The sequence below is a fragment of the Cariama cristata genome, unplaced genomic scaffold (genome assembly GCF_000690535.1).
Source record: "Cariama cristata isolate BGI_N322 unplaced genomic scaffold, ASM69053v1 scaffold5752, whole genome shotgun sequence".
NCBI lineage: Eukaryota > Metazoa > Chordata > Aves > Cariamiformes > Cariamidae > Cariama > Cariama cristata.
This window is the reverse complement of record NW_009605375.1, coordinates 386-59,283: the sequence shown is the minus strand read 5'-3', so window position 1 is coordinate 59,283 and position 58,898 is coordinate 386. Positions and strand designations below refer to the sequence as shown.

The window sequence follows — 58,898 nt, the reverse complement described above, 5'->3', positions numbered from 1 at the left end:
TCCCTGGAAACGTTCAAGGTCAGGTGGAACAAGGCTCTGAGCAATCTGATCGAGTTGAAGATGTCCCTGCTCATTGCAGGGGGGTGGGGGGGTAGGGGGGTGGGTGTGGATTAAATGACCTTTAAAGGTCCCTTCCAACCCAAACCATTCTGCGATTCTATGCAGCACTCACACTGAAAATGCTCTTCTAATGCAGCAGTCTGCTGTTCACTTTATTTGAGATGAAAGTCAAAATCAAGTGCATAGATTTAATAGAAAACACAAGTCATGTAGTAAATATTGCTTTTGCTGATACAATAGCTGCCTACTGACTTTCCATTGCTGAAATCAAATGAATCCTTGTTGAATCACTCATGCTTCTTCCCACCATTTTATTTAAAACTTCATCCTGCAACTAAAATTCTAAGTTGCTCATATTTGCTGAAATGTCCATCAGCTTTACAAATCAACTTTATGAATCAGCTTAGAAAAGAAAGCCTTTCCCATATGTCTCATAAATTGGACTCATGTACTAGTTTTCACAATCAAGCAGACAGGGGTAACTAGTGGGTCAACTTGTACTGACTTCAAAAGCTTTCAGTACGGAGAATCAGGCATTTTGTTATGCTAATTGTTCTGATTTGCTAGAAATAAACATGCCCTAAACCAGCTTAAATAAAACCTCAGAGGTAGGGAACAGTTGGCAAGCCCTAAAGGTTCTGCTACAGAGACACAACAAGTAGCATCTGACGTTCCCTAGGGCGCTGTGCTTGATGCTTTATTTTGCTAGTATTTTTTTCAAACTGCTGTTTTATGTAAGACAACGTCAATGAGCCTTGAATCAATGTAACAGGATCCTGCATTAAAAAAAAAAATTATAAAATGGCTCATTTTTGTTAAGGTGGAACCTCTGAACTCTCATGTTACAGAATTTTGCAATCACAGGCTTAGTTTCACAAAAATGCAAGCCAACCAAAAAAAAAATTTTAAAAAAGGGGCAAATTAAAGCAATAGACTAATTCGAGTTGTGATACACATCTGCTGCTCCTTCCATTTAAACAGTAGGATTATGGTGATTACCTGAAAGACCCTACTTACAGAACACAGCCAACCCCTCAAAATGTAGATCAAGAAGAATCTGATAAAAAGTCAACATGTGCAGTGAATTGTTATTTTACAACATATTCCAATCCATGCAAGTCTCCCTGTTCAAGAAAATCCTACTCTAGCATTTCTGCAGCAAGCTGTACCTTTGCAGAGAGCCTGGCTCCAGTTCTCCTGTCCTTACAAGCTGACTCTCCAAAGGCAACCGGGACTGCAAGGGGCCCTTCTGCAAATCCTGTGCATTCACAATCCCCTGACACTTTGAAAAAAATGGACATGCCCACTTCCATAGCTTTGTGGCCACTCCCGTCTGGCTGAACATCACCAAGGAACTGCATTACAGCAAAGGATCGGGGGGATTGTTCAAACTCTTTAGTGACAATTCCTAGAAAAATCATAGCATCATAGAATCATTATGGTTGGAAGAGACCTCAAAGATCATCAAGTCCAACCCTATACCTGATGCCACCATACCCGCTAAACCCACTAAACCATGTCTTGAAGCGCCACATCTAAACGTTTTTTGAACACCTCCAGGGATGGTGAGTCCACCACCTCCCTGGGGAGCCCGTTCCAACGCCTAACGACTCTTACAGTGAAGAAGTTCTTCCCAATATCCAACCTGAACCTCCCCTGGCGCAACTTGAGATCGTTTAAATAAAATAAAACTAAATAAAAAAAAACAAACCAAAATAAATCCAGAACACTAGAAGAAGCACATTTGAACCACAGACATTAAGATTTCTTATTATTCCAAATTATCCAATCTTTTAAATTATCACGGTTTTCATTAAACGTCAAGATTTCCCTGACATGGAAAAAAGGAAGATTAATTGCAATAACTTAAAAGTATAGTATAGCACCTACCAAACTGAAAGCTAGGCTCTGTATAAGGTACTTGTTTTCTGTGATTTTTGTTGTTTTCTGGTTTGTTTGTTTGTTTTTTTTTTTTAGATCTATAGGGGAAAAGAAACCTTAGACCACCCTATACTTCTCCTGTGATTGAGCAGTATTTTTTCACATTTTTCCTGCTTTCGCGTTTAGACATTAATGTTGTCACGAAACATGGCAAAACCCATCAACAGGTAAGAATCCATTACTAGCTGAGTTCTTTTGGGATTCTGTTATTATGCAGATGTCATGGAAAAGCTTATTAAACTGAATGAATGTATCGTGGCCCGATACAAACTTCATGTAGTAGTACAGCATTGGCAGGAGAGTCTCAAAATCTTGAAAAAAAACCCTGGAACCTGACACATTGCAACAATAAACCTAGCTATCTCAAAACTTTTATCTTTTTCTATAATGTAATTATAACATAGATCCACTCTAACCATTCACAATCAATTTCACATTTCTGTTGGGTAAAAAACCCCCCACAAAATCAACAAAACACACTTGGCGAGTAGTGGGATTTAATCTGGTGAAGTGACTTGCCATGGCTTGCCATCTCTCTATTTCTCATCACGACAGTGTCTTATTTTGGGTCACACCCTTCCCTGCCTACTTTTTTGGGCTTCTACAGAAGCACCTACTGCTGCCCAGAGCTTTCTAACGAGCTCTTTAGAGACCAAGGAACAAGAGATTTCCCTGTGTTTTCACTCCTCTGCCCATTACCAAGGCTCTCTAAGCAGGGATGAAGGCACTCTTGACAGCTCCCCTGCAATCTAGGTACAGAGACTCTTATGAGGTCTCGACAACAGCCATCTCCAAAGACAGCAGCCTAGCTCCATACAAGCGCTTCCCGGAACGGTCCACAAAGTTATGAAAAAGCAATATACGGGAAGGTTAGTTTCTCTGTCCCCTACCTCACCCAAAGAGTGTAGTAATGTACTTTTTCTTCACCACAGTAACTAAACCAAAAGACTGCCAACGCAACCCACTAAACCTGGAAAGATTTTGTGACTGCTAAGAATAATAGCTTACTAGCCATGGACTCGTTTTTGTTGTCAATTCACATTGCTGATGACAGCCAAAGATAAAGCTACCCAAGCCTTAAAATGAGGTAAACCTGACACCAGCTGGCCAGCCACACCGGCCTAGGTAGCACTCCTAGTTAGCAAACTCTTTAAACTGACATTGCTGTTTAGTTCCTCTGGGAGTCTGTGCTGTTGTGACTGGACTGGTTTTGGTACGAGCTAATTTAAAGCCGCCTCAGACAGTCCTTCACCTCGCTGTGTCCTCATCAACAAGTGCCGGTTTTGGAATGGAGTAGCATTGAGGTGTTCTGGCCTTCATCTTCTGCTAGAATTGAACTACCATTCTTTTTTTCTTTTTCTTCCTCTTTTTAAACAGAAGTTCTAATCCATGTGGTTTCAGTTAAATGTAAGCTATAGTGTCAAAAAATTAACTACAAGGCACAAAATAGGAAATTAGCATAAACATTTTCAAGTGGATAAAGACTTAATCAAAAAAAGGAAAAAAAAACCCCACCCACCAAACCCCCACAATAACCAGTTGTGCTGAAAGAGGAATTGTCATATAATTAGGTGATCATAAATGGAGCTGATCGAGAATGCTTTTGGAACCATTTGTATACAACATTTTACCTCATGACCTTGACACAGAAAGTAAGCATGCACTAATCGCATCTGCTGATAACCCAAAATTACAACACATTGTTGGTGCTGGGGAATCGGTGTATTACAAGAAGTACTGTGTGACCTGAAGACTGCAGTTCAAAAAATCCAAAGGAACTGAATAGTACAAAGGTCATGCATTTGCTAGTGATAACAAGGACATGTGCAATACATGGGGAATTGATCCACCAAAAAAAAAAAAGAGAAGAGAGAGAAGGAAAACAACCTAAGTTACTACTGAAATGCAAAATGACTACATTTTACAAATAAGACGTAGCTGAAATAAAGCAAATGTCGTTCAGATAACATTTCTAGGAAAGACGAGGACATACTAACGTCATAGTTTAAGGCACTAGGGTAAAATATTACTTATAAAATGCTAGTACCTGGAATAGATTTTATACACCTCCAGCTATGCATTCATTTTTGGACAAGAAGGCAAAACACTGTATGCTTCTGAAAAGATAATACATGCCCAAAACATACTAGCAGCATGACTATTTCAACAGAAAATGAGTTTTTAGACTCAAACATTAGCATGTAAATGTAAACATTTATTTTAAATTTCAGTCTCCTCTGAAACCTACCTTTCAATTTACAAGACTGCCTGTATAAAACTGACCAGGGATCACTGGGTGTACCACTTAATTAAACACTTTGAGAAATAAATTAGCTTTTCCATGAAAGAGAACTGGTAAGAATGTAGAAAACTGGTTCAGGTGTACCTGAAATACATTACTTCCATTTGTCAAAAGTGATTTTGTGCAACAATTAATAGGAATTTAAAATCTTGCAGGGATGGCATCCTTGCAACCAGACATGAGAGCGATTTGCCCCACTACACTATCTCCTCAAATCTTTTTGCTTACCATTGGATCTAGGCTCAGTCAAGACTTAGCAACGGACAGAGTTCACAGCTCATCTTTGTACAGTCGTATGAATCATGGTAGTCATTTTATGTTCTTCTGTAAAACGTAGGCTGAAAGTCTGCACTGAGGCTCAAACTTTGCCTGTAAGCCCCCAAAGACCGTTTCTTCCAAACGGGCATTTCATTCATTTTTAAATAGCAGATCAGTTGTTAGGAAGTTTTGTTTTGTCTATCTGGATGGCAATGGGTTCTGCCTAGATGCGCCCAAGAGACATTAGCCTTCTTAGCTTGAAGAATCCTTTGGAAGATATGCGACTAGGTATCAAGTTTGTGAACGGTGAGGTAGAAGACCTGAACCCAAGCGGAACACAGTGGAGAAAAAAAAACTGGTATAAAAGGGCATAACATCTCCAGATAATGTCCAAGTCCACCCAAGTAACACGCAGGTAAGTGCCTGATCTTAAACACTGGTTGTGTGCTGCTAGAAGCACCCAAGTGTCCTGACAGTTTTTTAACTTAATGAGAAAAGAGAGCGCCTTGTGCACTACAACTAAAATAGACAGCTTCTCTTTTATTCTGTACATCTGCCTCTACACTGACAACTAGTAAATGATCTGTTAATGTTCTACTACAGTAAAATACGTTTAATGTTCTAACTTTTCCCAGCTTTAGAGTAGTTTCTGAGCGGTTGACAAGCCCCTCCATGATAGGGGCTGGTGATCTGCAATAAGTCTCTCTTACAGTAAGTATGCACCAGCCCAAACTAGGCTCCAGAGCTGGAAAGGCCTTCCCCTACACTCACAAGCTATCTGAGAGCTAGCAACACAGCACCTCTGCTGGGGAAAAGAGATTTCCCAGAGAAAAATATAAACCAGTGTATCCTTCACATGAAAGGAGACAGCAAGGTCTATGCCTAAATCCCAAGAGGCTCCCATGAGGCTGCAACAATTGGCAATATTATTGCTCAGGGGATAACAGAAACACGTGTGTCAGGAATGCAGAAAGCAAAATACTATTACGTCGGAAATCCCTTGCTGAATTTGTATGCAGTGCAGGTTTTGGTAATTAGTATTACACAGAAGAAAGTGAAAATAACAAAGCAAGGATGTAATCCATTCAGCTTTTACCAAGAATATATACAGCCCGGAAGGACCTGACTTCAACCCAATTATATAATATATCAAATCTAATAAGGGCACTTGACTGAAGATTTCCCACAGACAGTAGAACATCCAGACGCATGCATTCCTTTTCATTTTTCTTCTCCTTCTACCACCAGCAAAGAGGAGGAAGTTTGTTCTTGTTTTCACTTTATTCTGGTCCTAAATCACCAAAACCAGAGTGCAGAATTGCTTAAGATAAGCTGGGAAGTCGATAATGATCTCACAAGTATTCTACCAGATAAAGTCAACATTAAAAACAACACTAAAGAGGCTATTGATCTTACACAGCCCTCCTATATTTGTCCTACATTAAACTGTATCTGAGTGTTTTCCTCCTTTCTAGTTTCTGCCTTTGATGGAAGAGCAGTGCATGTGATAAACTCGGTATAACCCCACCCGCTGGCTGATCCGGGAATACCAACCGCAGCAACGCAGACCCAGCCAATCCTCCAGGAATTCTTTACCCTTCTAACCTCCGGATTAACCAAAAAGACCACTATCAGCAAAAACTGCTCAATCACTAAGAGAAATGTTAAACTAGTGTATTTCTTACTACAGCCTTTAAAGACTGGGAGTTCCCAACAGAAGTGAGTGAAGATTTGACCAAGATTTGACACATATAAACAGGTATTTAAGGCACAAATACTCTAATATAATAGCCTGTAATAAAACTATTTAAACACAGCCTGCTAGTGCTGAATTCAAGATTCACAATCAAGAAACCTAGTGTCTCTGAAGTGTTTGAGAAATCATAAAGTTACAGAGCTCTTTCGTTATGAAAATAGTTATATAAATTTATATGCACCAAGAAAAATGAAGTGACACGTTAACGTTCATTAGGCTGTAAAGTTCTGTTACCAGAAGACCATACTCGAACCAGTTACCAGCAGCAACAGTGCACGATATCAATAACTAAATGTTTACTATCTGGGAGTCTGAAAAATTGGGAAACAACTGCTCTGATCAATTTTTGTACCTGGCAAGTACTTTTTGCACCATTAATAAGGAAGGTTTGCAAATCAATGATTCAAATTCTTCTGCAAATTAAAGTATGCAGGTATGAACAGGAGTGAATTAATTACATGTTAGAATTCATGGGGGAGATCCTAGTCAGTTAAAGTTTTTCAGGTATAAACTTGAGCTCAAATTCAATGTTGACAGTATCCAATCAAGCCAAGTAATTTCAGACAGGTTTGGCAGGGACCCCAGAAGTTACTAAACTTGTAAGCATTTCCACTGGCACCTCTTGTGTGACTCTGGAATACTCAAAGTAAGTCTTGTCCAGTTTTGGAGAAGATTAAAAAAACTAACTGATCCAGTTTAGGTGTGGAAGTACGAAACCCAGCCTCCCATACTGACTTTCACATCTCGGTCCTAAAAACTGACGTCTATTAGAAGTTCGAAGACTTTTCGTCATTCACTTAACCTGTTCCCAGCAGGGAAAATTCAACTCTTTCACTTTCCCTTAACGTTAAACCTCAATTCTGACAGTTAGACAAAGCATAATTAACAGAACATACATTTTTATTTGACACTTTCCAGCTGTAACAGTACATATGTGTATACACATGCATACTGTCTACTTGTCTGGCAGAAAGATGTATCACTACGGCAATGTAGGCAAGTTCAAGTGGTCTCCCTAACAGCAGAAAGCTGGCTCAGTTTACATTGTTTTTTTTAATGGTGTATCTTATAATTTTGAGTACAAGATATTGTCAGAAAAAATAAAAGGCTTTAAAAGTCATGATTTATAAAGCTGTGTCAGGTATAGTTTAGTACATTAACATCCTAAGAATGTTTGTCTGAAGTGACACATGAGAATAAATCGGTATTAACATGTTTTGGTACATTTTAAAAATGACAACATCTAAAAGCTTTAAGGCATCATTTCTTTTGACTTATCCCATAGTCATTATTTTCAAAACCAGAGCACAGATAATTAAATACTATGGCGACAGACCAAACTGAGATGTCTTATGTATATGAACCTGTGCACAGACCTTTTGAATTGTTCCTTCACTTGCTACTAAAGCTAAATATTCCTTCTGCAAGGTAACCCTGCTAGCACACATGAAAAAAAATTAAGAAGTTGAATATTATTAAATTAAATATCTACCTGAGAGCTTCATGAGGAGCTCAGACGCTGCCTTGACTGACATGTCCTGCCTCATCACATTTGCCTGCGCTTCCTGTGGCTTGAGTTTCTCCTCAGGGACGTTTGGAGCCGAGGCTTCGTCCTGGCTGAACACATAGCTGGACTGAGACAAGGCTGAACTTGCAGCTTCTTCATCCTTAGGCTCCTCTTTCACTTTAAATTTAGGAGTCAAGGGCTCTTTTTGATTTGCAGCTGTCGAGAGAAGGAAAGAAGTGAGACTTAATGACACATGTAATACATAATCATAGAGCAGCTAGTAACACGAAGAAACCATAACCTAAGAAATGCTAGAGCAGTACTGGAAGTAAGCCTGTCAAACAGTATTCAAAGATGCTTCAAGAGGTAAACAACTTTCTGCATCTTTTGTACAATGGGAGTTTTGAAACACACAAACTGCATGTACCAGAGCTCAAGAAACCATCCTTCTCCTCTTACTTCAGAAGGAGCCCCTGCTCCTTCTGAAAGCATTCCCCTGGTCATTGGTTTGCACAGATCTTTTAAAAGCTTAATGGAAGTTTAAAATATCATTTCACATGAGGGCAAATTTGGCAAAGTCCAGGGTTACTACATATTGAGTTCTCAGAGCATGAAAAAGAGGCAAAAGATGAAGAGTAGAAAGATAGGAAACCTAAGAGGGGAGTAAAAGGGAAAAGATAGCAAATTCTTAGGTCCTAAAAGGTGGTATTTGTTAAGAAAGAGAACAGAGGGATTTTCAGAAGACAGCTCTGCACTGGAAGATGCTATTAAGAGCACTGTTCCAGGTTCTACATCCATAAAAAACAAAGACTGCAAGTTTAAAATAATCCTTTCAAATACTCCACGTAAGCAGCTGCACAGCCTCAGAGAAGGGTAGAGACCTTGGGGCTGCTTAAAATTTACACACTGAACAATCTTGTTCTTGAACGCTCTTTCCAATTCCCCTTGACAGCGGTAGATCCTTTGCGCTGCGTTTGGTTGAAGGGATAAAACCAAGAATGCCTCTTAAACAATACTTCCAAACCCAAGCCATATAAATTCATTGGCAGGCTGCATGACAAACAGGAGGCTAAAGAAGTTGCACTGGTTTTCAGCAGCTCTTCTTATAATTCTTTATGTTTGACCAGAAATACTTCCTTCCTTGCCTCTTAGTGGCTTTTTCTTGTTCAAAATTTCACTTTAAATTTCTGGTAACGCACAGCAGATAACTTGTTCAGTGCCCCAAACTTTGATGAGTTTACATCTTTCTCACCCCTCCAAACCTCTGTCTACACAAATATGAAAGATGGAGCATCATCCCCATTTTGTTATCTTTCCAAGCTCTCTCACCATTTACCTCACTATCTCTCCCACCTATTTTCCTCCTTCCACATGACAATCCCCTGCCTACCCTCATCACTCTTGCAGATGAGCTCTGTCAAATCTCACTCGGACCACGTGAGGAGGAGGTACCCACCACACCTTCCACAGGCTGCAGCAGGGCATTAGAAGCCAACACGCATTGCCTGTTGCAGAGAGCTGTTTGTTGTACAATCCCATTACAGGAACTGGAAAAGCCGAGGAACTGGCACACCACAGGGATGGTAATATCCAACTGAAGGGGCAGGGCACTAACAGGTCAAATCAACCCAAAAAATCTGGCAACATTCGCCTGCTTAAGCCCTTGGTCTACTCTCTCCTCCGCTTCACTGCTTCTTACCTACTCTCCAGCTCCTCATTTTCCTGGCTTATTTCCTCGGATACTCTCTTTCTCAGGAGTTCCCCCAAAATCTGACTCCTAGAGAATCTGAATTCCTGCATCCCACTGTGAAGTGTTCACCATCTCCCAGAGACCTCAACCCTAAAATACAAGGTACAATTGCCATCTTTATTGCAAACAGACACTTCCATTTGTTACTTTGAGCTTTGGTCATTTTCAGAGAGTCTACTGTTCTGTGGTTTTCTTTGTGTTTGTTTTTTCAAATTTTTTTTTATAAGCTAATACATTACCCTGTAACACAACACTTCCATCTTCTCAGTTTATATTGCAGGATTGTTTGATTTTTCTCCTTTCTTATGGGTTGGCAAGCCATTACCAAAGAACAAGATTAAGGTAAGTGGTATAAACAGCGTACACATAAGCAGCATGTACATACACATTAGTACTATTCACTACTTCAGAAATTAAATGACCTTATATGTGTAATATTTAATATGACCTATACGCATTTTTCCCAGTATTAGGAATTGCTTTTTCCTTTTTTTTAAACAAAGGGCAAAAGCAGAAATATGAAACATTAAAGCACGGTTTAATCCATCAAAATACAGGTTAAGGCTCTCAAACCAATCTTAACTTTACCAAGGTACTTACAAAACAAAAAAATAAAATCCACGTATCTTTTTTATCCAGGCCTACATCTTTCTATCTCAGTTTATTCTGGGGTTTGAACTGGGGTGATGAATGGTCACCAAAAAAAAAAAAGAAAAGACCCAAACCTTCTATGCCACACTACCTTCTGCATGCCTTCTCTTTTAAAACATGCCACTCTAGCTGCTACTGATATGAAAAATACCTCCACCAGGAGCTGATTGCAAATGATAGAGAGCATTCTGCCTGAACTTTCAGAGAACCTGGAGAAAAAAAAAATATTCTAATTTATTAATTTCAAGAATGTATTCATATAAATTTTCCCAGAAAATAAAGCAAACACGAGTCTGAGTGAAGAGGTAAAGATGACGCACTGAGAACAATGATTAACCTGTGAAGCAAGCTATGTTTCTGCCCATGAACCAGGGCAGAAAATGAAGCAGGTAGAGGAAGCACTATAGACCAGGTCACCATACACTTTTACCATTTAAAATACAGAGGTGATATTAAACTCATATATAGATCAGTGTAAGTTTGCAACAATACACCGTGGTCCATTATAAGCCAGGTTAAGAACAATGTTAAAACATCCATACACAAATAGAATCACTGTAACAGAATTCATATAATATCACAGCCTTAAACTAGGAACTTTTTTCAGAGTCAGATGCTATAGTATGCAGTGGCAGATGCCTTATGGATTCCCCTGCCACATGAAAGAGCATAAAAGGGGGCACTTTTGGAAGAAATTCGCATTTATTAAACCCTCTTATCACCAAGCCAAAACTCAGCAGCCAACTTGACCCAATCCAAGGGCAGGTATCAAGTGGTACCTCTGTGCTCTTCATCTCAGGGTATTCTCAAACTCTACCAAGATGAAGCCAAGTTCTGAGAGCGCAGAGAACCAAAAATTCAAGGTAGGTCACATCAGAGTTTAGTTTCATGATAGGGACACGTGCAGAATGGCTTGAACAGGGCATCCATCAAGTTTCCCTCCTTTCCTATGTCTCACTTTCCCCTTCCCTCCTTACCCCACACATCAGCTCTTCTACGGTCACAGCCCATGCTGCTATAAGCCACTGCTCCCTCACGCTTCGGAGCCACCAGCCGGGATAACAATGCTAAAACTATGTTGACAAGAGATCTACCAGCACAACATCAGCCATAATCTAAAAGAGCTCTTCGTGAGATCTGTATACTTAATTTGTCCCTGTGGGTCTACAAGACATCGCCTATGAGAAATATAAAACACGGTCAGGGGCCCACAATCCAGAGCAAGTCCCGAAGACATGTGTTTGGCAGTATTACGGGAAGGGGAAAAGAAACCCAGACTATTGCTTTTACCTATGTCGCTGGTTCTGCCTACTCTAGCTGCTTTGCTTTGGACAGAAGATAGAATAAACTAGGAAAGAAGTAGGGTTTTGTTTCTTTAGTTAACTGATAGCATATTCCTTGAACTGACCACACTTTCCAAAAATCAAGCATTTTACTTGTAGACAAATGACAAAAATAGAACAGTTATTTACATCATTTTTCCTCCTCCAGAAAACAAAGCCAAGTAAAATCAGACAACTATTGGGTCGGTTTCAACCCAACTGCTTCAATTAATGACGCTTTTGCTTCAATTAATAGGACTTCTAATCTTTCTTGAGATATACTAAAGCAGATTCCCATGTAAATGAAGCCTAAATAGAAGGACAAATAAAAAAATGGGGAGGTTGTCCAGCCAAAAAACTCCATATATTAAAACTAGAGGGGAAAAACCCCCACCCAAACCCAAAAAACAACCCCCCAAACCAACAAAAATCCTTGCCACTCTTGCCTCTGTCCCATCTTGGATCCACAGTTATGGGCAAAATTACTAACACATGGGAAACAGCAACTATGATGCATCCACGAGTCATACTAGGGAGGACAATAAACAGATGTAAGAAAACATTGCAAATAAGGGACATAAAAGTTGACTGAGACCAGTTTTTAAAAAACCCTGATTGAGGAATCTTTTAAAAATTAGAACTAGACAAGGATTAAAAAGATGATGTCAAAGTCTATTAAAGTATATTCGAACGACAAAATTATTACTCCCCAGAAGGTATAACATCTTCTATCTACATACAAAAATAGATACACATACATATACTTAATTTGTATTTAATTTGCATGAATTCTGAACTGCAACGAGAACAGACTGAAGGATGTGTTGCCTGCAGACTGAATCCAAAAAACCCAGCAATTTAATTTTGAAATACACAGCAAGGAAAAAAAACAACTCACCCAGCAAATGCAACCAACAAGCAGCAGTCTCTCAAGCAGGGTTAATAATTCTCTATTTGTTCCGTTCCATATTCAGAAAAAAAAGAGATCGACGAAGATTCGATTTTTATCTTCCTGGCAACTGGAATCATTTGATCCATTTGGCAAAAATAATGATGAAAGTTATAACACTTTTCTCAAACTGCCAAATGCCACAAGAAAAGATTTGGGCATCTGCCACTAATCTGAAACACTCTGATAGAAGCTGCTAACTGCATCAGTCCACTTACAAGGATTTCTAAATGCTCAAAATGTTTGCAAGTGAAAGACGAAAAACGGCCTGATTACTTCAAGACAAGCTCAATGTTAGAAGTCACAATCAGCAAGGAGTTGGTCATCGTTCTATCTGTCCGAGCAAAGAACATGAGAAAGAAAAAAGACTCCGCAACAAAAACGCTGCCACAAAAGAGGCCTTGAGAAAAAGCATCTGCAGAGTCTGGGTCGAACGGAACTGCGATGAAAACACCACAGTACGCCGCTGCACCATCATATTATTTTGCAAGTGATGCCTGACTAGAGCTACAAAGATAAGAGATAGCAGGCCAGCCATGGCCGAAGGAAAAGGGGAAAGTGAGGATACATTCCAAAAGGCACAGCAAGTTGAACTGATCTCCTTGAGATTTTGCAGGAAAACCTCCCTTTGTGATCCTCCTCAGAGCCACCGTGGCAAGAGAACCATGGCATGACTTCTACCCGAGGAAGAAAGGACAGTGTTTTATCCAGGTCCTACTGGAGCTACAGCATCTGAATGACACAGGGAGCCTTCCACTCCAGGCGGTAAGTTGTGAGCTGCGGTGGTTAAAAGAAACAAAGGACCTTTGACAGATCAGTTCCACAGTATTTGGAAGACACATTCCTCTGACACTGGGCATCATCGTCCTGAAGGTAGCTGTGGTCAATAAAGGGTATGACTTGAGTCTTCTACTGTTTTCACTCTAGTAATTGAAATGTGCAGGTAGGTGTTGGCATTCAGCATGGAGACTATGGCTTACATTTGATGACATTCAAGAACTGAGTAAGGGGTACAAACACTGCAGAAGCCGCTACCGGTGAGCTAATTGCTTTGCAAGAAAAATCTATGTAATTGGAACCTGTTGGAGAATCTCCAGACCAAAATCCAATTGGGCTGATAAATTATGTTCAGCTTATTAAACATAGAGGCTGTCTACACTGTAAGTGGCCCAAAAGGAGAAATACTGTTCTTATGGCAGGAGAGTCTAGCTGGTCTCCTATTTCTTTTCAGTGCCTTCTGCCCTGGAGTATTAATCTGTCCCAGAGCACCGCATGGTACTTAACCCTCCTGGGAGTGCTAACCCAAGTATATCTCATTTTCAAAGCCCTCTACTCTGCCCTCAGCCAAATAAACTAACCTATAGAGCTCCAAGGAAAAGGATGGGAACTATCAATGAAAAAGCTACTTATGACTCAAGGGTGCTCAGCATTATAACATTTCTTTTTATCAAAGCAGTGGAATAGACAGAACAGACAATCATGAGAAGTATGACGATACCAAGACTTGCCACCTCTGGGCTTCCGGAGGCCACTTAAAATATGAGGTCTTCCAAACCATCTAGCTTAAGTATGTTAAAAATGCGTAAGTAGAGGTTAAGAGAAGGCCAGTTAACTACCCTGATCTTCTCTAAAGCTACTCTGCATTTAAGGAGTTGTAGGCAAGCAAAATGAGACCCAGCACTGGAGAATGACCAGTCCTGCTACTGTCCCCTCAAAATTTCACAATGTTCTAGTCCAAGTGGAATGGAGGAATTAGGCAAATTGCTAAGGCACCTATAGGACCATGTATCCCCCACACCCCAAGACTTCTGTTATACGCCAAAGTCCCACCTGCCAAACAAGGTTGTAATATCTGCCAAGACCATCTTCTCCTTTCTGGGTAAAAATCAAAGTAACAGCAGAACAGGTAAAATAGGAAGGTGGAGAAAAGAAGGAGGAGAGTGAAAGGAGCAAAGGGAGATTTGTTGCTGATAGGAGAGAATTGTTTGCAGTATGGAAATTTCTTCTCTCTACAAAGCAACAGAATCAGAGGAAGAGAGAAACACCACCAGACTGACCTTTATATTTGTTTAAGAAAACAAAACCCAAAACAAACAATAAGAGATGATTGAAATAACAATGTCTTCAATTCCCATTTTGGACAATGTGACAGAAGGGTTCATGAGGACTTCTGCCCAGAGTAATGATGTAATTAGGGAAGCAAAAGAACCATCAGTGTAGTCTAGTGTTACACTCCAAGTATAAGAGTTGCGTAGATATTAAAACTAAATTCTAAGTGCAGAGCTGGTCCAGATTCACATACATGTCTTCTTTCAAGTTGTATTGGGCTGAGTACATAAAAAAGCAGTTTGCTATCCTGCATTTTAAATGACTGAATTAGAACAGAGTCTACACTGCTTTATCTTGCTAAATTCTACATATTCCCTCAAGGTGTCAAACATGATGGGTATGATTTTAAGGCTGTCGGGAAATTGTGGATGTAAGACTAGCTATTGCTGAAAAGAGATTATAAGGGTGGTGATATATCAGGGGCAAAGATTAGTACAAGCTTTTATTTGCCCAAGTTTTAATTAGCCGTGCTATTGCCCTTTTCCAGTTTTATTTTAAATTAAAGGTCTATATGGAAATTACGAAAATGTGAATCTGGAGAGACACTTCAAAGGGGGATCTTGATGACATCAGGGGTATTTACACTGACAGCAGCATTATGGAATTCACAGTATTTTTAAATTAAGGATATGGCTCAATAATTGCCAGTCCTGTGCGCTTACATATTCTAATTGAAATTTTACATTCTGGCATAAACTATGAATCCTAAATATAGGCAGCACGGTCTTTTCTTTGGAACTTGCTACACAAATACATCAATTATGACAGTTTAATTGGATATGCTTTTATTTTATTAAAAATAGCTGTTTGAAGAGTTCGAGCCAGTCAGTTCAGTACTGTTAATGGCAAATGCTAAAACACTTCAAATTACTTGTGTTACCTTTAAGGAATGAAGTAATTTTCAAGAGCCAAACAGAACAAATAATCTAAGTGATTACTTAGTTTATCTACTAATATTTTGTATGTAGCTGTCTGATGATTTACTATTTCATTATTCCATTAATGAAATCAGCTAATAAAACATGAATGCAAAGTCCAAGTACTTTGGACAGTCACCAAAATCCCATGGTGGCTTTATTTTCCAAAATAAAGATCTGGCTCCTCACACGATAGTGACAGCAGGTATGACTTGAACTGGGAGAAAACATAGCTTCTCATTTGTTTAATGTGGCCAGCCCCAAACCCGCAGCATGTTATCTCTCCTTCCTGCTCTCTATTTTAAACTTTTTCCATGAGAGTAACTTGAGGAACATAAAGAGAACTACAGAAGCAGAGCATACTTGATAATATATACTGTCACAAGACGAAGAGACATGCTTTTCAGAGTAATGCACTTGGTGAACACAGAGAGGCGGAGGAGAGAGGCCATCAATGAAGTATGCTTTACAATTACTGTTTCCACACAGAATTCCTTGGAGATCACTAGTGCAAGAATCCCATTCATTTTGATGGGATTCATTTATTTTCGAACGTTATGAAAAGTAACTGCAGCACATAACATAGGCACAGTAATAACTTCACTAGAGTACACTGGCCATTGTAATGCGGATCACTGTGAAAGTCGTTTTTTATTACAAAAGAAAATAAGCCTTAGAAGTGGGTGGAAGGACACCAGTATTTAAAAAGATGTGTTGTATGATGTCTGCCACTGAAACCTTTGAAACAGGAAAAGCAAATTAAGATATGAATGCAGTTACAAAGTTTCAATGTGGAATTAATGGACTAGGGGAAGAAAACCTTCTGGCAAAGCATTAATCGAGCAAAGTAGTTGGCCAACTTAAAGCATACAAGCAGTCCCACTGAAGTAGAAGGGGGAAGATTGGAAGGCAAAAACATGCTCATGCTTAAACATTCTTCTGTTTGTATGTTAAGTCATCTGCTAATTGTCTTGACAAACAATACTCCCTTCCAAATTTAAATAAAATTTCAGAGAACCCTTTTAAATTTCTTGTGAATTTTAAAGCATCTCCTACCTTAAACTAGGGCACAGAGAATGGAATCTGGAAAAAAATTCAAGATTTGTTCTTATTTTTAGATTTACATTTGGTGATTTGTGTTATGCTTTATTTCATAAAACATATAACTAAAAAAAGTCTTTCTGGCAAGCAATGGCACAGAATTAGGACTGAAAGGATCTCAAAAGGCCACTCACACCAATATTTCTCAACCTCTTTAAACCTAAAGCTCCCCTAAGCCTTTCAGAAAAAGAAATTCAAAGGCCTTTTTGAGCAGTGTCACCACACTTCATTTCTGGCCCACTTGTAATCAGGTCTAACTTTGAACATCTGTAAATTTTTTCCCCACTTTTCTTCTCTACAGCTTGCTGCTTGTTTTCATTCAGCTAAAATTTTGTGCAGCTGCTTCTGATGTCCTATGGTTCACTGACTGAGATACATAGATCTAGTCCATCTTACTGCCTAATACGTGATCAACCATATCTGACAGGTGGTTATCTAACCTGTTTTTTAAATTCACCAGTGGCAGAGATGCCACAATCCCTCCAGACAAACTATCATAGAGGTTTAACTACCTTAACTTTTGGAAAGACTTTCCTAACACCAGCTTAAACTCTACAGCAAAATCAACCTGTTATTTTTTGTCCTAACTATGATGAATCACCAACAGATTATTTCCTTTTCCCCGTGACAAACTTTTTAATGCCTTAAAGGCTTATTAATGACCCTCCTTAGTCTTCTCTATAGGCCTTACAACCTCACTCCCTTTTACCATTCCTCACTGGACACGTTTTCTAAGCCTCCAGTCATTTCTGCTGCTCTCCTTTGAAGTCTTTCCAACTGTCTGCAGTTTTCATGACCTATAGTACCAAAACCTTGGACTTCAACAAGACAGAGAAGAGCAGGACTGTTTCCCCCTTCTTTGAGGCTGTTTCTCTCTGTATACATCCCAGTAAAATGACTGCCTTTTTAGCACCACTATAGTGGTTTTAACTCCCGTTCCTTTCTGACAGAGCTGTCACCTAGCTGGTTGTTCCCCGTTTTGTATTTTTGCAACTGTTTAACAGTTGCACATTTTTTACAGATCTCTTTTGACTGCGACTCTTCTCTTTTGACTGTGAACGACTTTCAATGTACTGTTTTCCAACCATCTGATATCCACTTCATCTAGACTAGAAAGGTACTGCATTGCACAATCAGAAATAATACTGAGAGTCAAGATTATATACATGCTTATTAGAGATTCAATTTTAAAATTCACAGTAGTTAATAAACACCAATTTTGTATTGTCTTTCATCCTAGGCATGCCAGTTAAACTTCTGGAAACCGTAACTCTCAGGTCTGAAGGAAGACAAGTGCTCCTCTGAGTCACACGCTTGGAAAAAGAAGAGGCTGAAACCGCACAGAAATGAAAACCAACAGGCCCTGAGGTCTCCCATGAAACTAGAGGCATACAAACCGACACCAACCAAGAGGAGCAATAAACATTGACAAGCAAAAATAAATGTTCGTTTAAACCATCAATATTCAAGAAGAATAAATGCCAAATTCTAAAAGTCTATGTATCTATCTACTGCTTCTTTCTTAGCCACAAGGCCTGTCAGAGAGGAAAATTAGATTGTTTTGACATAATTTGGTCTCGACAAATCTGTGTTGGCTGTTACAATTGGCATATACAATTTGAGATGTCAAAAGATTTATATCATTGAAAAGGTAGGGCCAATAATTGAAGTTCTGAGGAGCCTAACAAGAGAGTGTTGTAATAAAGAAATCACTCAAAGGAACTTCTTTCAGCACAGCAAGCAGTCAAAAAAATGCAGCTAATACTTAGCCAACTTGCTAAAAGAGAATTACTTCTACTCTAAATTTATGCACACTGTATGGAGGAAAGCATGAGCTAAATGTATGTAACACAATATGAATCTCAGGAGAAAAGAAATTCCTTTCCTTTTAACATTGCTCTTCTTGTGTAGTAAACTTGGTGATTGGCAGTACATTTTCATCCAAATATGCACACATACAAAATTACAGATACATCTCACTCCCCCAGTGACTTTATAACATGTTGCTAGGTAACAGTGCATACAAGTCAGGTTTCAAGACCTTTAGCAAGTCACCATAAAATAACTGCATAGGCCTTTTGCATGAATAATGTACATTTGTATTCTTTTTCTGATGCCAATAGATCAGACATTGAAAACATGACCGTCTGCCAAACTGTAAACAGCTCCCCATCAACTGCTACATGAAAAATAACACATCAAAATGTTGTATGTTTTCTCAGCTTTCAGGCTTTCCCCCCTCCCCTGCTTTCTGCTCTCATTCTTGCCACATGCTGCCATCAGGAGCACTACCATCCACAGGGCAGTACAGCTGATGTGTAGTGCCACTTACTGCACAGCAACCCAAGTTTAAGACGGACATCAGAATGACAAAATATATGGGACAGCTGTCAGATAACAAAAAAATGGATTTCGTATAGAGTCCTCTGAAAGGAAGGTGACCAATACTTTATTGGTCCTATTTAACAGATGGGTAAAGACAGAGAATTTAAGCGCTGAATTTTGTAACATGTTGGGTGTCGCAACCCTCAGTGATCTCAAACCAGAACTACAGGTATTCAGCATGCCTGAAAAACACACCAAATGAGATTTGCCAAGGTAATTGTCAACGAAGATGAAAGCCTGGATAAAAAGTCCTCACTCCCAATCCCAGCAACTAAACAGCAAAATCCCTCCCTTCTCTCACCATTTCCCCTCTTCCCTCCATCATGCACCTCTCCTTATCAAAAGGAACAAGAAATTATAAGTTAAGAAGTTGCAACGTTTTTCTCCCTGCAAGTCCATGATTTAGCAAACTTGAGGCAAAGCGTTTCTCAGCCCACAAGGAGCAGCTGATGCTGCTGCTTGCTGCTCAATTACCTGACAGCTTCATAAGAAAATCTGATGCCATCTTGACAGAGATGTCTTGGCTGAACAGCGCTGATGCCGTATTGGCCACAAAGTCAGAGGAGTCTTTCAGCTTTGTGTTGTTGGGGGCTCTGTCAACAGTGCTAAGAGCAAAAGGTGCAGCTGAGATGCCATTGTCATCTTTGGGCTCTTCTTTCACTAGTAAAGGTGGAACACCTCCACCAGGCTGCCCAGACACATCAGGTGTTTTAGATACAGCTGCTGATCCCGTAAGGTCAGGTACACCTCCTTCCCTCTGTGGTCCCGGGCAGGAGTCACTATTTAGCTGTGGTGACCCCTTCACCTCAGTTTCTGGTGTTTCCTCCTTCACTTTGGATTCTGTCCTGAGGAAATGTTGATGGCAACGCATATGGAGTTTCAGGCTGAAGTGGCGGGAGGAGGTAAAAGGGCATAGCTGGCATTGAAAGGTCTCACCCCTGTCTTGGTGCTGATGAACCTGGTTCAAGAAGTGAAAGATAAAAGCAAGTATTAAGCAAAACAGTTTACAAGCATTATAGAAATCTCAACTCTACACTTCTCATGCCATTTTAAAAAAAAAGTTAACTAATGAGTGAACTCTTAACTTTGAGCACTTGGAAAGAGGTCAGGCACTAACAACAGTAGAATTCTTTCACACATAAGTCAAAGAACATAAACATCAGACTCAACCAAAAAAAAAATAATAAATCAGGAACATCTGTTTCTGCAACATGGCCATGATGAAGTCTGCTTTGGATCAAACAGTCCTTACAACCAGATCCTGATGACCTGTCAGTGCATGGAAAGACTTCCAAGCTATAACTATATAACTATAACCCTATCTATTACCTGATCTGCTAAGCATGATCATTCTGTGCAACCTCATAAATAACAATTGTTCAGAGCAACCCAGCAAAATGCCAACCTGCATAGCAATGTCCATCATCGATTCATGCATCATTAGGGCAAAAACACAGCACCTGGCAATATGAAGGCACTACGGAAAGTTTGTTCCAAATTAACTCTACCAGAAAATAAACACCTCTGTTATGATAAAACACAAACATGAGAGATGGTGTTTGCCATTTATTCTATTTTATCAGTCAATTAACAATCACAATTAATCCTACTGTCCTCACATTTTGACTGCACGCTCCAGTATGACTACAACACCTAATATCCTCAGGCCCGATCCTGATTACCTTCTAAAGAGAACTCTATCCATCCATCCACATGTAATGGTTTACATACCATTTGAACACATTCATTAATATAAACTATATACATGTAACTATACAATTTCTTGTTTAACACAGTACTCATGAAAGGGAAGGAACAATTGAGCCCAGCATAATAGTGGCAGCTATATTGAAAAGTTTTTTCCCTATAGCTTCACAAATGAATTTTAAATCCTGACCGTAGCACTCCGGACTACTCCCTGCAGAAAGACTGGCAAATACATACATTTGTTCCTTACTAATTGATGAACATGTGATCAGGACAAACTGGCACCAGACTGAGCTCCACACATTCGTTTTCACTTGTGACTCGAGTTGGTTGGAAACATTTCAGCGAGACAGATTTTTGTTGGAAAATGGCAATTTGTTGAATGCAAAATATTTCACCTGAAACACGGAGAGGTTTGATGAACTCTTGGCAAACAAGGCGTGATTCCCCTACCCCAGTGAGTGGTACTTTACCCCCCACTCCCGGGGCTTGGCTCAGAAGCAGGCAGCTGTGCCAGGGATCCAAGGCTCGCTGCTACAGCCTGGGAGTCCAAAAAGCCCTGAAAGCTCCAGCTCTAATCAAAGCTCAGCTCTACACCAGGGAGCCTGGATAACCTAGCTTTAGCTAAGGCTTTCGGCACTTTCCAGTTTCCTGCAGAGCTAAGATCTAGATCCTGAGAGTCCTGGTGCAGATGCTGCAGAGCTCTGGGTAACAGGAGCATTTCCCAAAGAAAGCTCTGTCAAAACTCAGGTTGCAGTTTCCCATGGTTGTAGATCTGGCTCGATTCATTTTCTATATAGTAAGAGGAATTCAGTCACAAGCTCATATCCAGCATTCCCAGCTCTACACGCACAGGACCTGAATTCAGGTCTGCTAAAATGTGAAGCTGGGAGATGCCCCTCTTTTAGTCCTTTTTGCATTCAGCGAAGACACATTTCATCAGTGCTGTATAACTTTTCACTCAGTAGTTCTTTAAGGGCTCCGGAGATTAGGTACCGAACGAACAGACAGCAAAAGAGAATTTCTTTTGGCCAGCCGCTTTACAGAATGACATTCTCAGTACCGTATAAACATGACATTTACAGACAAAGTAATTCTGGAATCTTATAATTGTACCTGACAACAAAAAAAAAGTAGAAGCCAATGCTAACCTAAGACAGTTTTAAAGCAACAACCTCACAGAAGAATAGCAGCACAATAAATTCTAAATATTAACAGGTTACAACGGAAATGCCAACCAGATTGCCGGTCTATGCTACTGGAAACAGGATGGTCTGCGAGCACAGCAGTATGTAAGCACTCTTCTTCATGAAGAGCTCCGAGATGTACTAATGGTAGCAAGCACTCTCACCATGGCAACTTTATCTCTTACACCCACTGAGATGCTGCCTGCCAGGGTTTCTCTCCAGGATCCCCTTCAATCAACATTTCCCTGCCTACATATTTAACCACTTCTTCTAGAGGCCCCTTACCACAATCATCAATGTGATGCCTTCTGAAGGCTGTCACTGCTGCAGTCAGGTGGCAAAGTCTGTGTGGGAGCCCACCTTCTCTCCCCAGCAGTATGGCATGCCACCCCCGCAATATCTTTTGAGAATGGATGAGAATAGGGGGGACTGATTCATCTGATTTGGATTTTTCTCCTGCCCAAAGACAACAGCAGCGTCACCAATGGATTTCTCATAAAATAAAGTACATTTATAACTTGCAGCCAAGGAATGTCAGAATTCAAACCCAAACATTTAGGGTTTTGAAAGGAAGAATTTTAGATCTACGAAAAACTCATATGAAACCACACTGAGCCCAATATTTAACCCCCAATGTCCTGGGTCCAGTCCCACCACAAGATTTAATTTTTTTTTCATTCTCAAAAATAAATAATAATATTTATTTAAAAATTTGAACACTACCAGAAATAGAAGCCAAGAATTAAAGTCCCTTTAAAGGAAAAACTATCCCTTATTTGCTCATTTGACAGCAGCTAAAAGAGCCAAGAATTGCCATTCTATGCTCTTTGGAGAGAAAAGTCAAGGCAGCAACGACTTGCTGCAGAATAAGAAACAAGAAACCCCACAGAGCCACACAGAAAGCCATAGGAGAGGTCCAGGTCATGCCGTGTTACAGTCCAAAAAGCTGCCTTCTCCTTCCATGAAGACAGAGAATGGCTCTTACACTCTGCTAACACTACCCAAACCATCCGATGTTCTCTTCTGACTCAACTAGGCTGTTCCTGCAAGAACCACAGGCAGGAGGAGACAAGAGGGCAGTTGGCAGGTTTTCTCCGAAGTCGCAGTCTGAGCCCAGCTGCTGCCAGATGTGGATCTCTCTGAACTATGCTGCAACAAACCACAGTGCACAACCTGCTCATAGAAAATGTTTCTCTCAAAATCCCATCAAACTACTGTTTGACTTATGTCACAAACATTTAAGGACTTCTCCCTTCTGAGTTTATTTCATTTAACCGTGGATATTCTCCTTGACTGTGCAAAGTACTTGTATCATCTTTATTTTAACCCTACAGTCTTCCCAGTTTCAAACGATACTTTGTGGTTCCACAGATTTTTCGGTGTGTGCTTGATATGATGTACACAACGACTTTCAACAGAACTATACACTCCTTACAAACTTTAGGCCTAGTCTGAGGACTTGGGTACAAATTATCTATTGGTCAAATATTTTTTTTTCATTTGTTTCTTTCAGTTTCTCTTGCTATGTTCTCATTCTCACATTATACGAAAGAAAAGAAGAGGCCATTCAATTTATCTTCTCCATCACATGCATTAGTTTGATCACACCTCCTCTCTAAACCTGGCAGTTCCATTCTTTTCAGCTTCTTTCTTCAAAAGGGAGTCCCTGCCATCCCACTAATCATTTGCATTGTCAGCTTTTAAAATCCCTTCTATTTCTGATACACTTTTTTGATGCAGTGACCAGAAGTGAGTATCACAAGTGGCAGCATACCGTATGTTGACAATAGCATTGTAGTATTTCCAGTGTTATTTCTGTTTTATTCTATGGACATTCACATATCTAGTGTACTTTTTAACCAGTGCTGTGCATGCCAAGAAAAGGTTTTCATTGAACTGTCTACAACGATACCAAGATATTTTTCCTGAGCAGTTACAGTTCATTATATCAGCCAGCCAGGTGCGTTATTAGACTCTTGTTTCCAAGGTGCAGTACCTTGTATTTGTCAACAATAATTTCATTTGCTCCCTTGTTTATCTGTCAGCCAGACTTTTTTTATTCCTTTTCAAACTTTGCCTTTTCTAATCTTGATTCACGTACATAAGGTTGTATCATCTACAATTCTCTCACCCACAGTCATCGTTTTGTGCAGATCACATTTGCTAAAATATGCACAATTCCACTCTTAGTAATGGAACACCCCTCTGCTAGTCTTTTGTCACACTTAAAATTGCTAATTCCTTCCTACCCTTTGTTTTACTGTCTCTTGGTGAATTTCTAATTTGCCGTAGTACATCACATTGCTTAATTTATTTGGCAGTTTCTCAGTCAGAAGCTTTGCCAAAGGCTTTTTTAAAGACCAAATAAATTTCAACTGATTCTTAAGTCCATGATTTTCCTGACATGCTCAAAACATCTCAGTAGTAGAACACATGATTTTCTTTTACAGAAACCACACGTTCTTATCGTATCACATCATTTGTATCATTGTATTTTTTTCTGTTACGTTCTTTTGTTGACGTACTAACATTTCTGGTATCATAAGCAGTTTCCTAGATCATCTTTCCATACTTAAAAGCAACATCCCTGCTGATCTACCAGCCAATTTAAGTCATGGGAAACACACAGTGGCCTGTACGGATGCACCACAGTTACAAATACATGTGATCCCACCTAACAGCATGAGGGAAACAGTGACACAGACACGTCCTACAATTTTGTAGTACTGGTGAGGTAGGCCTTTTCTTTTTCCCTTCCTTCAAGTTGGGGTAATGCTTTGCACAGACTCTCCCTTCTAGTTATGGGGCACAAGAAGGGAAGGATTGGCATTCGCCTTTCTTTTGTGGGACTTAACATGGTTTTTTGGTTATTATTTTTTTAAACAGAATCAGAGGAACTTTTTTTCAGAGAACCTTCATCCCTAAGGAAAATCGGAGCATAAGGCGGTTGGGGTGCTGAATCCATTCACTGCTATATTTGCTTCTGGCTACTCACTCTTTATTTACTTTCTCTGACCTAATTATCAATTTTTTTCTTTGCCTACTACAGGTTTTATTTTTCTCACCAAATTTCAAGTGGATTAACATTTCCATGAGGGGCATCTTTTTAAGCAACTACTACAACCAACAACTACTACAACCTGGGCATTTAGCCATACCTGCCTATTCACTGATTTTTTTTTGTTTGGTTGGTTTGGTTTAATTTTTTTTATTTTAATCTCTTTTAGTAAAATGCCACCTTCTGCAACTGCATTTGAGTATACCTGAGAGGTCTCCATTTTGCATCTATCATGTGCCTTCTGCTTTTTCATTTCATGCTCTTGTCTGGCAAGTTCCCTCATTTTTAAAATATTGCACTTTCAAAAGTTTAATGCTACGGTGCTAGTTTTGATATGATCCTTCCCCTCAGGACACATACATTATTTATATAGTGTTTTCCTTTTGAAACGATTTCCTTGCTTTGCTTGAAAGCAAAGGAAAAAAAAAAAAGCCTCTCTGCAAGGCTGGACAGAAAGTTTCTCTTTTTTCAGTTTTTTAAGATTTAAGGTATCAATGCATATCCTGACTTATCCTTGTCTCACATGCAAAAAAGTGACAAGATTGAAAGGCAGATACCTGAAGTCACTTGTGAGACTCAGGGCCACAGACTTCCCTTGTAGAAAAGCTGTGCACGTTTGCATTACCTCCCCTCGGCTGAGGGTAATGGAATCACAGGCACCTCCCAGGGCTCTTTAAGGTTAGCTTAAACCAAACTAAACAAAACCCCCTCCCATAAAACAGTCAATCTCCTTCTCCCAATATGGTGAAGATGCTTTAAAATAACCTGTCCCATACTTCACCAAAATGGAGTAGGAATGCTTATTCAGTTGTCTGACCCTAGCTGAGGAAAAAAGAGGGAAAAGCAAACAACTAAGGGGTAGTGAGCACCTGGCTACGTTCTTCAGGGCCTTTCCTTATTCCCCCTATCATGTAATTAATAGTCTCTCCCTAATCAGGAGGCTGATTATAACCCTCTTCACATTACACATGAACATTAATCTATGATCTCACTTCACTGTCCCTCTTCATAAGCAAGAGAAGCAGGAAGATCCTGTGATTGACCTGCTTGCCCTGGCATCTAACTTTTCTGTTATGCTTAATCTTTCTTTTCCTCATTTTCTGTCATACCATCACGCTTCAGTGCGCGTTTACAATGTCAAACTTCTTTCCCACTGCTAGAAGAGCTGGCTCACCCATTTCTGCCTTATGTCTATAGCAGCACAAGGAACATTTATAGATATTATTTTTGGCCATATGCTCCTCTTCCTCATTCCCCGTTCTGAGCGCTCAGGCTAATATCCTGTTGCTTTCTTGGAACATATCTGTATGATCTCACAGCCTATCCGTCCACCAATTGCTGAGGAAGATATGTACATGATCCAAAGACACCAATTGGCCAAAGTTTGACTGATGCTTGTGGTATTGCTCTGAGGTAAATTTAATCCCTACTTCCCTACCAGCAAAAACAGAAAAGCCTGAATACATCTTGCTGAATTACACCACCCCTTCCCGTTGCTTTCTGTAGAAGAAGTACGTAAGATACTCCCCTCTCTCAAGAAGAAAACAACATATTCCAACTGAATATATGTTTAGATAAAGAGAGAGGAGGATTCAAGCACAACCCTTGCTGCCTGCTTGGACAAGACACCTCTCTCAGTTACCTACTTGTTTTGTCCAGCTTCGTCTTCAGTATTCTCAGCACCCCTGGAAACCCCACTACGAAAGCAGAACCATGTCCCGAGATGCTACCCCCAGATTCCTGGGAACAAGGGCCAAAACTTGTGGTTATGCATGTACTATAATTTGTCTCCAAAACAGACTAATAAAATTCCGTGCTGTGTCTATTTTAGGATTTTTCTAAGGTGCCTATTACTGTGGAATTTAAATGCAATATAACAATTATAGATAACACTGTGTGCCTTAGAAGGCAGTCTACTCAGCCTCCCTTGTTCATTGTGCGTCTGTGTGGAAACTTTCCTTCTGCTTCCCTTCTTGCCTTTCATTTCCTCGCCTCCAGTTGTGAGTTGGTCCTGGCAAAGTGCCGTTACTGGAAGAACGCTTCATCAACATGGTGGGTAGCACATGTAGATCTGAATATGGGTCAGGGCTGGAATTAATCCAGCTCTCTATTAAGATTTTTCTCTAGCAGGGGACAAGACATCAAAAATGTTGGCAATGTTGTATTCTGGGTTGTATTCTGGGTCAATCAGTTTGACATGTTATAATTACCATAAAATTACACAGTATTTATATTATACAGTTATTATTCATTAACCTAAAGATACACACAATAAGGAAGGCCCATATGGACACACACAAACCACTCATGGAAATTACATCTCTAAATAACCAGTGTCAACGGAAAATGCCTACAAGAACCTAGAAAAAAGAGGAGGCACTTCAGCTCATGGCTGTGCTGCCTAGGAGGAAACAAAGACAACACTATTAGATTTTGAGGACTGCAGCTGGACAAAACACCTCCGCAGGTTTTGCCTATCATCCTTATCAATAGAACATAAAACCTGAAAACTGAAAAGCAGCATAAAGGAAAAAAGCTTGGCTTGTGATAGCATCCTAGAATAAAAATTGGCTTATAATGAATGACAAACACCATCCTAATTTTGAGTAGCCTTTTTGATTTTGAAAAACGTGTCTTCACCTGTAGCCACAGTTCACTCACGGGAAGGGAGAGAGGTGGAGAGCTAAAGGCAGCTCTGCCTTCATGGGTTGCCTGCCAGGAAGGAGATAAGGCCAGGCAGCTCCCAAAGGATGCTAGGACAATGAAGAGAACCAAAACATCCAACTGGCATAACCAGAATGCTGCATCCTAAGCAGCTCCCAGCTGTGCTGCACCATTTCGGTGGCTTACTGTTGGCTTACATATGTGTCAGTTATTATAATCTCATACTTATTTACATACAGATTTAAAAGCAGCACTTTTTTATAATTAGAAAAGAAATCTGATATTTTTTATTTTTAATCTTGTTATCAATTTATACTTTCACCAAAGGGAATTCAAATTACATCTGACACTGTTGGACACATGACTAACATGCCCCTACCTCATTCACCTGCTTTGATTTTTATGTGATGCAAAATATTTTTAAGAATGGCCTACTCAATTGAGAAAAGTGTATGAAACCCATTGAAATTGAGGTAAAACATTATCTTTCAGATTCTTGTGCTTGTGATCTTTACATCTATCCATAAGACTATAACGAGGACAAAAGACCAGATACAGGCCACCTATTTTTGTAAGACAACTGCCTTCATCTTAAATAGGGAGCAGTTTTACCAGCAAAGACCACTGAGTCCATCATGACCTGCATGACCGGACTGCATTGACTGAGGAGACTTCAGATCTTACCTCTGTAGTAAGGCTAAAGGGGGCTGTAATCTCTTATATTGTGTCAAGTAGCTCCGGGTCTCACTTTGACCTCAGTGATGTCTAACTGAGCATTACTTGGTAATAATTACCATATTACCAAATAATTAACACTACATGTTATGTGTTTGTACAAGGGGTCTGTTTTAAGATGATATTGGCTCAGTTAATGACGGGGTTTATGTTAGGTAGGAAGCAGAAAAGAGCACAACTGCTTCAGATAGCCATTAATTCGATAGCACACAGGGACAGCGAAAAAGTACCTAATTTTCTCCAACATCCTGCCTGTGACCACCTATGGAAATCACCATGCCAAAAAGGCCCTCAACCTGCAAATAATAATTCCAAAAAGGCAAAAAAAGCAGAGAACAAGAATTTCTGCAGGGAATAATAGGGATGTCCTTTACAAAGCAGGGGACAACAACAGGTCTTTGCCAGGGAATAGCAAGCTTTGAGGTGATGCATGCTTCTGCGCAGGCTGTCAACAACAAAAACCAAAAAACCTTTCCTATCATGCTGTGTTCCCATTCTTCCTACTCATCTTCTACTTAGGACAGCCATCCGTGCCCTCAAGTCAACATGGAACACCAAGCCGTAAAAGAAAGAGCCATAAACAACAAACCTACTTCTACCTGATAAGGATTAGCATGATACACCAAGGATGCCTGGGAATAGTGTATTGCTCCACAGTAGGAGCGTTAAGGGATGAGGCTTCAGACTTTCCAGGCATGATTTCAGACCTAGCAAAGACCTGAAATACAGCAAGATCTGCTGTTGTGATCAGTGGAATCAGCTGAATCATTTACACTAAAGTGAATAGTTGCTTAGGTGTAAGCAAGGTTAGACTCCTGTCTAGTGACTGCAGATTCTGCAACAGCATATATAAAAGCTGAAAAGGCATTTCTGTCCCCCTCCGCATCAGTCTGGTACTCTGATACACACATTTGTCTAAAACAGACAAAATACTAACTATAATAAAACATTTCACTGTTATTATAAAACTCAACAGTATTAACAAGGGAAACTTTTTGCACTTCAGCTTCTTCATCCACGGGCTAATGGGACAGGTACCATTTCTACTTCACCAAGCATGTTCTACAGCTTGCAAGACCAGGCATTTTGTATGTTGCAGTCATGCAGTACTTCTGCGAAGCAGACAGAGAGTTTCTTTACATTTTTATATTTTTCTGTATGAACACAGATGATGCTTCGTTCAAAAGGTCACCTTCAGTTTGAGCCTAAAACTTAGGCTGAGTTAAAAGCATGCTTTAAACTTAATGGAAACACTTGAAAACAAAACATTACAGCATAATCTGTCATTCGTTTTGGTTTGGATGCTTCACTGCTGAAGCGCCTGCAGTTAAAAACTATAGTAAGAAAAAAGTTTAAACCGCAGGCCTGTCTGTAGAAGGTAACAGAGATCCCCTGCTAGCGCTGCCTGAGTTGGTATGCCCACTTAGTGTGGTGCAATGGCACGCAGAGATACCAGCTGGCATCCTGAAAAGCAGCACTGCAGTGTTTGCATGGTGTCACATCTCAGCTAACATCCATGCTTCTGGTGGTTCCAGGTCCAGAACTAAATCAGTCACAGACAGCTTGTGCTGCACCAAGTTGACATAACCCAAGGCAGTTTCCACATTGCATAAAATGGGAAGGCAAGCAAAGGAAAAAAAATTCTTTCTTTCTCTTTTTATGGTCTCTTTATTTAAATAAAGGCATCATTAGTACTACAACTAGGGAAATTTTGTTCTTGCAAATGCAAATGAAATAGGTTTGTTATACTATCATTTTTGATTGATGATTCAGGTGTTTTGATTGTCAGTAAACACTTGCCTTACCTTCATGTGTGATTTGAGATTGTCCTTGCGTGCACAGCGAAATGGACAGAGTGGACACTGATGACTTTTCAAACCTGTATGAATCACCATGTGCCTTTTCCAATAACTCTTCCTCTTGATAACCAAACCACAGATCGGACATTGGAAAGGTTTTCCTCCTTCTTCTTCTGAGGCTTAGCAGAAGGGAGAAGAAAAAGAGAGGATCCTTTACAGCCACTTGTCGAACACTTTCCCTTTGTAAACATACTCAAGATACCATTTTTCAATGCTAGAATTTCATCTGCAAAGAGACACATCAGTTAAACAACAACATGTACCAGAAATTTCAGTTCCTCTGCCCTGCATATCCCTTTTCGCCTTAATCTAGTTATCCTCCCCCTAAGAAAGGTCACCATAATTTATAAAGGTTAATGTCCCAAACACCCTTTGGCTCATCAGTAGAGGATGCTACTCTATCTCACCTGGTCCTAATGTTCCTTATAATTTAACTGAAGCGAGATGGATGTCTCTCATAATCATCACTTTGCAGCTTCATTTCCTATCAAAGGCTGGTTGTAGTAGGGTATGGAAAATATGCTTAACTGTTAAAAAATGATCCATTTCCATAGCTGATAGTCAGCCAGCAGGGGAGCGGGATATAAAGCATAGAACAACTGACAAATTAAGTGAAAAGCATGCTGGTATTGCGTATCAGATATATTGAACTCCAGAAGTGAACGACTTCAGAACCCCTGCTGTGGAAACCGTTTAGTTATGGCTCGAGCAGATGCTGCTGCAACTTCAGCCATCAGGGGTCTTCAGGTCATGGGTTTCCTTCTGCTAAACTAGTTGCCAAGGCTTTAAGTTTACTGCCTTCCTAAATGTTTGCACTCTGATTTACTGCCTGGTTCGTCTAAGGAAAGGATTTGGTGGCATTTATCAGGCAAATATGGTTAGTCTACTGAGCGTGGAACCATTGCTAGGTTGAAGGAAAGAGAAATTCCTCGCTGCTGACTTTACACGACTAACCATCCCTTCATCCTCTCACCATGACTTCTTCTACTTATAAAGAAAGGCCTAGTATAACTGTGGAATTGGAAGCCTTTTTCCTCACTGTAAAAGACAGACTATTTTCAAATATCCAGAGCTCAGCAATGTGCATCCTGCCATTTAGAAATTCTCTCAGAATATTTCATCTCATTATTATTAGTTATTTCCTACTGATAAGGATAGAGCAAACATCAAATTCCCTTGGTGAGGAACTAAGTGATAAAAACCTCCAGCAAGATTTGTCATATCCTAAAATACAATTCTTGCTATTAGGTGGGAAACAAAAACACCGTAATTCAACTGATTAGGTAGTCATTATGTAAGTATAAAAAAGGACACATTGTCAAAGCACGCACTTCTGCAAGTTCAGAAATTTTCCTCATGAAATACTCTATCACACTCAACATATCAAATTGTTCCCCTCTCTGCACCTCTAAAGAGTAAGCCAAACTCAATGCTATAATTGCTTGCGTTTCAGTTTTTAAATATCTTTACTTACTTACTTCACAAATGGTAGGAGACAGAGAAACCACAGAAAAAAATATTTTGGTAGCACTTTTACCTATCACTACTTTTCCTTCTATCATATCTTTTCTCCAGTCTCCGGTTATCATCACAAAGGATCCGGAAAAGAAATGTGTAACAAGCTATTACCTGTTTTCCACCTCATTAAAAATAAATCTGCAAACAAGATGGATCAATAGTAATTTAGCACATTACAAAATATGCAAGGAACTGGACTGAATGCATGTGACTTCACCAATAACAATGACAATTAATGGTACACAGGAATTATGCCAATGCTCTCCAAAGCTGAACCATGTTAGCTCTTCACTACACACCATAAACCTCAGCATAAGAAAGAAAATTGTGGCCTTCAGCCTTCCTTCATTTATATTGACGTCTATTTTATGTCACACGGTGTCAACTAGTTGGACAGAGTGACTCCAGTGAGGAGAGAATCAGCCAGTGCTTCCCAAAGAAGGTTCAGGAACAAAATTGCAAGCATCGCAGGCAAAAAATTACACCAAACAAGCATCCAGTCAGCAAAAGAAGGGTCTGCCACCCATACTCTTTCAAAAACAACATCAGAACTTTAACAGAGATTCCAGGCTTCCTTTTAAATTTCATCCCAAACATGTGAGCATTTTATAAAACTGGCAATATTAACAGACTGATAGAAAAGCTAGTCTTCTCTGTAGGGCTTTACTATAACCTATGCAAATAATGATTAGGTCCACCAAACCTGACATGCGGTTTCAGAGGTGACTACACTCTGGCAAACCATGGCTCCAGCTTCTTGCCCGAAATAATTCTGAGCAAATAGCTCAACGTGGTGGACAAAAGAGCAGCAGGTATACTCTTGTTATTAACTTATTCCTCTATAAATAGCCTCCATCTTTGCTGTTCCTTACTTGTCTTACATCTAATTAATCTCACCGAGTATTGATCTCATAACCAAAGCTAGATGTTGCTGGTGGGTAAGTAAATCAGATTCATAACAACAAGGCAAACTCACCAATGCCTTAAAAGTTCAAAGTATGAAAGGGAAAAAAAACACCTCTCAAGCTACGCCTACTGGGAAAAGATGTCTCTCTCTGGGAAAAAGACAAAAAAACCCCACCCCATGTCTCAAGGAGCAATCAGACAGACACAGAAAGATAAAACATTACAACATGAAATACTATTTTTTGCTTTTAGTGCCATAAGGTCGTAGGTGCAAAAGGAATCAGGAATGTGCAACATTTATTTTCTTTGCAAATATACACCCTCAGCTGCTCTACTCAACTTTTACAGAAGTGAAGTCTTCAATCAAAGGTCACTAAACAGTGACCTCTTTTTGCAAGCTGCATTTCTCCATGGCTGAAAGAATCAAGGAGTCTGGCTTTCCATAATCAACACCCAGATACGCTAACCAACAGCTTGCTTTTTATTTTCAGTCGGTTAATTATTTAGAAAGGAAAAATTTAATAGCATACCAGAAAATGGACTTAAAGAACTTCTGTTATGAACATTACACTATGAAGTTTGCTTGGATGCCAACTGGCATTGGCCCAGTGCGTATGAACTGAAAGGAAACACCCTTCCTCTTGGGATGCTAGTCCCATATATTATGTAAAAAAAAAAAGAATAGTTGTTCCTTGGTTACCAAGGACCTGAGGCAGTCAGCCCCCATTGTTATCTTCTAGCAGCACAGTATGCTTGGGCCTTCAGCAAAGAGAATAGTTGCTAGGACTTCGCTGCATCACAGCTGGTTTACAAAGTGCCAGTACTACCAGCACACTGGCGTGCTGGTACAGAGCACGCCCCCGGTATAAGCTGCGCAGACAAATCCCACAGCTTGTTTGTCAAACACAGAACCTGGATTTTACCACAACCATTTACTTCTCCCCAGTAAAAACTTATGATGTGAACAGCTTTTTCTCCAGCAGGAAATAAACTAACAACTTCAAATAATTTTAACCTTGCTCCTTTTCTATACATTGCTGCCTTTCTTATACAAAGGCCAGTCTTGATGGGGAAAGTTACATTAACTTAATGCCCGCAGACACACTGGTGTAGCCAGTGTGGGTACTCTATTCCCACACGAAAGGGCCTTTTCTTGGTTTAGCTTACATTACTCCAAAAAGGACTTCATCTAAACTAATGAAAACCTTAGGCCAGACCCATGACAGGAATAGTTTGCCACTTTAATTGCCTTGGCAAAACACAGCAGCAAAGCATTTGTAGAACACATGTAACTCCGAGCAAAAATCTGGTACAGGCTGCACCTCATCGCCTCCTTCCTCCTCCTCGGGAGGAAGAAGCACTGCTGTCCATCCAATCGCTTTTGCCCTATGAGTTTTTACCAAGAGCCACACAGGGACAGATCAGAGCTCACAATATTCCTAAACAAAAAGGTTAGGTCAGAAAGATAGCAGTGCAATTATACAACGTCCACGTCAGGCTTCATGTCTGTACACTGGCTTGCTAAACCTGTACAGTCAAGCTAGCATTCCTGATAAAACTCAGCCTGATCAAGCTCTAATATTATACTGAACCACTCTGTGCATCTTGTGAAGACAGCTGACATGCTTCCTTCCCCTCTGCAGCAGAACACCACTCCAGGGAGAACACTGATGACACCTGAAGCTGTATGTTCTACCAGAAATATGAATCCATGACGTGTACTTTTTATAGAAAGAGATGAAAGAAACCTTATTTTTCCTTATTTCAAAGATGGATCATTTAAATTTCCCTGCATGGCTTGCCAGTTCTTGAAAGCTTTTGTTACCAAGACTGTTTCTTCTTATTCCCTCTAAGCCCGATTCCTTGACTGCTGACAGCTGGAACTGACGGAGGGAAATCAGAAGTGTAAAATGGTTCTTGTTGAGCAAATTAGAGAAATGCAGTTTGCTTTTTTTTTTAAAAAATGACAAAGGATTGTAAAATACCGAACTGCTGCAAAAAATTTTAATGAAAAGTGGCAACATAATAACATATTCTGGTAAATTAGGACAGGGTAGTAAGCGATTATACAAAAGTCCATTTGTGACAGAGACAGCAGGAGGGAGAATTCTCCCTTGTCCAATATTTCAAAAGCACTAGTTTTGTACATGCTCACTGATACCGTGAGCTCCCTAACAGGGATTCTTTGATCTTCTCCATTAAATATTTTTTGTGGACTTATTCTGAACTTGGCAAGAGAGGGAAATACCACTGTATGGAATAATAAAAAAGTACTGAACTGTACACTCGTATCTTTCAAATACAGAAACATTTGTGACAGTTTGGTCTTCATGTGGTATTTTAAAAAGCTTTTCCATTGTTTACCTAAAGTACCAATTCCTTATTCTCATAACACACGGAATCAAACCAAATCCAGACCCATTGAAGAGATGTTATAAAAGCCTATAGTAAAACAAATACATTCTACTTAGTGCCTCAAACGGTATCCGTACCTGTACTAGTGGGTTTGGATGCTCTTCCCTTAGGGACTGGCAGCAATAGTAATTCCAAAGACTGCGGCGGAGTTGCTTTCTCTTGCTTCATCTCTGAAAGCTGCAGGGGATCCTCAGCAACCAGTGATTTCTTCTTCTCAGCCAACAGGGTGCCTGCAGCCCTTGCAGCAACCTCCTTGAGAAGGGCAGCTGAAGAGGTCATGGAAGCCAGAGAAAGGAAAGAACTAGCCGGAGGCGGATGCTCCTGCCCAGGAGTCATGCTTCTTTCACTCACTTTCTTAGATAAAGCTGCTAACGTGGAGCTGGCTGACTGAGAACTAAAAGGTGAGGAAAAAGATTCGAATCTGATGGTGTCTTCAGTCCTTGAAAGAGATTTGTCCTGCAGAACAGCATTGGCTGCGGCTTTCAGTTTCAGGATAGCTGAATCAGGGGACAAACCACAGGTGGTGGTTGAGTTTGGCAACCACTTACCTTGATTCCATATAAAGTGACTACTTGCATTGTATTGGTCACTTTGTTCCTGTTTCTCAGCAAGCTTTCTTGCAAGAACACTTAGCTGCTGGGCATGATGAGCAGGTGGAGAGAAGGAGAGATTTGAGCCAAGATTCACAGGGGACTCGACTCTGCCGTTGACTGTAACAGCAGCATCCAGCTTGAGGGAGCCAGCCTCCAGTAGCCGCCTCAGGTTACTACTCAGTGGCTTATTTGGACCAGGAGGTTCTTCTTCACACAGAGATGACACATCAGGAGAAAGGTGCTCCTTGCTCTGTAATGTGTCTCTTAGTGCCTCATTTTCAATGGATCCCAGCTCCGCTGTGTTGCTGCTAGGAGTTGCACTTCCCAAAGAAGTATCTGGGGAAGTGGACTGCTCTTGGATTCTGTCCTCAAGAGACAACTTAAAGTTCTCCTGGACTTCTCCATACGATGCTTCTGAAGGAGTTTCTGAAGAATTTCCAAACCAGCGTTCTTCTTCACTGAGTTCACCTTCCACTTCTTCCTGCCTGGTACCATCTGTGAGGAGCCAAGATCAACAGTATTATTCACAAATCTGCGTAAGATAACTTCTTAGCATGAAATATGTCTGGCCTCTGCATGACCCTCCTGAACAGGCACCCAACATCCCCTTAAAGTGCATGGACTTGTCAGCAGCCTGGATGGAGCGACCAGAAAAAGTTTTTTGAAAGTAAGTCAGTCTTTCTTTTAAGATAAAATCATGACGAGCCTGTCATCTTTCAGTCATCATAACTAAAAGAGTTAAAACTGCAACAATACAAATATACATAATATATACTTGTATATTGCAAATATTTCATTATCGGTATAGTCTGTACGTCCTGCAAAATATTATGAACTCTGTGGTATAAAGCAGGGATTTAACAGGCCCAGAAATTACTGGATACTTGTGTCTTTGTACAGCTAGCACAGGCACGCCTTCAAAAGTAGATCAGGTGTGTAGCTACTCAAAGTAGTTTCTTCCAGTGACTTTATATCCCAATCCTGTGGTGACCCCTATCTAAAATAAAATTAAATTTGTACCAATAATATACAATTCATTCCTGAATAGCTGAAATGACTAACACATGAATGCAGACTAAAGCGCTCATCTCTCCAACTATTTGGGAAAGGAATATCATACACACAAAACTAATATTTGGGGTTTTTTCTTCTTATACAGACACTACTTGCTTGTCATTTGCTCGTCATTGTTCATTAATGATAAAGTTTTAAAGACCATCCTAAACTGAACTTTTAGCTGAAAAAGAAAAAAAGAAAAAAAAAAGTGTTGGTCTCAATGTAGTTAGTTATGTTTCCTCCTCTCCAGTAACTGCAACGCATCTAGTCTCTTCTGAGACCTAAGTGACGGTGTTTAAAGCACTGTGACCCTGGCTTGCTCTTCTTCCTGATAGATATTCAAAGTCAGACAGACGTGACCAAGATTTTTTTTGCAGATCTTGCTGGCCAATCAGAACGCAGTTAAGAACAACAGCAATGCTAGAATTAAATTCATGTTATCTTCTCTTGCCAGATACCTCTCACATTTCTTGCCTTTAGACTCAGTGTCCCAAGCTACAAAAGAATCTTTGTAATCATACTACAGCAAAACAAAAGGATTTAATATAACCCCCCACTGACATTCTGGAACTAAGCCTGCATGATATGTACTGTATCTATGATCATACATTATTCCCCGATTCCCTATTTAATTCAACAAATTACAAAACTTGGAGGGAAGTTGATGAATAAAAACTTAGATTTATATTATTGCTTTGATCCAACAAATTTAAGGAGGAAAAACCCAGCCAAACGTATCATGAGTGTAGAGATACCAACACACACTGTGAAAGCAAAGATATATTTTTTTTAATGCTATACAGAGTATGAGGAATAGTCTCTCATAGTAAGCTCCTTTTACTCAAAATCCTTTGGAAAAAAAATCACCAATGTTTTAAGAGCCAACAATAAAGCCACTCAGTTTCCTTAGATTAGTAATTCAAGGAGAAGAGGGCTAGCATCTTTCCTATTCAAAAGTAACAAAAGCCAAGCAAACCCCAAAGCACTTACCTAATATTATTTTGATAAGTTAACATCACAGACACAGCAAGATTAACAATAACATGCGCATAAAGGCCAATACCATGCACATTCAAATAAAGAAGAGAGATGCTAATCAGTTGAACCAGCACTTATGCAGGTTAAAGGAGAACTGAATGTATTCCCTTTTCACCCTGTGAACATTAAAAACTAACTTGAGGCATGTCTGTACATTTGGGTGCACTCAGATGAGAGATCCGTCCACTCATCCTAGATGCAAGTAAGTTCTGGATCGGAAGGCAAAAAAGCATCTTACTGGCACTTTGCGATACACCAAGAGCCAGGCACATCCTCTGGGACACAGCCTAGAGTTGACACCACTACACAGCTTCCGAGCCAGAGCTAGCCTGCATCCCACCACTTACATCCATATGTCTGCTTACATCTGTCTGTGTTAAAACAATCCCTCCTCTCCCCCACAAACCCTACTCTCTCTGTGTCTCTGCTCCCCATCCATAAATAGGGAGGGAGAATTGCATTTCCCTTCAAAGTCATCCAAAAATTACAGTTTGAGAGACATGTAAGTGTAAATGGTTACAAGAGGAAGTGGGTTTCTGTTTTAGAGAAATCTCCAGCTTACTAAACCCCCAAACTTCTCTGTTCCTTGCCGTGTACCTCAACTTCTTAATGTTGATATGTTTCCTAGTTGCAACCAGTCTTTAAAATACCGGTCAAATAACACTGCTTTACAAATCTCTCAACCTTCTTCATCCTTCTTGCACTGGAAGTGAATTTTCCATCCTCACCTGCACCAGGTTTTGCTCTAACCACAAAAGTAACGTCCCCGCATATATTTTCACTACCTATCCCTCCTCTCTAAAGCTGACATCTCACGGAACCACTCACGGTAGCTGAGGAACAGAACACTGGTATTTCAAGTCGATAGTAAGGATGCAGAGAAAGGAACTACATCTGCTATGGCAGAGCTGCAATACAGCTTTCTTCGATAGTAACACAACTACACTATGCCTGGAACCAAAAAAATAAGGTAGTAATAGCAGGAGAGATAGGAACAGGACATGTCCTTTCTTTTTCCAGACATGCACATTCTCCATTGGTCTTGCCTATATGAAGAGCAGCCACTAACATTTTACTGACAAGGAGCAGCAGGAGTGCAGTACTCTTCATTTAAAGGCTTGCTACCAAGTCCAGAATTTCCCTCCCCTTTGGGTAACGCGGGGAGACCTCCCCCTCCTGTTGCTGATCTACCTGCAACCACTCAAGCACTCTCCAATCTGCCCCCATAACAAAGGCCAAATTACCTGTGCAGCATCTCTATTCCAAAAGCCAGCTGGATTTCTTTTTCCACCAGTGCAGTTCCCTTCTGTACCCAGAAACCAGACCTCTAACTGCTGACACAGTTCTAATTTTCCTCTCCTCAGTAATTCCCTCAGTTGCTGCAGTACCAAGTCCACTGTATTTTAAGGCTGTAAGGTTAATGCTGAAAAAGCCAGCATCAGTGTCTTTATCATGAGCTCGGTCAAGCCTCCTTTTAAACACGAGTGAATTGATTTAGAAGCGTAACGGTGAAGCCTGGCAATTTCATTTCTAAGCAAAGTTGCCATTCAAGGCCTTCAGGGCAGGATTTTAATTCACATTGACTTGTGAGCCTGAGTTTGAACAAGCTTGAGAACTCCTGGAGAAATCAGCCCAATCCACCAACCTTCCTATGATTTCATATTAAATAAAACCTCCCCTCAGAATTCAAAGGGTTCATGGGACACCCAGATCAGGTATGTCTGAAACAGGAGCCAACCTCTATGTGTCTATCAAGAAACTTCAGCTGTTTTTCAGGTCTGTGGCAGAAGATCTGCGTGACATGTTTTTCCCTATTCTTGCAACACAGCTAAGGAGTTCCAGTGAGAAGTCCTTGAAAACTAGGAACAGAAATGTAGTATCACATTTAAATTTCTTCTCTCCACCATAAACATACCATATTTTGTTATTATCGAATTACTTATGAACATTAAGCTACCGACATTTCATTTCTATTGCAGCCTGAAATGCTAAATGTGGGTAAGAAACTACATGGATCTTGCAAAGCAAGAAAAGGAAACTTCAGAGTTAGGGGCAAATTCTCACTGATTTCATTTGGAACAAGACCTGGCTGGAAATCTCACCAACTTTTACTGAGTAACTGCTCATCCGATTGCCTCTTCTCAACATGACTGAAGAGTCAAGACTTGTCAGTGCTTCTCTTTCCTGATTTCCATGGCAGTTCTGGAAGGAGAATTGCTTCCCAAACCATTTGCCACTGGCAGAGCCTAGTGGAAGTTACAGGTGTCCTGCATACTTCAAGACTACCCTGTCCCACAGCACCCAGGAGCCTGACACAAGTACTTCCCACGCCTGTCAGCAATGACAAAAGGCACCAAAGTACTGTTGGGTGACCGCTGCCACTGAGGTAGCCCAATATCAAACGATCTCTGGCAAAGCCACAAATGTGTGCAGAAGCACGGTTTGAAGAAGCGCCAGTTTCCCTCGCTCACCCACTCATCTGCTTGTTTTCAAATATGAAGTTCTGTTTCCTCTTCAAGAGATCAGTTTGACAGATAAATCTTATTGATCCCAAAATATGTTATTCCACTTTGTGAGCATCTGCCCTTTTACTTAAGAGTGGCGATTAAAATTTGACCCTGATATCAATAGAAAAGTAAATATTAACTTGCCCAAACTACTTATATCTGAAAACGACAAACAGGTTTGTTGATTTATATGCTGAGCCACCCAATTCAAATGCTGGAAACTTTAACTGTGCCCAATGTAATGTACACATGCCATTCCTGAAAGCGGCAAGCGTGAGATGATCCACCGTTCCGCTTTGTAGGACTTGGAGTGGAGAAATATGAATGTAGTAGGCTAGATCTAGAAACAGTCTGTGCAGCACATGGAAAAGGGAAGAGTCTCAGAGTTAAGGCACTGGGCGACAGACATGGGCAGTGAAAACATGATTGAAAGAACACCATTTGGATCACCAGAGATTATCTGAGAAAAGGCTACAGCTAAGGAACCCATCCCAAAGAGACTGAATTTTCATGCTAGGAGGAACAAAATTTCACTTTAATCGTTCAGTGCAATGAGTAAATTAAAGAACTTCAATACAGACTTAACATTGTAAATCCATATGCTACAGTGACATGAAACATATGGAAATTGTAATTATGGGATTACAAAATGAAAATGAAAACAAATACAAAAGTAGGTAGAAGTCAAATAATTTCAAAGAAATGCACACAGGAAAATTGCCAATGAGATAAATTAGGTAAGATTGCCCTAACTTCAGCAGTTACATTTCACGAAAAATCTGGGAATCTACAGGACCAGGATTTAAAGGGACAGGAGAGCCAAACCTAATTTTTATCATCTTGATATCAAATATCTTGGTCTGTATAAGGATTTCAGATATGATCATTCAAGTTTGTGTCAATCTAAATAAAGCTACAATTGCGTTTGTTGGCTATTTGGCACCCAAGTCATCTTCCTAATTTGTTGCCCCAACAGCTTACCTTATTCCATCTTCAATGCCTATCATAAACTATTCTCTGCATTATCTTATACTAAACACCATACCAAGGCCTACTGAAAGAGGTGACAGGTTTACACTAGGGAACTGAGGAGCTCTGCAAAGATACCTAAAGAATTTAAAAGGACACATTAAACTTAAATAAAGCAGTAAGCCATTCTTAAGGAGTTCTGAGAAAACACAGACTGACTCAGATGAGCAATCACTTTAAGGCCAAGTAAATAGGCAGATGCATCAAAAATAAGGCAGAGACAACACCTGAGCAACCTGGGACTTAGCCTCGTGTGACTTTTATCAAGAAGAGCAAAAGGGGAGTGAACGAAGAGAAGCAGCAGCTGACAGCTGAGAAGGCAGGGACTAGTAAAGGCACTTAACTAATCATGGACAAGGAAGAGGTGAGACAGATAGTAAACTGGTATGCTCGTATTTGGCCTCCAGGATGGCTTCCCATATCCTGCTCCCTGCTGTCTGCTTTCTTAGAACCATCAAACAAGGATTAGGGATCAGGACACAGGCCAAAATTCACTCTTCTGGCAGTCCAGCAGTCCATTTCAGAATACGCACTCTTTACAGGTGGTGAAACCCAGGTTCTATCATGACTGTTTCCATCAGCATCATACCCAAACCAGAGGAGTTTCCCCATCACATGATGGCTGCATGTTCAAGAAGAGAACACAGACCCACCATGTCTCCATCTTAGCTCTGCAACAGTCAGCCAACTTATGCCCTTTTGAACTGGAATACAGAAGGATGCTGACTGTCTTCAGCCAAACCCAGTAAGTACCACTGGCACAGAAGCCTTGACACTTGACAGAAACTAGTTGCTAGCCACCCTGGGCAGAACAGTTTCAGTGGAACAAGAAAGGCAGAAGCCATACGGGAGAAGATCCAGGATGAAATTAGAGAAGAGGAACTTGAAGTCCTAACTGCAAACGGCACATTCAGTGAGAACTATCAACCACAAAAGTGTCACATCAGAATTTAGTGTAGACTAGATAATACAGAGGAGAAAAGAATGAAGGAGCTAAGGGTGGAATACAGTAGATACCTTTAGGTAAACTATGTATGCTGCGTAAGTGCATCATTTTAGCAATGGTAAAAAAACAATTACAAAAGCTCACTTGCTCATATCACATCACTTTCTAATTCACATTGTCTCCGGGTGTCAGCGTCACACAAAGCCTTGCTGATCTCACAACCAGGTACTATAGAAAGCAACGTGCACAGGCCTAAAAATGGCAGTCAGATCTGGGAAGTCTATTCTGTGGTATCCTATACAAATTGCTCAGTCTAGCTGCCTACAAACTACCCTTTTTGTATTCAGGCTGGTTTTTAAGTATTTCAAATTAAAAAAAGAGTGAATGTCATTTCTTTGGGCTGAACAACCTTTGTGGGTTCCCACATGCCCCAGACAATGCGGATGTCTGTGCTGTAGGACTACCTCGGAGAAGCTAGGTACACTCTGCTCTGCCATCCCACTGCCTCCATCTCTAAAAAGCACTTACAGCCACATCTGATTAGACTATACATCCAGGGCAGCAGCTATGTTGGTTTTCCCATAGGGATGCCTGCAAGAAAATCATGATTTTAATAAAGACACAAAGACCTGCCTTAACTCCTTTTATTATATCAACGGCAGCAAATAAAACTTAAAAGTCACAGTTACATAAACAGTCATGTGCTAGAGTGCCCTCAGTCCCCCATTTTCCCTTCATGATTTCTGTGACCTATAATAGGTAAGCAGCACAGGAAGTGACTGTCCTCTTTCAATGGAATTTCTGGCTCGCTCATTTATCAATGGGATGATTATTCAACTCTTGACCTCATCACAAAATGGTTTAGCAGTGTTGCTGGTGCTTGAACCAAATTTCTCTACTGCAGGCTGACCTAGAGAGAGCAGCACAGCTGCAAGAAGGAACTGCCAAAAAGCCACAGCTCTTCTGTTCTGTCCTTCTCCCCTGTGTTTAAGATGTGTGAAAATACTCACACAATTAGTCAGGAAAAGAAGCCCTAGGTAGGACTCTGTACTTCATCTCCACATCTTCTAAAATAATGATTTTCCTAACTGGAGGGAAGGAGGAGAGGGGAAAAGAAAGGCACAGCTTTTAAAGACAAGGCATATATCCTCTACTTTTATCCCCAACTTAAAGTGACTTTGAAAAAATCCACTTACAAGAAAACCTCAGCATATCCACCTAGCAATCTCTCTAGTACTGCTTTTTTAAAAACAGGCTCCAAGGTGAACAAGATTAGAGAAAGTTAATTACCTTGCAGTAACTGGAACTCTTCAAGATGCTTTGCCCACATGCACAAACAATTGTGAATGTGCGGAAGTACCACGCATTCAGGTTTGCCAACTGCTAGACAAGCACAGAAGGTCACAATGCATGTACAGTACCTCAGTTTTCTCTCAAAGGCAGAATGCAAGTGCGATGGACTCTTCCAAGGAAGAAGGAAGCAGGACAGACTACTGAAAAAGCTTGCCACAGATCACATAAAACTGCCTATTTCCTTTCCCTCAAAGGAGAAGGATTTTATGGTAGATGGGAAACAGAGACAGTGGCCTTTTATTTTCAGTCACAAGCCCCAAAATAAATGTGACAAGTGGGTTTCATTACCTGCCAAAAAGATCCCTCTTTTACTAGCTAAGTGTCCATGGAAGAGGACAGAAATACATGGTTTCTCCTGAGGTGAGCTGTCACTACTTAATGAAGGTTCTCAGGGCTGTTGACAGACCACAAGGTAGGACTTTATAGCGACAACAAGTCTGATCTCTCCCAAAACAAGTTCTTCAAAAGATAACTCCTAGTACGATGGATGTTTGACATCTTGCCTCCAAGAAAGGTTAACTATTCTTCCGTTCTAGGCAAGAGGTTATACTTAATAGGTGTGGGATCAGTGTCTGAGGAGTGTTGCTTCCATTCCGAGATTTTAAGCACCAAACGAACAGGCACTGCCTTAGAGTGCAGTTAGAAAACACTGTTAAGGTGACAAAAGCTCGAGACCAACAGAAGTGGTGGTCCTGTGTATTTGCTCCGTCATTTGTTTGACTGCTTGGTGAGCCAATTTCAACTCACTGATCTGGCAGAAAACTACTCACTCTGCCAAGAAATCAGAACAAAACTGCTACGAAGGAGGCAGGAATGGGGACGCAGGAGTCGTCAACAATGTGAACAACCTACCTCCTGAGGTCTTCTGATGTGCAAAGCATATCATGTGTTGTCAACAGAAACCATCAGAAGATTCTCCCTCCCATCCCAAACCTCAGCACTGTACTACACCTCTCAGGGAAGAGCTGGTCCTTGCAGTCAGGATGGCCACAGCAGTCAGTATCACGAGGCTGCTTTAGAAGCCTTATCTGGGACATCTGCAGCTGGGTTGGCCACCATAGACTCTTCTGATACCGATTAAAAAAAAACCCTCTTCTCTAGAATTGGTTGGCAGCATCTTCCTGGGAGAAGAAAAGTCCTAAAGACTTGGAAATAATATCTTAACAGTGAGGCCCAGTAATCAACAACCCCGAAGAGTAGGTGGGCAGAGCAGTATGCCTTATGGTGTAATATATAACAATGTTACATATATGTACATATATACAGTATATGCGTATAATAATATATGTATAATATTTGTCTCACTACAATTTAGAATTACTTTGTTCTAGCTGGATTTTGCCGCTATTGGAGCCTCAATGAGCTGATGTACTTGAGGTAGAGGAGAACATTTTTGAAGATCGTTTCTTAAGCGGTATACCACAAAAGAGGATCCTACACAAAAAGCTTTCATCAGCTGACTTGACCAATACCTAGAACTCCTGGAGTGAAGGTAAACAAAGACGGTTGATTTTTATGATTGAGATTTTCAGAAGAAATAAATATTTCTGAAGTCAGCTTACACTGCAAAGGTTCGCTAGTAGCCCCAAGACAGATTCATAAAGCACATGAAGTGTCACTATAACTAAAGAAAATCATGTTCCTTACAAAACATTTTTTATGGTACCGATGTTGTTCTTGTAACACTTTTATGGAGACTGAGCGAAATACCACAGCCAGCCTTATTGAAAGTTTCTTCCACAGGCCCTCGTGAACATCCTATAATAACCTACAGTTGAGTTTGGGCACACCTTTCATAAAGCACATGATAGTGATCCAACTGATTTATACACTAAAGGAATACGGCCAACTGAGAACCTGAGGACTGTACATTAACATATCAAAGGAATACACCTCTTTTGCCTGATGAAAAGAGAGAATATGATAAACCATTTGCTATAAAACCAAACACTTTTTTTAGGCAGCAACTTTTGAGCCAGACTCAAGTCCCTCTTCAGGAATTTCAGGCTTCCCTGAGTCTTTTAAAACCAGCTATGATAACAGATTAAGACTCTGATAGAGTACTATAAATTTGAGGACAAACTAACTATGCGGGAGATCAACTGTTATTCCATAGCTCTATTTGAAATGGGAATCAGCTTTAACAACCTTTGATGGTTCAAGTGGTCCACGTTTAAGTCTATCCAGAGAGATTCCCTGCACCTGGACTGGCAGTGTATCATTTACATCAGCACACATTTACCAGTGGGGGCTCGCTTACATGTTCAGTACAGCGATTGAAATTCTACCTTTTCTTAGTCATCACGAAATTTAAAAACTCCTTAAAATTATTCCTAGTTGAACCAAATTCACTTTGCTTGTTCAGTCGTCTTGCTCTAGACAGATGTTTATGGCAATAGACTGTTGCAGTGAGAGAGTATCAAATACCGAAAGGTAATAGGGATGCTGGCACCTCCAAAATAAGAAGAGTTAAGCACCATTCTCAAGACTTCTGTTATCCTTAGCATACAGAGTCAAGACCTATCATCTCAGCCTGCTTCATAAAGGAGGAGAAATATTTTAAGATTTCCCACCATGGACCTTCATTAGAAATGAAACCCCAAACAATTCTAGCAAACAATTTGGAAAAACTGGCTATAACCAGAACCTCTCTAAATGAGGGAACTTAGTTGCTGTTCTAGATCAAATTATTATGAGAGATAATCACATGAACACCAAATGGTCAGTATAGGAATCCATAATATTTTAAAGCCATCCTTGAATGACAATTAACTTCATGAATGAGAAAAGATTTTATTCCTTTGGCAGGTCATTAATGAAATCTTCTTTGAAAAGTTGCTCACGTAACACAGAACTAGCGTCTCTATTAGGAAATTCTAAGCAGAAACACAAAACTGCCTTATCTTAAACACAGTCTATTTGCAAACCAGAGGCTCAGTTACTCATTTCCAAATGGCTACTTGCTTTGTTACAGTTCGATTCTAGGTCATAGGCTTCTCTTGTATATTTGAGGTAGAAGACATCAAAATACAGAATATGTTTTGGGCTTTTTTACTGATGAGATCTCATGCTGACTTACAAAAGAAAAAGCGATAGAAGGCAGGAAGGAAAACCATGGCCAGGCTAGACAATCACTACGAGCTCAAGCAATGAAGCAACTCAGCACTCTCAATCTATCATCATACAGTTCTGTTCAGGTGTTATGGAAGACAAGATCCATTCACGTGGACAATTCTGTTTGAGAAAATGGGAGGATCATACTATGTTATTAAGATATCTAAAAGAAAAAAGCAGAATAACAACCTCCTTTCCTTATACCTTTCATCCCTTAAAAGGTAATGGGTTTCAAGAAAGGAGGTGGGCACCTGTGAATGATCCTGGAACTAGACAAAAACTTGACCTATGACCTGGAATAAAAGGCTCAGAAATAAAGGAAAACTATCCATTTTCAGAGAGGTAAGCCTCTGCCTTGAACAGCTCAAGTAAGACTAGCAGAATTTCTTTCTACATACCCTACAATGCTTTTTTGGCACTGTGATGATCAGTCCCCAAGACAAAGACTAAGCATAAGACACAGTTTAGAGGATCTATCTGCCGGCTGGATGGCTCAAGGCATCTTAAAGTGATAATATTCTTCTTAGCTGCCAGTGGTATCCACAAGGCTTTGGCAAATACCAGAAGAAAATGGGAAGAAGCACCCTTAATGGCATCACTTTTATGTAGCGAGCACTTCCCAAGAAAAGAAACTTCCACAGCAAACCTGAAGGCATTAAGCGTGAACAGTACAGTTCCTTATATCACATTTTGTATGATCTAGGTGCCAAAAAAGGCAGGAAAGCTTTACTTTCTAATCTGCATTTACCTTGATAACAAATAAAATTGGTGGTCCACTCTATTTTGCGTACCCGTATTCCCTGGTTTTGAGCTACGTCTATGAACTGCCTGCTCTTACTCAGTGCCTTCATCAGCTAACAATTCATCTTAATTAAGGCCCGCACCTGACCTGCCACCTCCCCAGAATCGGCTGCAGCGATATCTGTCTCAACTCTTTACTGCGACAAAATGCATCTTCATTACCTGAAATGTACCACAAGCCGCAGCACAGTCACAACCCCAACAGTAAAGAGTAGGCACGAGAATCCTCACGTGTACCTCACAATTTACAGCAGCCCAGAATAAAGTGATCTATTTATGCTATAGATTATTGTAACACTGATTTACCCTCAATACGTGCAACTCATTTTAGTACAGCTAGTGACAAGGTCACCACAGCAACATGATTTTAGTCACCCTTACAGTTGGAAAGGAAGCCGATGAGAAGTTGCAAGTGTCGATTCCGCTTGCAAAAGGGGCTGACTAAAGTGGGAAAAGTGTTCAAACATGCCGCTTTGTTGCATACAAACAATTTTCAATGAAAACAAGTAACTCCCTGATCACGATTGAAATTTAGCATTATGGCCTGGGAACGGTGATAAATTTACAAAAATTTATCACGTTACCTGAAACACTAAAATTGATCTAAAAGCTCCAGGAAAAAGCTATAAATCACCTATGCTCTGAGCTGTGCTGTGCAGGGCAATTCCAAACTTTCCTACGGGACAAAGTAGACCAAAAGGGTAATGGAGGCACCGAAACCACCCTGGCTGATTACCTGCTCCTTCACCCATTCATTTCAAGGAGTTGCCCTCATGTGCTCTACACACCATATAGGATCGTGCCCTTAAGCAATCCAGAGTAAATTTACCATAGCTACCATGATGTATCAGAAAAAATTGTCTGCTAAGGTTGATAAATCGGTCAATTACCTGCTTCCTTGACTTTTATTCTTGTGTAAATGTTTTCATCCTTACATTACCACTGCCTATGAGAAGAGGATCTGTACATTGCCAAAACCAACTATTTACATTACTAGCAAATCCTTAATTACTATAAACAAGATTACAACAGGCTTACTTGAAAAAGGTTTCTAAACACCAAAGAGATCGCTCCAGAAAATAAAGCTCCCTCACTGTCATTATTTGAGGCCGCTGCCTCCACGTTTACTCTTGCTCTCTGCACGACCCTCAGTGTTCCCTCAGCCCACCTCAGCGCTGCAGCAAGAGCACCTCCATCGATACCCCCTGCATGGCTGAGCATCTACATAGGGCATGAAGTTCCCAGTCTCCCCTCAGCTTCTCCTGTTAAGTCCAAACCACCTTCCTCCCCAAGCCACACACTCCCCCAGCCCCTATAAAACAGGAGGAAGTCATTAACGTACAGAGGTGCAAGAGGGGCAAGTACGACTACAGCATGGCAGTGAATGACTTCATCTCCGAGGCAGAGATGCCTCAGTGCCCCTGGTGAGAACCTAAAGAACAGTCCAGGCCTCACAGGTGACAGGAGAGTACGGGAAAACCACAGAAGGCCATCGTCCTTGCCAGTAAGCTGGTTTAGGCTCAAAATGGAATATCAAATCTATGCCAAGGTAGATGCGCGTGATCTCAGGTAAAATTCCCCTCTCCATACTTTCTCTCTCACTGGTAATAGCAAGAGATTTCCAGAAAAGGAGAACAGAAAAATTCTGACTAATGACACAGAAGCTGAAACGAAAAGGATAATGATGTATCACCCTTCTTCCTCTACACATCGAAGTTATTAAATACAAAGGACCGTGCAACAGATCTGGTTTCCTCTGTCTCTTCAAAGGCACAGCCAAATTTTGGAATTGAGAAGTGGAGAACTCCCAGCGGCGTTTGTACAGTGACAGACTAATGTAAGCCCAGCACAGCTTCAATACTTGAGGAAAGCTCTTTAGAAGGTTTCAGCAGCACTGTAAAAACATAGAGCAACATCCAGAACATATCTAACCATTTCAGGGAGCATGTTTTCCATCTCTTTCCTGGTTACCTCTGTTCCTCTGAGGGACAACTGCTATACAGATGCACAACCTCAACCACTGTTATCTTGGTCGCCCTGAGAAACTGTCAAGTGCGTCTTTCCTACAGGACATCTAATTTAGAATACAAGCTCTCTTTCGGGCTGAAACTGTCTTTTTGTTGGGTGATATGTGCCTAGGACAGCAGGCTGCCTCCCTGGCTTGTACTCCTAGGCACTATACAAATACAACAAGGAGGAGGAAACAGTATTTCCTTGTCCCTCTCACGCACAAGGTAATCCTTGAGAGCACTTTCTGATGTTTCATCACTACTGTAGAAAACAGAAGTCCAGGAGACACGCAGGTGAAAGAGTAATCAGAAGTCCTACAGAAGAATATGGTATTTCTGATCTGCTTTCTCCATGACTGCTGGCTCAAATTTCCCAAGCCAGGCCAACAAAGTCGGGGATAATACAAATGGCAACCTTTACTTTTCCTCTTCTCTCCAATGAATTAAAGGCATGCTGTGTCTTCTCTTGAACCGGTTTCCAAACAACTCCTCATTCTATTAACTTCTGAAACTGCCAGTAGTCTTCAGGCAGTGACACTGATAAAGTAGTGATATTATCAAAATGAGAAATGGGTATTTCTCTACTTTCCTACCTTTCCTATCTTCTCCACCAGGTCTAGAAAACTTACCATAAATACTGACTGGCAAATGGTGAAAAAAGCGAAGAATTATCAGTGGTAAAACAGTGATTATATCACAAGTGGTTTTGGAGAAAAAGGAAGAAAACTAGTCCTCATCGGTCTGGTAGTGCTACACAAGGATTAAAGCTGAAAAAAAAACGCTGTCTGTGAAGCTCTCCCAGCATGTGCAAAGAATCTCTGAAGACAACTTGCTGTTCAACCACACGAAAAACTAAAAACAAGAAGTCAAAAAAGCTGGAGATTTCATGTCTATAAACTGTCCTGCTGAGCCTCCAAACATCCGTATAAATATCCCACAACCCCAACAGCTCTGTCATTGCAGCGTAGAACTCTTGGACTCAAAAACCATTCCAAGGAACACCATCGTAACTTACAGCACCAGTAAAATAGCAGGAGAAAAATTCTTGCTTGCCCAAGGGAGGTTTTCATCTCCTGAGCACAAAGTTAACCCAGCGAGCTTCTAAGGAAGGAAGGAAGAACACTGTCTCTCTCTCCCTGTCTCTTCATTGCTGCAGGAGGCCGGCTGGTTTCATATAAAGGACACACTGGAGTTTGAAAAAGTGTCAAAACAGTTGCATTTGCCTGCCTTGACGATACGACATACTGGTGTACATTCTGACCTATGCGTACTTTGACTTTTTTGGCCAGCTCATTATTTCCTTCTCTGAGCACGAATAAGACATCTTAACTTTCCAATAGCCCGAGCGGCATTCCGGCAAAAGCAATTCATTCCACTCAATTCAGAGGAATCGCTACCGCTGCATATTCAATAATCCAGACACTCCTGTTCGGTTTACGCATAGGGCTAGATTCTCTCCTGTGTGACACATGTTTGGCAAAGGAGGAACAGAACATGAGCCTTTACAGCGCTCCGATTCTCCTTTACGTTTTCTAACCTAGACTCAGCCTGGAGACTGGCTCATCAACAGCAGCTGGACATGGCTGTTAACTAGCAGTAAGTAGATCTGAGTGCGTTCCAGCTGTGGCTTCATCTCTGACCCTTTCCATCTCTGATTCACGATCTAGCCTAAGCCGCAGTGATATGAAGATGTATGGAACAACAGTATTATTTCCCCTCTGGGAACACCCCCACGCAATGAGAATCCCCATCTGGGAAGAACAAGGCAACTTCCATAACATTTGCATCACCCTAGCAGCACAAGGGAGATCAGAGGAAGGCTGCGAAGCTGGCCCGCTGCTGATAATAAACACTAAGTCCTACTTTAAATGTTAAGTGGAACTCAGTGAAGTCATCTTAAATTATTCTAAATATTGAAGTTGGAAAGGTAGTGACAGCAAATACTGTGAACTTTCTTTCCCTTTTATTAAAATACAGAAAGAGAAACCCCCACACTACCCACTCAAAACACTGACTCTTAGAAAAATACTTTTAAAATACAAGGAATTGTTGCTCTAGAATGCATTTAGGAAGGTTGTTGCAGTGATCAATAAAGTAAAAGAAACAATAAAATCAAGTAGAAACCTCTATGTTCCCTTAATATGTAGGCTGCAATAAACAAAACACGGGAAGCCTCAGATCAAGCTGCTGCAGTGCTTTTAATTATCCCTATTGTGTTTACAACCTCTATCGAGGGATCACAAAGTGAAGGGAGGAGCTCACAAACCGTACACATGGCAATATTCAAGCATAGCAGGTGACATCAGGCCAGCGTACCTGCTCTAACAAAGATCTCCTTTGTTTTTGACCAGTTTCTGTTTATTTTTGCTATATGCAGCTTCTCCTGCTCTATTTTTGGTAAATAATGCGCTCCTGATTTACCATTTTACTCTACCCCGTTACTCACTTGAGGTGCTTTACGCACATTAGCTTTCCGACTGGTTCAGAAACAAAAGCTTTAGGTTTTAGATACTGAAATTATTCCTTCCTGTAAATGTCACAGGAATCTAATTCCCTATAATTTAATTTCTTCCTCTCTCCCAAAGTCAGATTAAAACATGGCAAATTATATTCTCTGCATTTCTAATTCCTCCCACAAGGATGATATTATGGTAACGCATCTAAGGGAAGCTTCAAGAAGTGTTTGCTTTGTCGTGCTGTGTTTGCTACCAAAGACAGCTGCTTTCTCTGTCCCTGAGAGGATTGCTTGGGGTTAACAAGCAAAGCCAAGTAAGAGAGGATTAGGAAGCTACTCGTAGTGGTAGGCTAACACACAGAAGCAGACCTTTCCATGTGGAATAGGCACTCCTTGCTCCTAGACACACTGTTTAAGGCACTGCCTCAGCTTTCAACCTTAAGAAAAGTCAGAGGTCACATAATTAATGTGCAAGCACTGAAGCAAAAGCAGACATTCCTCGAACCTTTTCTGATTTGAAAGAGATTTAGGATTCTGTGGCAAACTCCTGGTACAAGAAACTAATGCTACGGCTACTTAGGGCACAGACACAGCATAAATGGCAGCAACCCATTTCTACATTCTGCCTAAAAATCCACCTAACATTCAGACGCAGAGGAATAGCTAGAAGGGAAGGGGAAGTTTCACGTTCATGTCCATTCCATTGCTGGCTTTTCTGCTGAACAAACAAACAAGTGTGCCAATGGCAGTGAGATTTGATTCTATTTTTTTCAAAGTGCATTTCTTGGCTGAAAACTCTGTGGGCTTTACCAACACTTTTTATGCAGGCCAGTAAATGCCTTCAAAGACAACAACTCTGATTCTCACGAGAGTATGCCTACACTAAATAACACAGTGCTATGTAGTGATATCTGAGCCAGCTTGAGTATACCCACAAGCATTATAGCTGAATTAACCTGGGTAGACTGCTGTGATAACTGCCTCCTGTACACAAGGTAGCTTATTTAGAGCTTGCTTTGTTATCTCAACGTGGCCTAGCACTGTGCAGGAAGACAATATAAACAATTAGGGTGAAGTCTATTTAGACCTTACGGGCAATGTAGAAGTACCTCAAGGTGGGCAGAAGAGCCCCCTTCAGAGTTATTCGCCGTGCAAAAAAACTCCCTTTGGCAACGCAGAATTGACAAAAGGGTTATGTCAGCCCTTCCTTTCCAGAACAAGGAGCAGGGTGAGAGCCTGGGGGCAGCAGAAATTAAAGCAGCTCTAGGCTGTTACACTTACACTGGTGCCTGAGAAGGGCTCTTCATGAGCTCAAAGTGCTAGAAATACAGAGGTAGATAAGGGGAAGTTCTGCTTCAAACACAGATAAAGAAATTCCTCAGTCACTAGTTGCCAGGTCTAGATTTGGCACAGTGGTCTGTAAGGGGAGAGAGACTCTGGCTGTGCAAGCAAACCCAAACAGCTACACCACCAGCCACTATCCAAATCCACCTGCCTGTCACTCTCTTTGCTCCTCACCTACTCTTCTCTGTATGCTCATCTGGCTGTGGAAGATCTGTTCTTATTTTTTTTTTAGATGAGTAATTATTTGTACTACTACACAAGTCAAAGCGAAGTCTAGAAGTACCTTGCAAAGAATTCATGTTCATTAATAAAGTCACACATAGGGATCACTCATTAAGCTAAATATACACTTGTTAAAGCCATCAATTATTTTAATGCCTTTTTCTAAAAGTTACTTGCCATTTATCTTTAAGAATTCACCAGAATTCTCAGTTTTGCCCTGGTACAGCATATTACAAACTCTAACAGGCAACCAAGATCCAGGTCATGTCCAAAACATTCACTTAAAATAGGAAGTTGTGATTTTAAAGGAAGCTTGTGCCAAACCTTCTGCCTTACAGAAACTTTCAGATAAAACTTCTGTCCTCCTAATTTACGACCATCCAGGGAAGAATTCTTTGTACTTGCATAGAAAGTCCTGCAATAGAGGAAAAACACATCCAAGCAGCAAACCCCAGATGAGGGTCAGCAGAGCTATAAAACCTTCTTGAAGAAGGGAATCCCTAGAGGTAGGATCACGCAGAATTCAAAGGATAATGACAGTTGCTTGCTTTGAGTTGCTTCAAAAATTTTATTTCTACCCTAGTGAGAAAGCGTCCCAAATAAAAGAAACAAAACAGTGCCGATGTTTGGGACCTAATTTCACTTTCTGAAACCGCTGATTAAACCATCCATTACAAGACCTCTACCGCTCAATAACCCTTTCATTTTTAACGCAATTTATTCTAAACAGCAACTAAATCGTCACTCTTGCAAAAAAACTTCTCCCTCTTGGTCTACTGTACTAGTCAGTCTTTCCCCACAACTTCCATCCCTACTGCCTAAATACTGAAAAGAACGAGGGACAGGGCTATTTACGCAGCCCAGTCTTTCCCTCCTTACTGCATGTTTCTTAAAAAAATCCTCCATAACTCTTTCATGATTCCAAATTAATCAAACTTGGACTCTCTGTGAATCTTTAACCTGCAAAACGGAACAGGCTTGTCTTAGCGTTAGGTTCAACTTGGGATTCTACTACTCGGTGTAATTACAGCACAAGCAGGAAATCCCTTGAAAGGCAGGAGAAACATTAAGGAATAGAGCTAACCACTAAGCCGACAGGTTCAGACTGAGCATTCAAAATATTTGGAGTCTAGACCAAAGAGGATACCAGCCTGTAAATGCTACTGAAGTTACGTGAGGAAAAGAGAAATTGTCTTTGGGAGCGTAACATTTCCATAATGGTGACCCTAAGTTAGTCTGTAAAAAACAAAACCAAAAAGACAAGGTCTCACGTCAGCTTATGGATACACGTTGTTGAATGCTTCACTAAAGTAGCCACAATGCAGCATACATGTGCAGAACCAATGTGGGCTGTACCCTGCAGCGTGCATCCTTTCAACTGAAGCATGGGTCAAGTCTGAGTTTTATTGTTCAACTACATTCAGAAAAGAAAAAAAAAAAAATCCTCGGGAAAAGGGATACTATCCACCTTTTTGAGTTGGGTTTTTTTCCTTCAGTCGAATATCATTTATTATTCTTCAGGCCCATATCAGCCCATATAATTTATCATTCTTCATGGTAAATACATTTTTAAAGTGGAATAAAACTAAAAAATTTTACTTTGGGGAGCAAAAAGAGAGAGGAAGAGAATTCCCCCCATCCCCTTGAAAACTGGATTCTATTACATACTGCTAGCTACTTTGTAGCCCAGATTTTTTGCATACTATTATTTTTGGAAAACACACGATACTTTAGCCTCCATACATCTTGAAAGGTTTGGTATTCGTAAACCTAAATGATACAAATCATGTACCATGAATGGCAAACTAGGCCACAAAAAAAAGCTATAATAGAAACCAGGACAAAATATTATTCAGAAGATACACCCTTCAGGCACGACTCTGGAGTAGTTTAACAGCTGTAACAGTAAAAGGATTCCAGGCATAAGCCATATTAGCTCTCCCTAACTCCTGAACTAATGTCTATATTATGATTTCTTTGCAATGTGAAAGAAAAAAAAGTCCTCTATATGGTGCTTCATGACAAATCACATGCCTTGTGAAGCTTCATGTTAGAAACCCTTTTAACTTCCAAAAAGTCCTCTTTTGTAGGTCATGCTCTCATTATCTTGCTCTGGGATCTGGTCTGATTAAATTATAGGAAATTACTAATACTTCACTTTGAACAGCCAGCTCCACCTGGCTCTTCTTCTTTTTTTTTTTTTTTTCCTAAACTTAATTCCTCCTACTCCTGCTTTCTTACATACGAAAAAGACAACAATGACTCTGTTACAAAGATCAAATCATACACTTTCTTCATCTGTTTTAAAATTTAAAAGCAAAAATGCAATCTGTCTGCATGTTCTTATATTTCCCATTCCACCGCTCTACCTGCAGCTTTTCCTGTTTGGCCATCTAAAAAGTCTGTGGTTTTGTTCTACAATCTTTTGCACCCCCACCCCCTCTAAAATCTAATTCATAAGATCCTAAAGACTTAAATCGCTTAATGAGCACATCGCTGACTCTTCGGTAGTCCCATTTATACTCTAGTGTGATTTATTCATGTTTTGTACTATTAGACAATGCTAAGACATAGTCTACCATTGAATGGCTTTAGACATTGATCATTGAATGATTTTATACAACTGACTTAGTTTGCATAATAAAAAAAAATAGCATAAAATTTAAAGAGACAGAGACTTTACACATCAGAAAAAATCCCCATAAAGGGAGAAGGTATTTCTGAAAAGTCTATGACGACTTCGCTATCATGAGGGGGACAAAATAAGAACAGTGTTTTCAGGTGGAGTAATGTGGATGCTACTCCATCCACCTAAAAGCCACTGTTCATTTGAAAGGTGCATTACAGTACCACCAGGACAACCACGATGATAGCAATGAAATTATTAACCTAATCATACTAAGAATAATAATTTTCCCTACGTGGATCCTCTTGTCGACAATGAGCTATATGATGATTCCTGCAGCGGTAAGAGGTTAAAAATAGTAAATAGAAAATATGCTAAAAGCTTCCCCTTGCACATGCAATGTCTGCTCATAAGGTAATAAACTCTATTAAAAAAGAAAGATTCCTGTTGCTGTCAAAAGCCTTTTGTCTTGGAGGCAACTCTCGAATGCCGAATGATAGTAAAGGCTTTTCTGATATTGGGAAGTCTTTTGAAAAACCCATCCAACACATCCTCTCTTGCTATCAGAAGCGAGAGAAATGCTTCTGCCAAATGAAGCTGCAGAAATAAAAAAGAAGGAAGTTCTAAATCACTGTTAATTTACTTGTTTGACAGTACTTTCTTTACACTCTGATGCTATAACCCAACAATAAAAAGCAATATAATAAAAAGCCTCACAGAGTTTAAGGGGTTGTTCTACTGTACAGAAACAGCTGAACACTTCAACACGGTATCTGGAATATCTAATACCTGACCACGAAAGCAAGAAGAGTTATGCTCCCTCATCTTCACATATCTAGCTTTTGATATTGAAACTAATATTGTATCAATTCCACACCTCCTTCTTTAACAAGATAAATCCAACAGAAAATATCATTGCAGTTTGTCCTACGTTAAACACATTCTTCAGAAAGTAGTAGTAGTTCAAACTTCTCAATGCAGCATCTAATTCTGCCTGTTAATAACAAATGCCAGCTTTGTATAAATGGTATTGCGGCATTCATTCACAAACTGCATTGCTTACAAGCCTCTGAGGCAGAATCAAACCCTAAGGAGTATCGATTGCTACACTTAAGGCAATGTAGTGGTCTAGATCTTAAACGTTTACTTGAGCGCCTCAAAACTTCGCAAAACTTTTACTTTCCAGGCTGAACTCTTCCAAGTCACATCCGTGCAGTACAGAGGAAAGAGACTTTCAGGAATGCTCAGAAAAGAAAATAATAGTGTGAGGTAGAATGGAAAGTAAGGCAACAAGGAGAAGAAAAACAGTAAAATTATATTTACACATTCATTTTTAAAGATTCTGATGGTGAGTGAATAAATGAGGAAAAAATATATCTAAAGTGCTGAAGAGGCTGAAAGGGGGGAAAAAAAACCCTAACACACCCACAAAGGAATGAGTAAAATTCCTTTAAACATTCCAGTGAAAACGAATTGACTTGTTGGAGTTAGTTAAATTCAAAAGTAATCGTAAGACACACGTGCACTGGGCAAATTTTTAACTTATGGACCTAACCCTGTCATTGTAAACTGAATCGACACTGCCGCAGTATTTAGTTTGGGTATGAATGAGCCACTGTCTATCCAGGAACTCCTGAAGTCCCTTCCTCTTTCACTTGTACCTTAAATTAAAAAGGATGCGCTTTCTCTTGTACTTCTTGGAGTGCGAGTGAAGACACTGTGCTAGCATCTGTGACTAAACCGTTCCCAAAGACTGACTTCTTTACACACGGAAATGCCACTTACAGTCCATGTTAATATTGGAGTCTCAAAGGACCCATCCACCTGATTGCACCCTCAGGTTCATCCTGCTTTGAGCAGGGGGCTAGGCCAGGTGACTTCCAAAGGACCCTTCCAAACTAAATTATGTTGTAAACAACTCCAACGACTGAAAGCTCAACCTTAACTCTGCCCTTTTAAGCAGATGCCACCAAAACACAGTACTATTGTATCTAATAATATCAATCTTTTTTTTCCTTCACCTGCTGAAGCATCAGTATCTAGCAGTTCCCTTGAAACTAAACTAAATTGCTGCAACAGCCTGATACATCTCTAGCAAACTCTGGTACGGTAGAATTTCTTCACCGTAGCAGGCGTTTTGGCAGTGCAGCCTCCTCTTGTGAAATCACCTCTAACTTTACATGAGGGCTGTCCAATGAAGCCAATGGACAGAAGTATAAAACCAGGGTCCCGGTCAGCAGCAGCTGCATGCTGTCACTTCAAGCAGCGTGACAGCGTTTTTCAGGTGCATTTCAGGGTACCCAACAATTTATAAGAAATTAATTAAGGCCTAAAGATCCTGAGAATGCAGCTTCCTACCTAAGCTATACCAGAGACCACAGGACCTGCCAGGCTAAGTTACATTTACTCAGTTACATTGTAACACTGGTAAATTATTCTGTGTACCAACATCTTACTATTTATTTCCCAAACAATTGCAACAGAATCCAAAATATCACAGGTTCAGGAAGACCCTACATCATTTAGGTGTACTGGAGGGCGTCCATGCACCAGCAGCAAGCTGCACCATCACTCAGGAGTGAATCGTGGCGTAGTACTCACAATGGGGCAGAGTTAAGGTTGAATATAGCATTAGCCATCTTCTTTCTAGATGCGCATGGTGCGCTTTACAGTCTTCTGCCACTGCTAATACTTCAAAATGAAATATACACGCTGTTCCCTCCAAGAAACGTATGGCTAAAACCAGCA

The 58,898-nt window shown here is 40.3% G+C and overlaps 1 protein-coding gene across 1 annotated transcript; it reads right to left on the bottom strand.

The window, feature by feature from the left end:
* Nucleotides 1–7,809: 7,809 nt before the first annotated feature.
* On the bottom strand, nucleotides 7,810–36,284 carry LOC104158301 (zinc finger protein 827-like; the record flags this gene model as incomplete). The annotated part of the gene is made up of 5 exons (XM_009695909.1): nucleotides 7,810–8,040; nucleotides 19,483–19,966; nucleotides 30,165–30,337; nucleotides 35,135–36,145; nucleotides 36,248–36,284. Coding segments are annotated over 5 exons (1,936 nt in total), but the record flags the coding sequence as incomplete, so codon positions are not given.
* Between the last annotated feature and the right edge of the window lie 22,614 nt (nucleotides 36,285–58,898).